This window comes from Equus przewalskii, chromosome 1, assembly GCF_037783145.1.
Source record: "Equus przewalskii isolate Varuska chromosome 1, EquPr2, whole genome shotgun sequence".
Classification (NCBI taxonomy): Eukaryota; Metazoa; Chordata; class Mammalia; order Perissodactyla; family Equidae; genus Equus; species Equus przewalskii.
The window spans coordinates 172,143,516-172,210,416 of NC_091831.1; the positions used below are offsets into that span (position 1 = coordinate 172,143,516).

At 38.5% G+C, this 66,901-nt stretch overlaps 1 protein-coding gene across 4 annotated transcripts; it reads right to left on the reverse strand.

The window, feature by feature from the left end:
- Positions 1-3,848: 3,848 nt before the first annotated feature.
- Positions 3,849-25,253, reverse strand: MBIP (MAP3K12 binding inhibitory protein 1). Of its 4 annotated transcripts, XR_011530831.1 has the most exons (10): positions 24,975-25,190; positions 21,132-21,251; positions 19,149-19,373; positions 18,951-19,047; positions 16,401-16,466; positions 16,035-16,187; positions 12,306-12,403; positions 5,664-5,702; positions 4,815-5,573; positions 3,849-4,463 (listed from the first exon to the last, which is right to left on the reverse strand). XR_011530831.1 is itself a non-coding variant. In XM_070588383.1 (9 exons), exons 1-9 carry the CDS (start codon positions 25,101-25,103, stop codon positions 4,356-4,358), a joined length of 1,032 nt encoding a protein of 343 aa, XP_070444484.1. In that variant the 5' UTR covers positions 25,104-25,253; the 3' UTR covers positions 3,849-4,355. The 4 variants fall into 4 exon arrangements, 3 of the variants coding, with proteins under 3 accessions (XP_070444484.1, XP_070444481.1, XP_070444488.1); XM_070588383.1 differs by lacking the exon at positions 4,815-5,573 and having other exon boundaries at positions 3,849-4,460; positions 24,975-25,253; XM_070588380.1 differs by lacking the exon at positions 4,815-5,573 and having other exon boundaries at positions 24,975-25,200.
- Positions 25,254-66,901: the final 41,648 nt, after the last annotated feature.

The window sequence follows — 66,901 nt, forward strand, 5'->3', positions numbered from 1 at the left end:
GAATTGACACTTATAGTGTTTTATTCTATTTTTTAAAAAATAAATTTTCTCTTTATCCCTTGGAGAACATGAAGAAAGACTAAAAGCCATGAAATATCAATCCTTATAAATAGTTAACATTGCTCAAAAAAAGAAACCCAAACTCAAATTTTGTCCAGTGGATGGACCTGGATGATATCTCTAGGGTTAAAGGATTACAATGTTTTTAAAGTCATGGAAAAAAATTACTTCTTAGAAAACTAAAAATTTTATAAATAGTGGCTGTTCCTTGGTTTAGATCTCAGGGGCACTGTTCCCAGCTCATGTTTTCTTTGTTGGAAGTGGCCCTCGTTCCTCAAGGGGCTGGGTGAGTGTGTTGGAGATCCTAATACTCAAGCCACAGATAATTGGTCTGGAGGTGGACAGTTGACCCAAGTTATGAATATGAATTCCTCTTTTTCCAGATTTTGAATCATAGGGAACAAAACATGAGCCACTGGAGCCAAAGAGCTAGGTCAGAGCTAGGTGTGACAAAATTCCCTACTCCAAGGTGTAGGGGAGGAAGACGTTTCCTTTACCCACTCTGGGTCCTTCTGGCCTGAAAATGAATTAAATTCATATGAGACAGAATAACAGGAGAAAATTAAACAAAGCTTTATAACATGTATACATGGGAGAGGCTCAGGCAAACTGAGCAACTCACCAAAATGGCTGAAGCCACCACCTTAAATATCATCTTTAGCTAAAGACAAAGGAGGATGTTGGGAGTGGGGGAGTCAGTTACAGGAGATGACCACACAAGTACAGTAAACAAGAGTCAGGTTATTATGCAGACTTGAGTCCTTGCCTTCCACATTGACGAGACTTTCTAGAGATAAGGTCATCCCCCCTTCTTCCTGGTACAGAGAGGGAGACACCTTTACAGATGGACATTTCCTTTACAAATGTAAATCTCTCTTCACAAAGGTAAGTAAATTCTACTTTTCAGAGTTTCTTTCCTATCTGCAGTTTTTAAAAGTAACCAGCCCAAAATAATCCTCATGCCAAAGAGACATATCTTGGGGTGTGGCCAATTCCAGTCCCCCTCAATGGAAAACTGGTAGTATGGAGCTTTTTGCTGTTAGTGCAGTCTGGTTGGTTCCAATTCCTAGCGAGCCTGTGGACAGTACAGCTGAACCCTGCTCAGTCTTTTAGCGCCATCTTCTCACCTTTCGGTGCTGTATCAGACAATGCTCCACTGCTATTCACAGGTTTTTGTGGCCAACTTTTTCAGAAGGTGGTGGCCAGGTCATTCTTCCTACTCTTGTCTTAGTCTGGAAGCTCCACTGAAGCCTGTCCACCATCAGTGAGCCTGCTGGTATTTGAAATTCTGATGGCATGGCTTTCAGCATCACAGCAACACACAGCTGCCACAGTATGATAACTGATTGGTGGTGAGGTTCCCTGATGGGGAATGAACCTGGGTCGTGGCAGTGAGAACGCTGACTCTTAACCACTAGACCACCAGGGCTGGCCAATATGCAGGAAAGAGATGGCAAAATAGCGAATTAAACAATTGCCTAAGCTTCAGACTTAAAAGTTGTCAAATGTTGAAATGTAGGAATATGTTAATTACCTGTGGACATAATTAAAATTCAGTGGCAAAGGGAGTTTTCTATACCAGGTTGTCTGGCTAAAAGCAGGGAAAAGCAGGAAATTGCAAACCTATGTTTCCTATAGGGAAATCTTACCTGCTGAGATTGTTGAAGATCAGATCCAGATATTATTCAGGAATTTGGAAAAGCTCCGGGCTCAGGAGCCTAGTAATTGAAAGGAGGCTATCTAGCAGTGGCTAGAACAGTTTGGGAAGCCCAGCCGTTTTCCACGGGATAAACATCTGATGCCTGTCACCCCACCCCCCCAAACTCCCAACCCCAGTAAAACACTTCCCTGGATGGAATGTAACCCGTGAAGAGGAGAGATTTTTAGGGCAGACTAGGGAAGAGAGCTTCCTGTCTGGCAAACCTCCTTCCAGTCGCTTTTCCTCTTTTACTCTCTTGAGGACAGGGCCATATGAACAATGGGTCTAAGAACAGCCGAACAACGAAGTTCCTGAAGGAATGGTTTTTAGCTAGCCTGGTGATTAAGGGAGCAAGCTTACCCTATAGAAATTCCTGGCATCACCTTTTAGTCAGTAATGCACTCAAGAAGACAACGGCTGAGAGCCCACTAAAATCCTGGGGTAGTTCTCACCAGAAGACACTGTCTTGAACAAGTACCTATACCAACGCATACCAACATGGCGCTGAGTGCTGGCCCCGTCTGGAGACTCTGACTAAAGTAGAAAGGGCTGCTGGCACCAGACAGTATTTCCTAATTGCGGAGAGGACTCCGAAGTCCTTCAGAAGAGCAGGCCTCAAGAACAATGGAAAAGGAAATCCTTCTAATGGCCAGATTCTAGGACTGTCAGACGTGACTAAGGAACTTACTCTACTGCCAAAGGAGTCAAGAAACAGACTCTTGGCATTTATTTAGGGGCAGACTAATGACCAGTATATGATCCTGTTTTCTAGGTTTCTTCCCCACCTCTAAGTCAAACTCTTTTTCTAATTGATCATTTTTACTGATGTTTTTCCTATCCAATTGCTGGTGTGATGGTAGTAAAATGTGCCAATAAACCCAGAGGAGGTCATTCCAGCAGGATGGTGTGTACAAGGACCAGACAGAGACTGAGGAGCAGGCACTTGTAGTTGTACTTATAATACTGGATCACACTGGGCAAGACTATCTTGAAGGACGAGTTTGCCCTACAGAGAAGAAATCTAGTGGGAAGATGTTAGTGGAATCGACGTAGTCCACACCCACTTCTTAGGAATGATTCCCAAGCCCTCGTTTTTGACCAAGTGACCCCATTTTCAAGGCTTGCACAAATGGTTGTGTGTACACTGCATACTCCTGTGAAGAGGTGCTGCTCCATCTTCCTGGCCACAACTGACTGAAATCTCTGATCACACTGAGATTCAGTCTCTGAAGACTTGCACTAAGGGATACAGACACAGGTAAACAGCGGTCAATGGAGTTGTGAGGCTCCACAGAGTTGGGTTCCGAGTTTGTACCATAGCAGCTCAGAGGCATGAACAAGCCAAGGCTATGGAGACAGGGCTAACATGTCACCGTGTGGGGAAGCAGAAATGAAAAGGCCTTCAGAGAAACCAGTTCACAGAGGAGAATAAAGCAGATGCATAGAGGATTTGTAACAGAAACAGAATGAGGAGGAGGGAAACAAAGGGAAAGAGAAAGAGAAGGAAAGGAAAGCAGAAAACAAGGATGGCACGGGACAGAGACACAGCTAGACAGAAACAGAGCCAGAGGCAGCTAGAGACACGGAGAGACAGATTTACTGCTCGTGACTTTCCAGATTCCACAACATCCAGCTCTAGTTCCTGCAATTAAACTCCAGACTTCTGATTCCTTTTTACTCCCATTTTACAAGCTATTTTAGGTAGATTTCTGGTTCTTGCAACAAACAAAACAATCACCTAAACACTTGCTCCTTGACTGTAGCTGCCTCTTTTAAATGTTTAATTTGCAACTGTGGAATCTATGTACTGCCTAACATAACTGGGGCATGGGAAAGGCCCTCGAGGGAGAGGAACTGTAATTTGTTTGCCACATCTTCACTTCTTTCCAAAGACAGATTTGGTTTTATACAGCAACAGCTAACATTTACTGAGCACTTCCCTTGGGGCCAGTTTGCAAAGCTGTCCATGAGTGATCTCACCTATTCTTCAGGAACATTATAGGTTCTACTATCATCATTCCTATTTTACAGGTAAGGAAATTAAGGCCAAAAGAGAGGGTAAGCAACATGCTCAAGGTCACACAGCCAATAAGGGGATACAGGTGGGATCTACTATTTATTTACACGAAAACTGACATTTGAAAAAAAAAAGTGTATGCATTCATTTAAAATTCGTTTCAGTCAATACATTTCTGTTGAATGCCTATTATGTACAAAGTACTAATCTAAACTAGTTAACATCAATGTTACAAATATAAAGTCCTTTAAAATATCACTATTCAAAATAAATCTTCCTTTCTGTGGTACACACACACACACATAAAAAGATGTACTTTCAAATTAAGTTTTTCAATTTCTAAAATACCTCCTTTAAAACAGAAGGGAATAATTTCGACAATGCTATTTTCAATGCATTAACTATTTCAAAATTCATTGGAATATTTGAAGAGTATTTGCTGCAAGCTGCACTCACATGAAAATACGCCCTGACTTCAGAGGGAAGTCTACATAGATAGACACGTGTCCGTTTAGTTAACTGCAGGGTAAGTTACACGCACGTGTGTAACAAGGTGACCGGCAAGGACGCGAGGCGTTTTCACGGGAGGTGGTGAGCCACGGTGGGTTCGGCTTCTCTTGATTTTCGGAGCAGGGCTTGCTTGAGGGCACTGATTTTCTCATCGAGCTCAGCCAGTGAGTAGTTCTGCTGTAAACAATAGGAACACAAATTGCTGAATAAGACTCCGAAGTTTCTTAATGCAGATAAAGTGCTAAATGAACTACAAAAATTTTAAATATCCAAAAGCGCGGTAAATATCTCTTTTTCCTCACGAGAATAATTTTTAAATGGAACTACATATGTTGACTATATCATAAATTTAAAGGCATAAAATAACAAGGCTTAAATATTTCTTATTTTCTTTCTCTTTCTTAATGACTGAGCTCTCCTGGACCTTACATACTTTGAATGGACTGTAACTTTTTTTTTCAGCTGACTATCCTCATAATCAATAGCAAAAAAATTAAACTTTAGGATTAGCTTAACTGCTTAAAATACCTGGAAATTCTTTCTGGATGGATCAACTGCAATCAACTACCTCTCCTGGAAAAAATGGACACTCTCAAAAATTTACTTAAAATTTTACAATAAAAAAATAAGTAATATGCTACCCTTAAAATATAAACACAATTTTTTTTTTTAAAGATTTTATTTTTTCCTTTTTCTCCCCAAAGCCCCCCGGTACACAGTTGTATATTCTTCATTGTGGGTCCTTCTAGTTGTGGCATGTGGGACGCTGCCTCAGCGTGGCTTGATGAGCAGTGCCATGTCCGCGCCCAGGATTCCAACCAACGAAACACTGGGCCACCTGCAGCTGAACGTGCAAACTTAACCACTCGGCCACAGGGCCAGCCCCTAAACACAATTTTTTTAAAGCTTTCCCCAACTTTAAATTTACATTACCACCATTAAAGGCTGGCAAAACCTTACTAATTAACATTCAATAATTAACACAGTAGTACTGTGGACAGGGGTGGGCTGAAGTCAGCCTCTGCCAAACACCCTTTTTTGATTTAGATGCTGCTAGTTAGTGGTGTCTGCAAAGGGGGAAGAGGGAAGATTTGAATTCCTCGAGCATTTATTATTTTTTAGCATTTTGTAATGATACATTCTTCTACAGTTAACAGCTGGATAAAGACTTTTATATTTATTTGGCCCATGTGAGTTATTCCATGCCCTTGAAATAAAACTATTTGTTTAATTCAAGTATATTAATTTACGCTGCGCTTTTTTTCAGTCCTAAATCCAGGGTATGACCTAAAAGCAAACATAGCAGAAACTTTTATTAATAAGAAACGTGAAAAACTAAACTATTTCAGAAGCCAAAATGAAAATGCAATAACTTACTTGAGGTGGTTGAACTTTTCTTCTTTTTCCAGAAAAATTCTAGATTAAAAGAAAAAAACTAGTAAGTAATCAAATGCTTAGAAAATCTAAATAACTATTTTCCTTTCTAGAAAACTGACTAAACTGTGGAGACCCCGGCAGAAACAGAAGCCACAAACTCACCAAGCACGCTCTGCAACTCCTCTGCCTGCCCGTGCTTTGGACGTTACCCTCCACGGGTGATATTAAAAGTACACAGCAGTGACATTGCGGCAACATGCTCGCCCCTGGCTATACACACTGGCCCACTAACTCTCAGCTTCTAAAGAGGCTGAGTGATTGTGGAAAGAGGTGCTCTGGGGATTTTCTATTTCGCGTCCTTTTTACAACCTTTCTATCCCAGGATACTGAACAAGTGAAGCAGCAACAGACAGAGGAAAACAGAACTTAGAATACCAGGCTGAGGGTGAAAACATACACAACCCCTCACCCCCACTGACTGACTGTAACGGACACTCGTTGTCTGTGTGAGCAGCTATCCACCGCTCCTCTAGGGTACTCAGGGGAATACTGACCCCACCCCACTGGTCTCGCCAGTCACTGGAATGGCCATGGGCCCAATTCTGGCCAATGAGTAAGGGGAAGTCTGCTGGGGATGATGGGGCGAGCCTCTGGAAAAAACTTCCTCACTTCTAAGAGAAAGCCCTCAAAGGAGGCAGTTCCTCTGGATGCTGCTGTCTCTGGACACGACCCCTGAGAGTGCTGTGGCCATCCTGCCACCTGCCTGGGGAAAAAGCCAACACCAAGCAGAGCTGAGAGGGGAGAGAGCCCAAGTCTGTGACAATCATCACTTAGCCCATAATCAACCCTGCAGACTGCATTATTGTTGAACTTCCTGTTTTATACTTTCCATACTGTTTAAGCCAGTTTGAGTTTACATTTCTATCACTTGAAGCTAACAACATTCTCACCAACAGGCTGCTGAGCCCTTTAAACTTTGACCTAATGAATTCTTTCTAGATTTTGTTCTTACTCTCACAGAACCACAAGCTTTTGAATGGCAAATTAGCATATTAGTACATTTGACAAAGAAACTGTCAGTGTAGGTGGCAAAGTTTTCTCCTGAACATTTCTGACCACTGAGATTTCAAAGAGAAGGTATTATTCACATTTTCCTCTGTTTCAAAAGCTTTTCAAAGAATATCAAGGTATGCCTCTTATCAGCAGTTATAATAAGTGGGAAATCATTAAGTGTTGGAATTATTAAACATGGGGAAAAAGTGCTTATTTAAACATGATCCTTCCTTTGCCAAACTGAGCTGCACAGTTTGTGTGAGGCCTCTGGGCAGGGAAGGGCTTAATGTTTAATCTGCTCACTGCTCAATCTCCCCCTTTCCCAAGAAGTGGCTTCTGACACAGCTCATGTTTCCTAACAGTTTAATCTATAACATATTGATAGTTGCCATGATATTGAGCAATCAGATTATTACTGTATCATGAAACCAAAGAAAGAAGTATCAGAAAGAGAAAAGAATGACATTAGTGATCGGATGACTTAAAAGCAGTAAAATGTTGCCTCTAGGGGTTTATTTTAGGTCTGAGCAGAATACTTTGACAAGTAGAACACTTAGAAACACATCTGTTGTGGATACACTGGACTAGCTTTATTATTGTTTTTGAGGAAGATTAGCCCTGAGCTAACATCTGCTACCAATCTGCCTCTCTTTGCTGAGGAAGACTGGCCCTGAGCTAACATCCGTGCCCATCTTCCTCTACATTATATGTGGGACACCTGCCACAGCATGGCTTGCCAAGCGGTGCCACGTCTGCACCCCGGATCCGAACTGGCGAACCCCGGGCCTCCAAAGCAGAACGTGCGCACTGAACTGCTGCGCCACCGGGCTGGCCCCAGGACTAGTTTTAAAATTTACCTTTTTTTTTTTTTTTGCCAAGGAAGATTTGCCCTGAGCTAACATCCACTGTCAATGCTACTCTTTTCTTTTTGCTTGAGGAAGATTAGCCCTGAGCTAACATCTGTGCCAATCCTCCTCTATTTTGTGTTTTTTGTATGTGGGACATCACCAGAGCATAGCTGGTAAGTGGAGTAGATCCACACCTGGGATCCGAACCTGTGAACCCGGGCCATCAAAGCAGACCGTGTAGAACTTTACCCACTTGGCCACAGGGCTGGGCCCTAAAATTTACTTTTTGTAGGTCTAAAATCTCAGTGTAAAAGGTGGAAATTTTTTAACAAGTTTTGGTACCTGAGAGAAAATACTTGAGAGCACAGCACACCAAATAAACAGCTGGACAGAGATCATCCGAAATTCTCTTCTTTCCTGTTATTTTACCTGAGCAGGTCATTTATAGCTACATTATAATGTCGGTGTCCCAGTGAAAAGGTGATCTCACACACACACACGCCCAGGGGACCCGTGCTCTAAGGAAACTCAGTGGTAAGGAGGCCTCTTCCATGACAACCCCCTTCCTCATGTGTCATCAGCAGTAAAGGGCCACGGATTCTACAGGGGCAGCATCTTAAATCTTTCTTCTCTTCCAGTCCCACGGCCCTGATTCGGACCTCATTTCTTCCTGGTGTGAACAGTGATACATTTCCTGAACTACTTGCCTGACTCCAATTTCTCTCCAACTTAGACTTCATAATGCCACCAGACAGGAACCTAAATTACAAGTTTTTCTTCCTCAAAAACTTAACGGTGTCCAATGGACACTGGAATTGCAAACTGCTTAGTGTGACCTTCAGGGCCCTCCAGAAGGTGTTTGCAATTTAATTTTCCAGCTGGATCCAGCTGTTCACCTTTCAGGGCCCCCACTAGTTTCACACATCCCTGGCCCGTGCATATGAGGTTGACTTGGCCTTCAGCACTCCCCTCTCCCGATATTACCCTTTAGAACCACGAGTTACCATTACAGACTCAAGTTAAGATTCCACCCAGTCAGTGCTTTGGAAGAAAGTTAACACACCTTCAAAAGTCCAGTAACTAACTATCAGCCAGGTCCTATCCATTCATTCACAGGTTTAGTCAATGAACTCCATTCTATGTGTTCAAAGATGAACAAGACACAGTTCTTGCCCTTCAGAGGTTCAAAATATACTGTGAAAAATAGATAATCATAAGCGATAAGTGCTATAAAATGAACAAGTGCTGTGGAAATATACTTGTGAAGCATGTTATACTTACTGTTTTTAAGGGCCGTAATTTAAAATGAGCAAGTAATTCTTTGGAAATACTCACAAGGATTCTATCTCTTAAATGGTCTGTTAAGCGATGCCCTGAAAAGTTTTAGAATGTTACCACATTCAAATCTTTCCATGTTGAATGTGAAGGGCAAAGATCTTTAGAACTATTACATTAGAAGGTGTAACAAATACTAATCTTTGTTGTGATTCCTGCTTTACTACATTAACTTTTTTTGGAGTTTTATGTCTGCTTCATAAATGAAAAGAATTTTACATAATCTAGTTTTGTTTTATTAACCGAATACAATTTATATCTTTTCTTGGTTAATGTTTCCCTTTTCATACGCTGTGCTTCAATGTTACCCATGATCATCACTCTCTACTCACTGTAAGAGGCTTCCCTGTGTTTAGAATTCATCCATTTGTGAATCTGGATTAAACACATTTCAATTAAAATCTTTTCAGAGTTCAACTTCTAACAAAAGTTCAATTCTAAGAAATTTAATGGGCTTAACTTTCCCTTACTTTCTAACTTTCGAAGCTAGAAGACTGTGCTATCTATATAGTCTTTTCTGTGCATTTTTGAAGGGTATGTAAAATTATGCAATTGCCACACGTGTATTCCCAGCACGAGAACAGGGTCTGTGTTCAATTCCTCTTATGTGCAAAGACAATCTTGAGCTGGCTCTATTCCAAGCAAGGACTGCGGCTCCTAGAGGTGGCACAGTCATTCCATTGTGGAAGGGTGACTAGGAAATCTTCTTTCTCTTTGGGCCTGTGACACATATATTCATAGGCCTTGAGGACAATCTGAATGTTTAAGCCTTTTCATGTTCTGTGCTTCCTTGTAGCTCACTATTAATTTGGATATGTCATTTCTAATACTGATTCAGAAGTGATCCTTCTAATCGAATACATATTAACAGATTCGGAAATATTTTTTAAAAGCACTAGTTTTACCACAGGTATGGCAACCTCATACATTTAGGCCAATCCTCTGTTTACATTTATAATACTTCCTGCCCCTGCGGTTAGGCAGGTACGAGGCATCAGCCATCAGGCCTCTGACAGTCCCAGCGTTCTTACCCACTCTGTTTTAACTATCACCTCTACACAGACTCTCCCAACCGTCTTAAGCGTAAGTCTTACATCTTGAAAAGCTTATCTGATATTTCTATCTGCATATGCTGCTATGACTTCAAATTCACATTTCCCCTCAAAATACTTCCCCGTCCAGATTTTCTTATTTCTATCAATGATGGTATTATTTTTCCAACCAGAAACTGGACTCACCCTTGTTCTATGTCTCTTTTTCCATATCCAATCAATTATCAGTATTCGTCAACTTTTCTTTCCTACTGACTCTTGCACTCATCTTTTCTGTTCTCACTCTCACGTCCTTAGTTCAGGATCTCACCTCACATCTCAGTTAGTATAATACTGTCTTCTTGTTCTTAGTCTCTCCTTTTTCATTTATCTCCCAGAACAGCATTAGATAAATCTTCTAAGTATCACTTGCACAAGTCACTTCCCTGCTCAAATGCTTTCAATAGCATTTAAACTTTAAATACTTAAAACTTCAGAGTATAGCAATTTACCTCCACAATCGGACTACTTCTACCTCCTTAACCAAACACTCCAAACATTCTATCCTGTATATAATAGGTCCCCCAAAACAAGATTATGATTTCAAGGGCTTGTTCTTTTGTTAACCAAATTTAGTAACAGGTATATGTTAAGCTTTTATAAATCAGAGAAAAGAGATAAATGATGGGGCAAGGTGTCACTGGAGGCATCTAAGAGTACAATACTCTCTTGTAAGATCAGTTCTATTGTTAACAAGAATTATATTAACAAGGTATGAAATTCGACTAGAAAAAGAACCAGCCTAGGGATTACGTTAAGGCCAGCTTGATTACGAAGGCAGCTTGAATGGGAAACTACTTAGGGTAGATTGTTGTAGGAAAAGGCATAAAATCTTTATGAAGTTTTCCAGGAGGACACATTCAGATAATCCTAAAAGAGGAAAGACCTTTGTAATTATGTAGTACAACCAACAAATCTTCTAAAATGAGACAACTGAACGCCAGAGGAATTGTGTGACTTATCCACGTTTATACAGCTACTTCAGAGATGGTTTCCGAAACTAAATAAACGCTAACATTTATTGAGGTTTCGCCATGTGCTGGGCAAGTGTGCCGCTTGACTGATATGACCTCATTTCATCTTTGTTTCAGCTCTCAGTACTTTAATAAACCTCATTTTACATTTGAGGGAAGTAAATCACTAACACTCTTCCTCAAAAATTTTGATCTTTGATCTTCTTATTTTTCACCAGTGACTTAAAATGATCCATGCTAGTGTGAGCTCTTTTACATAATTTTCAGAAATAGGAGCTTTTGTAAAATTTTCATGAAAAATTTAGTAAATTTAAGAATTCTGTTCACTTTTACATTATTTTAATTCCTTCTAATATAACACTGCTTAAAAAATAAAACCAAACCTCAGAAAAGACAGGTGTTATACAATCACCCCAGAAGGAAAATAACACACTGAGCTCAGGATCGCTTGTCTGAAACATGCTGATGTGGCAAAGAAGACACTTATCAGCACAACACTGTTTCTTAATGTCCTTGGGAAAAGGGTGAGAATGAATGAAGGACTAAATAAATGCTAGAGTTGAGGAATTAGACAATATAGACTAGTCTTTCAAAGTCTGGTGGTTAAGGTAAAGAAAACGGTAGGGTGGCAGATTGAGGTGTGTGTTGAGATGGGGGAGAAATGGTAGCCTGTACGAGCTGAGGGAAGGCGTCTGTGGAGAGGGAGGGGCTGGAGAGACAGAGGGGACAGCTGACAGGGCAAGGGTCCGGAGGAAGCCTTCGTTTTACAAGATAGCAAGTTCAGAGTGACAGGACTGACCCCTATCCAGGCTGATTTATTATGCCGTGAAAATGGCTTAAGTTTGGGAATTTGCGTAATGTACAATAAAAGTAGCCCTTTTTGAAAAATTATGAGTCTATAATACAATATTCAGAATCACAGTTTCTAAAGAACTAGGTAATCCCTTACACAGGACTATGTTCATTCATCTCTGAATTATTCTTTTTTTTTTTTTTGAGGAAGATTAGCCCTGAGCTAACTGCTGCCAATCCTCCTCTTTTTGCTGAGGAAGCCTGGCCCTGAGCTAACATCCGTGCCCATCTTCCTCTACTTTCTATGTGGGATGCCTAACACAGCATGGCGTGCCAAGTGGTGTTATGTCCACACCCGGGATCTGAACCAGCAAACCCTGGGCCACAGAGAAGCGGAACGTGCGAACTTGACCGCTGCGCCACTGGGCTGGCCCCTGAATTATTGAAACAGTGTTTCACATATAGCAGATCAATGAATGAATTGTTATATGAAGAAGAATCCCAAAATCAAATAACATTTATTTAGTTTTTAAAGATACTTATACTTACTATGGACTGAAAATATTCAGGAGAGATGCCTTCCAGTTCAAGGATTTTATCCTCAAGTTTTTTAATTCTTTGATAAATGTCTCTGGGCACCGGACCACCTAAATAGATTAAAAAACATTCTGAGACACTATTGAAGAATTCTTCCTTCTTACAATTTTTATTCTTAAAATACCATACAAAGACGCTTACACAAAGGAATGGAAATATTTAAACTCAAAAAATGAACAGGAGTAAAAGAGAATGAAGTCTTGAGCTCACACTTTCCTGTTACTCACGACGGGATATATTATTACACTACACCTCTCCTCAAGCCCCACTTATAATTCTTCTATTGCTAGAAGTCTTGTTTTATGTTAAATTCATTTTTCAAGATATTGTATAGTTCCTAGGCAGAACGATTTGTATTTCTGATGGACTTTGATAGTTACTTGGGAGGGGAAAAATGCATAGTGACAAATGACAATTCAACTCAGTGGTTGCAATCTGTCATATAATTTTCTTCAATTTATATTTCCTCCTACATGCCATATTTTCTCCTTTAACCTAGAAGAATGTTAAAGAACTGTACCATAATTCTTTTTTTTTTTGAGGAAGATTAGCCCTGAGCTAACATCTGCTGCCAATTTTCCTCTTTTTGCTGAGGAAGGCTGGCCCTGAGCTAACATCCGTGCCATCTTCCTCTACTTTATACGTGGGATGCCTACCACAGCATGGCTTGCCATGCGGTGCCATGTCCACACCCAGGATTACCATAATTCCTAACTAACAAACTTTCTGGGGGGCGATGGTAAATTAAGGTTACACAAATTTCAAGGTTATGCTTATACCCCGAATCCTTTCATTTCTCACCACCTCCAATGTGACCATTCTGGTCCAAGCCACCATCATCTCTCCCTGGATTATTACAACCTCCAAAATGTTCTCCTTATTTCTCCCTTGCTCCCCGAGAGTCTACTGTCAACACAGCAGCCAGGGAGCCTTTTAAAATGTAAGTCAGATAGTGTCACTTCTCTGTTCAGAACCTTCCAACGCCTTCGTATCCCACTCAGATTAGAAACCACAGCCTTTACAATAGTCTACAAGGCCTGCACAATTTGAACATTCTCCCCACACTCATCTCATTCCAGTTACTTGATTCCTCTGTTCTGTTATTCAACGATGCCAAGTAGCTCAGAGCTTTAGCACTTGGGGTTCCACCTACCTCCATATTCACAAAGCTTGCTCTTGCCAATTTCAGGCTTGGCTCAAAAGTTACCTTATCAGTAAGGCCTTCTCTGACCATGCTTTAAAAGATAACAGTGCTACCACCTTCCCCTAGTGGGCACTCACTTTCCTCTTTATTTTTCTCTAAACTATTACTAACACCCGACACTCTGTATATTCTGTTTATTTATTCCCTATTTCTCCCCTCTAACGTAAACTCCAATAGGGCAGAACTTTACATGTTTCATTGGGTGTGGCTGTGGAGCTTGTGACCTGCACAAATCTAGGAAGCATCAGTTCACAGACTACAGAGGTACTTAATATTTACTGACAGAAGGAATACATGCTTAGACAATCACTATGCAACTAAAGAATATGGGCAAAATTTCCTATCAAAAATTCCTATCAACTTGCTAAATATAAAAAGTCTAGAAATATGTTTGTTTTTCTTTTAAGAACGTTTTTTATCCCAGGATCCTGGTTGTTCTTGCTCTCAAATACGGTAAAATGAATACCCGATTCATCTGTTTTCTCTTGCCGCTCCCTTTACCTAGACTGTCCTCTGCCTCACCTCTGCAACCTTTTCAGAGCCAGTTCAAGCTTCAGTGGGTCAGTGAAGCGCTGCCTTAGTCCCTTCACATGGAGGCACCCTGTGCCCCCACGATACCCTTCCTTCAGAGCCCCATTCCATTCCACTTCACTACTAATCTCTCTCCTTAACAGATGATCGAGTCCTAGAAGGTCGGGACTGTGACTACATCATCTCCGTATCCCTCTAAAACAGCACTTGGTGTAAAGCATGCATTCAACAGATATTTTTCAAAAATAACTACTCGATACTATTAGACTTAATAAACCAGGTAATCCTTTTATACAGTTGTATTTTAATTCATCTAGTTCTGGGGAAGGGGATCTTTAATCCTAATCTCTTATTACCCTCAAAGATTTACTCATTCTCATTTCTTCTACCTCTATCTAGCAAATATTCCAGGTAGACTGGACTCAGAAATTCCCTGAACCACATTTTGTACCTCTGTGCTTTTTGCAGATGCTGTTCCCTTTTTTTGGAATGCTTGGCTCCTGCCTGCTGAAAACTTCCTACTAACCCTTCCAGGGCTCAAAGGTCACTTCAGCAGGATACCATCCCTTGACCTCCCCTAAGAGAGCTGAACACTAACTTTGTGTCCCTACTGTACTTTGCACATATCTGAAAAGGTGCAATGAGCAATCGTTCCTTCAATAAACACGTGAATACCTGTTTTGTGCCAGGCACTCCACTCGAGATGAGGTAATGAACAGAACAGTTTGCTCTCATAGACCTTACTATCTAGCTGGGGAGACAAATATTAAACAAACACAACTGTGATCATGCTGCAGAGGAGGGCAGGGAGTACCAGGTGCTACTGAGACTATGTAAAAGGGGAATCCACACCAGTCTGGGATCAGGAGGGAAAAGCATAGGCAGAAGAAAAAGCCTGGGTAAAGGCCCTACAGCAAAATGAGTGGGAGTTGGGATGCACAGAGATGTGACTGGAACTACAGATGCAGATCATGCTATTTAAAATTACAAACCCCTCCCATTCCAATCTCCTTTCCCTCCTCTTGGTCAAGCTGCTTTTATCTGTGGCCTTTTTCTTCTAGTGTAGCATATAACATATGTGCTAGAATTTCTGTTCACAGGTATTCTCAGAGCCTAGGACAGTACCTGGCTTATAGTAGGAACTTAATACCTATTTGTGAAAGGAATGAATAAGTACTAAGTTTGGGATGCGTATAAGAACAGAAAACCATTAAAAACTTTTTAGCTGGGGAGCAGCAAGATCAGATTTGAGCTTCAGAAAAGGAATTTTTCCACAAGGTAGAGAAGTGTCCCGAGGAGGAAGTCTAGCGGTAAAGTGCCCAGTTACTATCTTTCTTCCATCAGGCCAAGACCGAGAACACAGTGACTCCAACTAGAGCAGCAGCCGTGGGGGTAGACTTGAGAGATACTGAGGAGACAGAATCAACAGGAGCTGGTGATGAGACGGGGAGGGAGATTCAGGCTTTGCAGCCAGCTAAGATCTAGGCTTGATTTCGAGTTGTCACTTACTACCGTGGACATGGTACCTGGGCTCTCTGAACTTCAGTTTCTTTATCTGACAATGATAACAGCACCAACACCTCACAAGGGTACTGTTAAATATTAAGTGAGCTGACATATGCAGTAATACTTTCAGAGTAACCGGCCCTTAGTATTATTCATTAAATGTTAGTTCACTGCCCATATGGCATTTATTTATTTATATGCTTATCCTCACTCAGAGATCCTTGAGGACTAGGATCAGATTTATAAATACTTTGTGCCTAGTAGAGTGGGTGATAAGAACTAGAGACGGTCATGGTTAAGCTTTACTCATTTTTGTACAAACTGAAACAATGTTTTGTATGTGACAGGTGCTCAGTGAAAATTTGGTGACTAAATGAAGTGAAATTTCTTGAACCACCTGCAAAGGCACATTACTGAGAACTGCCCAGCACTCTGCTTACCTGTCTGCAATCGCAAGTGAGCCTCAATATTCTGTAGTCTCTCTTCTACGGCCTGATTACCACAATCTCGAAGCATGCTGTTGGGTTTATGACCTGACCCTTGAATTCCTTCAGGTCTAGTCTGTGGTCCATATGTATTCACAACTCTAGAAACTAAGATAAGAAACTTTTGAGTCTATTAAATTTACGTTTCAAAGATCAGAAAGTCTCTCTCCCTAACACTACTTTATATTCTTTAGAGAAAGGCAAGATTTTTCATTTTGTTTTAAAATAAAATTTAGACAGGAAAATGATTTCTATCCATTTTGCTTATAATCTAGAATAAACTTCTATCGGTGATGAAGATATTATGGAGCGGACGCTTACCTTTTACATGACTTTTAAATCCGGGGTAAGGGGTAAAAACGGCATCGGTTCTTGCACAACTATTTTCTAAGGAGAATTTAGATGAGTACAAGTTTAAATATTCTTAACTTCAAATGTATGAGATTTTGATAAACTTCCAATAATTCATATTAACATATCACTCATAATAATAATAACTAAATTATCAGCACATACAAGGTAAAATTTAATGATCTTGACCCTCTAAAATTTAAAATATCTAATCTTATCTAATTTTCAGATTTGTATATAGAAGAGCCCTCAACATTCAGTGGCATAATTTAATACCAATATCCCTGAAAACCATGTGAGCCTTTAGAGAAAATAACTTATATATTATAGAGAGCATTTTAATTCTAAGCCAAAGAGACATTATTTATTTCATCCTAGAAATAAACAGAACTCATTATTTTTACTGAAATATCTTTTAAAAAAATACAGCATTTTTGAAATTACTGATCAAATTAGTAAACATCTAATAAAAAGGATTAATTATACATTTGACACATTTTTATTTCAGAACTCCACACAAAAAAGACCTTGAAATCTCAAGTATAACACATTTGCCACTTTACTTAGATTTCCAATGCTTATTTAAAAATCCCTAATCACAAAAGCCACCTCTCTTTCCAGACTGTCCCTTTCAAAAAAGGCAATTTTAGGAAAGATACATTGTAAAAATTTTGTTTCAGTTTTTTCTAAGCTGAAAAGCACAGTTTCTTTCAAATTAGATATCAACAAATAAACAGATTACACACCAAGGGGGAAAACTGGAACAATGTTAACATAATATATAAACATTTCAAATATTATAAAATAATACCTAAAATGACATTAAGTAAAACCCCACGTCTCAGTAAATTTCCTGAAAAATTCTCCTTGATTATTATATAATAAAAAATGGATGATAAAAGAGATACTGAAAGAAAATTCTTTTTTTCCCTATGGAATTTGAGTTTTAAAAAAATCCATTGTTTATATTTAGGTCAAATTGAGACGTATTAAAAGGAACATACTAACACATTACAATACTTTTGTATTTTTTCAGTCTAAATTTCCTTAATAGTTCTGCTGATAAATCAAACTGTATGAATAAAATTACCAATTCATTTATGTTTCATATAAAGATACCAAGCAGAGCCATTTTTTTCTTTTTTTTGAGGCACTTCAAAATACGTTTAAAGGGCCATCACTTCTCCATCCTTTTTCCACCATTTCATGGGGCTGAGGGTTAAAAGAATAACCTATCATCCATTCCAGAGCTATATTGCAAATATATAGATTAACGGGCCCATCAGTGAGAAATTCAGCATGGTGTGAAGACAGTGAATGTATGAGTGCTAGTCACTCTCCACAGCAATTCTTGCTAGCTCTGTTTTGAGCCAGCAAGGGATTGAATGGGCCAAGGAATCCCGCTGAGCATTTCAATTCTTGTCAATTTCTATCCCCTGGTGGTTTATAATAATAGAGTTAGCAGGGAGAACAGAGGAATAACATTAGTGACACATGTGCTTGCTCTCTCAACAAACTCTTTTCTCATGGGTTGCTTGCAGTTGGCCTGTAGTACCTGAGATTTTGCCACTGTTGCACCTGTTCTGAAAAGCTAACAGGAAAATATATTAAATCTAGAGATAGGCATGTATGTTACTAGAAGAAAAGGCTGAATTTAGGACCCAACTTGAACCTTTATTATTTCATTATTAAGAGAATCAGTGTACCAGTGTGATGAGTTAATTCTAGATTCATCTGACAATTCTGTGTTCATAATAATTAGCCCAGAGACATTAGAGGCAACAAGAAAAATGTTCATTCCAATTAGGAACTCTTCTCCATAATTTTTTCTAAGAACTACTTGTTCTGATTATTACTATGATGCCTGAGTACGATCTATGCCAGTGCTTTGCAATATTTTGTATTCTGCAGCATACCTGCAGATCTGGAAATATACTATGGCATCAAGCGGAGAGGAAAAGGAGAATCGGATGAAAAACAGTATATATATGCACCATGAGAGAAAGGAAAACAGCATAAGACACCATAGTCTTTAGGACAAATTGGTTTTATCGTGACAGAAAACATTTCAAATAGCTCAGGAGTAGTGAGAAAACTGCTCCCTCTTGAGGAGTATTAACTTTACTAAGTTCACTTTATGTATTAACATCATAAGTCCCTAAGTATATTTACAGGCTTTATATAGCTTAGTTCCTTCTTACTAGTGAGACCAAGCAGCCCTGCCACCCACACTTAATCTTCATTTCCTAAAGGAACTTTAAAACAATCTTTGCACCTGTAGTAAACATTAGTCTTTTTGTCACCATTTCTTTGATTTTTGCATAAGCAAACTGAAAACCGTTTTAGCAATATAGCCTGTTACTAAACAGAAGGAAATTCTGCTGCCTTAGTTTCTAAATAAACCTGTGAAATAAATTGTGTTCTTAATGTTATTCATTTTTAAAAACAAATGAAAGATCAGAGCAACTGTAAAAACTGTGCTTAAAATCCTATGAAAATTAACTTCTTCCATGTAGTTACCTTGATTACAATCAATAACATTGCAAAATTCCCTGACGTTGTTTTCATTGATTTCAGCTTGCTTTCTTTCAATAAATGCAGATATTCGTCTGTCAATCTAGAAATAAGTATGCATATTTTAACAATTCAAACACAAGATTTAAAAAATAATACTCGCCCCCCCCCCCCCCCCCCCCCCCGCTCCAAAAACCCTCTTACTTCTGCTTTTCCAGCCTTTATTTGAACTACTTCTGGATCAAAATGGATCTGTGTCTTTTTCACATCTCCTAAGTCACCATCTTTGTGCTTTTCTTCCTCTTGTAGCTCGACAGTGGGAAATTTGGCATTTACTTCACTCCTGTTCCCTGTTTCTGTTTTTCCTATCTCTTCAACAACGGTTGTATTATCCTCTTTAATCAGAGGCTGAAGTTTTGCTAAAAAAGGCTGAGAAGAACACAATTTCATCTGCTGGGGTTCAAACTGATCAAAATTAATGACACAACATATTTATATAAATTTCTGCTAAGTAAATGCAATATTTAATATCAATTAACTAAATATAAAAAGTTGGCTATCAGGATACATAGATGTGACCACATGTGTTTGCTATTCTCTGCTTTTGTGACCATTATCATTTGCTATAAATCTGTTGAAAAGAAAAAGAAAGAAAACCTGAGGAAATTTAAAATTTTCTTTGAGAGAATCATTCTGTCACTCATCTTTTATTTTGTGCCAAATCAAAGCCTCAGCCTCTGGCACCAATGCCACTTAATTACCATGTCATTCAAATGCCTCCTCAGAACACTAAGGCTTAGTATTTTTCCTCCTTAACACGAGAGCCAGCGCTCTCACCCGGCAAAGCCCTGCATTATCACTAGATCACTGGAGATTCTCCACTTGAAACTGCAGTTGGCCAAAGTGAATGAGAGAGCACAGACATGAAATATGTAGGTGTTATGCTGAGTGAACACTCCGGCTGTTCCTGACATGGCAAGATATCTTCTTGGGTCATGAAATTAAATTTTTAGAAAGAAAATGAACAAGAAGAAAAAAACCTACTAAAATCTATAGCTGGAGAGAGAGAGACGCCTATCACTATACTAGAGGGGAAAAAACAATCCTGTTGTATAATGTGAAATAGACTCCTATTTCACCCCCCACAATTAGGCCTCAATTGAGTTCTATAGCTCACTGCTTCTGCCCTTTAAAATTAGGGTTAACTATTACTTTTAACATGAAACAGAGTTAAAATTTCCCATAAAGTCATTGAACGGAGGGCTGAAAATGAACGTCTATTCCATTAATCAAAACACACCAACACTTGTCAATGTTCCAATTATTTTTTCATACCTACAATTTTGCTTCCATTGTTTGCTATACCAAATACTCTTCTGAAACCTTATAGCAACTTAATAGCAGTAAACAGACCAATCCAAACAGTTCTTCCGCTTCCCTTTTTGACACTTCATATTTTATACTTTGATTAGAGATTTACTGCAAACTCACATCAATGATAATTGCAGAGATGTTCAATTGGAAACCAGCAAGGTCATAATACTGTTTAGTTACTGAACTGAAATATTAAAAGATGTAGCAATACTATTACAAATAATGATTTGATGCTGACTCCTAATATAAAGGATAAATTATTTCAAACTGTCAGGAAAAAGAAAAGATAAAATAGTGACTGGCTACTTACTAAAATGAGACATTAATGTCACAGAAATTACTTTCTTTTTAAAAACTATGCTGAAACTGTTTAATTGCAATAGACACTCCAGGATGTGTCATGCTGGGATAATGCCACTTCTTGAACCACTGAAAGCACTCCATGAGCCTCCAAACTCACCCAAGGCATGGAATCATTATCATAGCATGACACACACCTGCCGTGTCTTATTGCTTAATTATAACCCACCATAGATGCAACTGTATTGAATTCTCAGTGCAAGTCTAGAATTGAATAGAATTGCATTCATTCAATCCTCATACCCACATTGGCCTATTGGGCTATATTCCTGTAAGTGTCCTGATCACTATGTAAATTAACAGATTTGGATCCAATCTGGCTGAAGTAACCTTTTATTAATAACGCTATTAATACAGTGTTAAGATAGAACTGACAAATACTTCAGCTTATAATTTAACTACAATTAATTTCTATTCTCAATATTGAGTTAACATTTTTAACAAGAAATTTACCTGTAAATATAAAACGTGTTGTTCAAGTGCACTAAAGAGCAAAGTGGGCTGGAATGCCGAGAGGCTCTGGAGCTTGTTCCAATCGATTGTAATTTTCACCACATCATCTCTCAGGTTAAGCTTCAAAGGGGCAAACCAGCAACATCACAAAAATTACATGATTAAACTGTACATACGGGATTGTCTCAAAAATAAGATTTCTACAGATAACATGCCTATTTAGCTCAAAGTTAGCAAGTTTTTAATGATACATTAAAAGCTCTACCTAGTTAGCATTAAAAAGGCCAAGAAAGGTATAATTTTCATAAAAAAACCAGAATGACATCTCATTCTAATTCTCTTCTTGGGTCTTTCTAATGGGACCATGTTAGAGGTGAAACCATCCACAGAAGATGAAACGACGAGGCTGTTTTGATACTTCAATATCTAAAAACCTTTGAATGGAGGCCAAAATAGGCTTGCTTTATTTAGAATCCTACTACTTCTAGCTCAGAGCATTAAAGAGTGGGCAGGCACATTTATAAAAGTTCTGATATACACATTTCTTTGTGTTAAATATGTTCATAAAACATAACTGAAATCTATGATTACTTTGGTGCTTTCTGAATCACGTTTTTACTGTTTTCAACTTTAACCAATTTTTAAAATAATTTAAAAATCAAGATTATTCATACATTTTATAAAGTCTAGGGATACATGGCAACATGTTTATTTACTTCAAATGAAAATTAAACTATTATTTAGCTGCGGAAATCTTAAATTGAAAAACATATACTTTTCCACATAGTGAAATGAATGGCCAGAGCCTGAATGGAATGGCCAGATCTTTTACTAAATAGCATTTTCTAGTAAAGAATGTGGGCACACCATACGAAAACTTCTTGTAAGTTGGCTATGCTATGTGTGACCTATTAGAATAAAATTATATACAGAAAACGACCAAGAACCTGAATATAAAATCATTATCAAAATCAGTGAAAATTTTAGAGGGAAACCTCCATATTTAGTCTTTTGAGCAAATAAAAGTGAACTACCATAAACTTTTCTAGGACATGTGTTTATAGCATACTATAAGGATATACTGCATAGTAGAACCAACTAGTTTTTCAGAAATCATTTATTAAAAATTAGTCATATTTTCTACAAAATAAAGACAAGAGTTACATGAGTTCAAATACAGATCTTGGGAGTTATGATTATAATAAAACAAAAAGAATCACTGAACAAAGAACCAAAGGATCCAAAGTTGCCCCCAAAAATGTACTATATTGAATGAATACTACATGACAGAAATTTACTACCCTTCACACACGAGACCAGAAACATTTAAAGTCCACATTAGAACAGCATAAAGAAATAGGAAGTTTTGCGTAGGCTGCACTGGCAAAGATTAGTTTATATTAATTTACATAAAGTTTTACATTAAGATCACCACATTAATCTTATTTTAAATTATTTAATGGCTATAAAGATTTTGTTAGACAACAACTTATGTAGGGAAGTAAAGTATTACTATAGTTTTACAGTCCTCAAAGAGATCTATAGTCGATTATAACAAATTTATAAATACAGTTTGGGGATAATGCAAGCAAATCCTCAACCAAAGCAAAGCATCGAATTTTCTAGAGAAAACAGTAACTTACAGAAAATAAATCTTAATGTTAGGATCATTTTCTCATTTCAATTCAGAATTATGTAAGCTTTCAAGTGCAATTAGATACTTCGTCTTTTAAGAAAACCACATAATAAGGTCACAAATTAAAACAATCTCAATGCATCCAACTATTTATTCAACAAATTCTCTACAAGTAATACGAATTCTATGCATTTTACCCTATAGAACTTGAAACTGTAAACTACTCACCCAAAAGTGTATTAGTCTGCTATTAATATGGACTATTTAAATATGCATTTTCAGTAAAAACATTATTAAATTAATATGAAAACCCAAGCTAACAATAAGTAATTCTTCAGCTTGGTAAAATGGGCCATCCAGAGGCAAGCAATAAGGTCAGAATCAGTAAATTTGAAAACTGGAACAGAAAATACTTTTTAATATTCAACTTTATGTTCCCTATTGAGAGAGCTAATAATACAATGATAATATACTGAATGAACTTAGGCATATTACAACATATTTTTTTTAAAAAACCCTTTGAACTCTTTGCAAAGGGAAATAGTGATTTCCTCCAGGGGGAATTTTATTAGCACTCTGGCTTTCAGTCTGTAAACAATAAATCTCAATATATAAAGAGTATCATCAAAAGGGTTAACATTTAATTGAGGAGACAATCTTATTTTTTGACACTCGCATAGATGGTCCCCCCACCGTTTCACATACACTTGCCAAATATTTACTCTAACCATTTTTGGCAGGTGACAAATTTTAATCAGATCTCTACTTGTATCTACAGAATATCTGAATGTTCAAAATTTTTAAATGTTTTAAAAATTCAGTATGCAAAATATTTCAAACGAAACGTTTAAATTATTTCTTAATGTTATTTTTAGAATATCTCATCACTGAAAGAAGACTTCTGTAAATCAGAGATGAGCACAGACTTCTTTTTATCTTGACATTAGAATATAAATAAATCTTAAAGTTCCAATCTCCACGCCATAAAAAGTTCTCAAACTTTTAAACCATTTACAGGTCTTGGGTCTTAAGACTTAAACATTAATGTCCTCAAGTCTGTAAAAATTTTTTTTAGTAAGTCTTTGGCAAACTGGGTTTAAAAGTTACAATTTTTATCAGATTTTATTAGTTGTTCCATATACCAAACAACGTTTAACTTAGAGTAATGCTCTTTGTAAGTCACGACAAACATGTTAGGATTTTAAAAAATATTGAAATAACCTTTTAAAAAATTGATTCTCCATCCACTCAAGGTTTTTAAAAATAACTTTCTCAAATCAGACAAACGCTCTATTTTCATAAAGGAAGTTAGCATTATCTTTGACACAAATGCCTGCTGTGTCTACCACCAGACCCATTACAAACTTTTACAGCTAGAAAATATTCCGTCTAAGATAGAAGAGAAAATAAATCCTTTAAAGGCAGACAAACTTATTTGTAGGTTGTTTCTCATTTAAAACTTGTTTTGCATTGTACGTCATGAAACGATATAGTGACTTGATTGGAATAGAGTGTAAGAAGCACCTTTATTTAAACCCAACTTGATTATGACACTTCTGCAAAAGCTACTTACCAGCCAGTTAAACTAGTTAATAGGTAAACAATTAGCTAAACAACAGTTCTGATACAAACAGTATCAACCACGGATAAGTCATCCAACTTCACGCTATAAGTATTTTAGATTAATTCCTTTTATTTTCCTCTCTGTTTGAAAGGGTAAGAGTTGCACACAATGGCCAGAAGGAAAAAAGAAATAAACCAAGTGACTAAAAAGAGCAAACCACCCAAAAAAGGCGGAGAGAGGGCTTTTCCAGAAATCTCAGGCCGCACTAACCTATCCCTTTCTGTAATGAAGGAACTGGAGGAAAGGGGGTCCTGAGCGCCAGGCGCCTCCCAAGCCCTCAGAGCAGCTGTTCCGCATTCATCCTCTCCAAGCCTGTTCCTCTTGAGGCCGGGCTGTCACTTAGACTATCCTCACTCACTCTTGGGGAGAAGAGTTGCAAGGGGATCTAGTCTGTCGCGGGTCCTGAACTAAGCTCGCGCGGCCATCCTCACTCTGACCGCAGGCTGCCGGGCCGGGGCTCCTCCTCCGGCCTCACCCCTCGGCCCCTCGGCGGGTCCCACGCCCGGCAGGCCTCCGCTGGGCGAAAAAAGGGGGGAGGGGCCGCACAGTTCCCGTACCCCGACTCCCACAGGCCGCCACTCACTTGTCCAGCCAGGGTATGCAGGGAGCGAAAGACTTCGCAGAGCACCTCTTGGGAGAGGCTGGGGCTGCAGCTCTGCTCCAGGCTCCTGTCACCGATGCTCGCGGAACTAATCTCAGCGGCCGCAGCCATGACACCTTAGCAGGCCGCCCCGCCACCACAGAGGTGTGCTCCCAGCCCCACCCACTCCCTCTCCTGCTTTCGTCGCTCGACGATGACGTAAAACCACAGCGTCTCGTTTAGAGCGGAGCGTTGAACACCCACCCTCTCTCTGTGACTGACAGCACGTACACCAATCAGGTGCAGCGATAGTGTTAACGCGGAGGAGTGGGAGCGGGTAATTGCGGACCTGCGAGAGGCTGGATGTAGTATTTGGAGTGGTGTTTGGAGTCGTGGTCGGCTGAGGTTTACCATCGTGAAGCCTAGTTTGATTCTTAGATGTTGCTTAGGAGTGTTGGTAAGAGGAAACTTAGACCTAAATGCTAGAGTTTTAGCCCCAAATTAAAAGTTGAAATTTTAACATGGTGCTGTGGGGTGGTCTGGAGAGAGATTGCTGGTCAGGGATGCAGCGGTACCCACGCGTGTTTTTAAACGTGGAAAAACTCTTCGGATAGAACGTTTTCATCGCTGCAAGGTTGTTTCAAACTTACACAAATTAACGTCACTAATTTTTCATGCGAGAGACAGGGGAACAATAAAATGCTCTATTATGCCTTATTTACTATCAAGGAAATGACGTTAATTACTTAAAGTCTGCAAAATGATGTCCAGTTTTACAACGTGCATCAGTTGCTATTCTCTGGGTGATACAGTAGAGACGCTCACTCTAAAACTGTTTCAAGGAAGTGAAACACTGTCAATATGATTCCAACAGGAATTTAACCCAAGTAGGTAACTGCAAGCAACACGGTCTTTGGAATTATAAGGAAGACATAAATCCGAATTGGAATTTGACAAAGTATTATTTATCAGACAGCTTTATTAAAAGATATTTGAAGGACTTTGTAATCTTATAGGGTCTTAAGATTAAAAACAATTTTGTTCAATTGAAAAAAACAAGTTTTAGAAGAATTTTTAGTGTTAAGCTCTATTCAAAAACACAAAAAATAAGCATTATCAGTTCAGAGATAAGGGATGAGGGATTTAAAATTCTTAATTCTAATAGTCTAATGCATTTACAGTAGAGGAAGCAAAGGTGGAAACTTGCACAATGTGTATTCTTCAGTTTTTGAGTAGGCTGAGTGAAAAGGGAGGAATAGGGTATCAAGGAACTGGGATAAGGGCAGTGGGGATAAAGGAACTCCTTTGACCTGTCCCTAGGGAGCCTCTTAATTAGGCTTTGGTTTCCAAAGATCTCCAGGCTTGACAGGATTTTGAGACATTTTGTCTTTTCCTTTGTTATGCAGCAAGATATACAGTTTATAATCCAGCCAATGTCTAGAGGCATCCAGAAAAAGATTTCACAATATCTAATCCCAAATTGAGTAACCTTCTCATTCAAGCCACTCATCCCTGTAGCTAACCTAAATTCATGATTCTTTGCAATGTTAGCCTTTCTTTGCCTTTGGTTCTCTTGTTAGAGGAGAATAATTGTAATGGAGTAACTAGAAGTTTTTGTTTGGTAACAAAGTAGCAGCCAGTTCCAGATCATTTATTTTCATCTAGATGTGAAGTTTTTTTTTTCGAATACTCAGGACACTGGTATGAAAAATATTTGGGAACATTCTCTGTATATTACAAGAGTACCATCTTTAATAAGGCACTGCTCATTCCTTTCTTTGCCATCACTGATTTTGAAATTTCAAGTTTTACTTGAACCTCTAATATAGAATTGAACCCTTAATATAGAATTAATTGATGGCCATTTGATTTGTATATAAATTATGTAATTCTGTGTTTTGATATCCAGACTTCCACTTATATCTTAGTATTGCTTACTTAGATAATACTTGGAATTTAACTCTTTTGTGCACAATTTCTTCTTTCCAGGGACATTTTTTACTCCTTCCTGACACTTACTACCTTCATTTTGGAAATTTTTCTTGTTTTCTCCTGTTTATTTTATTTTACTTTTTATTTTTTAGTGAAGAAGATTGGCCCTGAGCTAACATTTGTTGCCCATCTTCCTCTTTTTGCTTGTGCAAGATGGTCCCTGAGCTAAGATCTGTGCCAGTCTTCCTCTGCTTTATATATGGGATGCTGCCGCAGCATGGCTTGATGAGTCGTGTGTAGGTCCGCACCCAGGATATGAACCTGCAAACACTGGGCCACCAAAGCATAGCATGTGAACTTAACCACTATGCCACTGGGCTGGCCCCTCTCCTAGTTATTTCTAGTAGAAGAGTTTGTGGGCTGAAAAGATGTGGATTTCCTTGGGCTAACTTTAAATAGAAATATATAGATAGTGATGTAGAACAAAAATATGATGAAGGCTATGAAATTTAGAAAGGGAATAAAGGAAATAATTTGCCCTTTATACAAGAGTAATTACAGTTTATGAAGTGGGTTGCTGAAAATCTGCTGCTTGGCAGAAATGATTCAAAGTGCCGGTCTTGGCATTAGCAACAGAGTTGGAAATACTGTCCTGCAAGCTTCTGCTGAGAATCAATTGGGAGGATAGAATCTATAAATGAAATCTAGGCTATCTACCTTATGAACAAAAATGTCCTTTATGAAGAGCTTTAAAGGCACAACTCTGTGAATAATCCAGTTCTCGACAAAATGCCTGAGATATTATATGTGCTCAACAGATGCTTTCTCAGTGTATGGTAGTACAAATTCTTCCTAATGCAGAAAAGGAAAAATAAATATTATTTGCCTTCTTTGGCTCCTTATCACCTGATGGACAAATCCAGGTCCCTTAGAATGGTGTCTAAGGCTCTTCTCATGATCTGGCCTTTGCCTAAATTTCCAGCCTCATTTTCTGCCACAAACCATCTGGTCTTAATGCTCTTGAAACTGCTTTTCTTCAAAGCTTTACTATTTTTTGTCTCCATGGTTTTATTTATGCTCCTGCCTCTTGTCAGCTTGGGAAACTCCTGTTCCTCCTAAACTCCAACTCAAAAATCTGCTCTCAACTACTGCCACAACTTGTATATACTTCCATCATTGTACTTATCACAGTGATAATGAAATACATTTGACTATGAATCTGTCTCCCCATTGAACTACGAGCGTTTATACATACCATGTTTGTGTGCTTAAAGCTTAGCATAGTTCCTGGCACAGGGTAATTGCTCAGTATATGCTCGTTGAGCTGAACTTACTTGCCTAAGGTGAACGGATTTGTAAAATGGAAAAAAAAGAAACAAGTTTCTGCTCTTGAGGGGATATTGTAACACATAGTACGAATGCTATAAACAGTTCATTTCAAATAATGAAGCATGTCTGTTTATCCTCTTCTGGAATAGCAAATTCAAAATGCTCCAAGTTTTCTTAATGAATAAATATAGCTAGCCTCCATGACCATTCTCATGAATGACAGCCATACAAATTAATTGTACCTACTATATGGCAGACACTCTGATCGGCATTGGAGGTACAAAGATGAATCCGACAAGGACTCTCTCAAAGATCTCTAATTCTAGTGGGCTAGCATATATGTAAACAAACAACTATGATTATAATGTGACAAAGATCATGTTAGAGGTATGTATAAAGCAAAACAATCAATTAGTTCCTTTGGGGAGGTATTGGGTTCAATGTTTGGAAAAGCTCTAAACACTTGATGTAAAACATGGACTGAGGCTCAAAGGATGAGCAGAAATTCTCAATTTAGATAAAACAGGAGCAGCAACTTGAACGAGCTTGATGTGTTTAAGGAAGATAGATTGAATAGAGAAGTGTGGCTAAGCCAGCATTTCCTAAAGTTTGTTCTGCTCGATACCGGCCCTATAAGATGCTTCTTTCAACAAAAGTTTCCACAATCAAATAAGTCTCAGTAATATTGACGAATTGTATTGCCCCATCATGCAATGGATCACAGCATTCCACTTTGTATTAGCTCAGCACCACAATCAAGTCCAAGGACACAACTAAACCAATCTTGAAATCCCATCTTTGAGGATTTGTCTCCTGGAACTCCCTGTACCAATTTCTAATCAGTCAAGGTTTAGTCAGGAAACAGAAACAGCAACAGAGATAGGTTAAAAGTTAAAAGATGGAAAAAAAATATACTCTGCAAGTGCCAATAAAAGTAAAGCCGGAACGACTGTTTTAGTAGACAATGTAGGTATCATAAGCACAGTATGTAACGTTAAAAGGGTCAATTCACCAAGAAGACTGAACAGTGCTGTTTTTGAAGCAACAACAGATCTTCAAAATATTTGAGGCAAAAACTGATAGAACTGAAAAGAGAAAGACATAAATCCACAGTTATATTTGGAAACTTCAACACCCTTCTCTCAGTAATTGGTAGAAAAAAATAGAAAAATAGTATGTGAATTGCTAATTTTATAGAAGATAGACCAACTAAAGGAAAATGGCTCATTGGAAGGAGGGAAGAAAGGCACATTTTACATTTCATCGCTCATTTTATTATAGTCATTAATCACCTTATTTATTTTTATAAATGCTTACCTTATATTAAAAGTATTTTTTCTTTAGAAAATCATGTAAATCAAGCTTTACAAATTCAATCCCACTTTTCCCCTTTGACTTTTATTTTAATTTCAGAGGTATGTAATCCATTTTAATTCATTTTCACAAATCAGTGGTTCCTAATATTTGATTTAAGTTTCCCATTAAATGTATAAAATCTATATGAAGAAAACTGTAAAACACTTCTGAGAAACACAAAGTAGACTTGAACAAATGGAAAAACCTCCCACATCCTTGGCTAAGAAATATTATGAGGCTGACAGGTCTCCCCATATTAATGTATAATGTTAATGTAATTCTAGTAAAAATATCAAGTTTTTTTTTCTGTAACTGGAAAATTCATTTTACTGTTAACGTGGACTAGTTAATAGACAAGGATACTTAGAAAATTCTACATGTTATATCTCCCCACAAAAAATGATTATTTAGCCTTGCACAATTATCTTTTAAAGAAACCAAAAAATGAAAAAATGTATTTTATATTAACCTGCGTATTCTTCATTTCTGGTTCTCTTTATTCCTTTGTGTAGATCTGAATTTCCATCTGGTGTCATTTCCTCTTCGCCTTGAAGAGCTGCCTTTAACTTATTTTGTAGTGAAGATCTGTTAGTAATGACTTCTCTCGGTTTTTGTTTTTCTGGAAAATTGTTTTGCTTTTGACTTTTAATATATTTGCTAGGCAAAGAAATCTGCTGGGTCTTTTTCTTTCAGTCTTCATTATCTGTCTCCATTATCTTTTGGCTTGCATGGGTTCCTTGAGAAGTCTGCTGTAATTCCTATCTTTGTTCCTCTGTGTACATGTGTCTTTTTTCTTCTCACTGCTTTGAACATTTTTCTCTTTATCACTGGTTTTCAGCAATTTTGATTATGCTATGCCTTGGCATGGTTTTCTTCACTTTTATTCCACTTGGGGTTCATTGAGCTCCCTGGATCTGAGAGTTTGTAGTTCTCATCAGTTCTGGAAATTTTAACTTTTATTTCTTCAAATATTTTTTCTGTCACCTCCTCCCTCTCTTCTGCTTTCGGGACTTTAATTATACATATGTTAGGCCACTTGATATTAGCTCCAATGTCTATTCCTTTTTTTCCAGTCTTTTTTTCCTGTGCTTCATTTTGGATGGTTTCTATTGCTTTGTCTTCAAGTTCACTGATATCATCTTCCGAAGAGCTTAATCTCTTCTATATCTCATCTAGTGCATTTTCATTTCTCATATTGCACTTCTCTTCTCTAGGAATTCCATTTGAATCTTCATTATACCTTCCATATCTCTTCTCATCATGGTCGTGTTTCCTCATATTTTCTTGAATATATAGAGCATATTTATATTAACTATTTTAATATTTTTGTCTGTTAATTATATCATCTCTTATTTCTGGGTCTGTTTCTACTGAATGATTTTTCTTATAGTTATGGGTCATATTTTCCTGATTTTTTAATTGCCAGACATGGTAAATTTTACACTGTTGGTTTCTGGATTTTGAAGCATTCGTTTAAATAGGGTTTTATTTTGATATGCAATTAAGTTACATCTAATCAGTTGGATGCTTTTGAGGCTTGTTTATAGCTTTGTCATGGCATGTCCAGAGCAGCCTTAGGCCAGGGCTAATTTAGCCCCACAACTAAGGTGATACCAATTCTGAGGATTCTAATCAATGCCCCTAGTATTGCAAGAGCTTTCCACTCTTGTTGTTGTGAGCACTGGGAATTGTTCTGCCTATTACTTTCCAGCCTTGGATAGTTTCCTCTCACATGTACCAGGATCAGTACTCACCCAAAGATTCAAGGGGACCCCTCTGCAGGTCTCCTGAACTCTCTACCTTGCAGAGCTCCCTTTTCTCTGGTGCTATGTTGCACAAACTCTAGCTGTCTTGACTCCCCAAACTCTGGTCACTGTCTTCTCAACCCAGTGAGATGACCAGACTTTATTTGCATTCCACCTCCGTGAGCCGCAGACTGGAAACTGTCTATTGGCAGTGAAATGGTTCAATTCTAGGGCTCAACTTGTTTGTTTCTTTTCTTTCAGGAATCACAGTCCTATGCTTCCTCTTGTCCAATGTCTAAAAACAATTGCTCCTTTTTTTCTGTTTTTGCTCTTCTCCCCCTAGTTGCCTAAGTCTGGGGACAAATCTGGACCGTGTTACTCTGTCTTGGTTAGAAGTAGAGGTCTGTCACTGCTTTTATTAGGCCTTTTGATTCCCTGATGGGTCATGCAGTGGTTGTAATACTCTCCACCGGTAACATCTTCCAGAATTGAGAAAGCCAAATTTGTGCTAAGCCATCAACACCAGCAGGGCTACATTTTCATAAGCGTAGTGAGAGGGTGTTGGGCAAAGCACAGACAGTTCCCAGGTGCCCCTGACAATGGCTCTACCTCTAACTTTCTATTGTCCTGAAAAGTTCGTTCCCTGACTCTGATTTACCACCATTTGAAAGAGTGGTTCTGATACCAATTTGCTTCTCCAAACATCTTAAAGCAAAGATTTTTGGGTGTTAAACTTTCTATATTCTTACATGTCTGAAAATGTCTTTATTTTGTCATCACTCTTGAGTGATAGTTTGACTTGCCAGGAATTTCTAGGTTCAAAGTTTTCTTGTTGTTATTTTTTTCTCAGTACTTTGAAAGCATTTTTTTGTTTTTTTTTCTAGAACTAATGTTACTGTTTTTTCTAGAACTCATATTACAACACTTTCTCTTTCCTTATAGTAGTCTGTGTTTTCTCTGTGGAAGCTTGATGATTTACTTTATTTTTCATGAGTTTCATCATAGTTTAGATATGAGTTTTTTAAAATTAATTTTGATTAGCATTTGATAAACTTTTAAGATCTGAAGACATGGATCTTTTTAAAAATTTTTCTGCTAAACTATTAGTCGTTTTCTCTTAAGATATTGTCCACCTACCATTCTTTCTATTCTTTCTTCCTGAAAATATGTATCCTAGTGTCTCTTAACATTTCTTTTCTATTTTATGTCTTTTTATATCTTGGTGCTGAGAGCATTCCTCAGTTCCACCTTCCCGCTCATTAATTTGCTTTTCATCTGTATTTTGCCTGTGATTTAGCCCATATTCTGAGTTTTAAATTTTCAAATATAGTTTTTATTTCTAAGATGTCTAACTGGTTATTTTTCTTAACTACAGGTTAATGTCTGTTTGATCACCTAGTTTTGTTTCCTAGTTGATTTCCTCCTTTATCTCTTTAAAATATTAAATGGATTCATGTAATATTTCTAATGTAGACTTCTATAGTCTGTCAAGCATTTGCTGGTCAATTTCTCCCTTGGATTATGTGGGGATAATCCCACCTATCTAATAGAGTGGTGAGTATAAAACTAGATAATATAGAAAATTTCTCAGAACATTGGTTAACACGCACAGTAATCTTACTATTTTTTACCACCCCTCTCAAGTCATCTGACTATATTCCTTTCTTTGATTTGCATTGATGTTCTCCTTCTAACCCCTTCCACTTTCAGCCATCCATTACTTTAAAAAGAAGAAAATGAAAAGTGCACCTTAGTCATTCCTTCCTTCTCCCAATTGTTTTCCTCTCCCATTTTTAATGGTCTCTAGCTAGAGATTTTACAACATCCGTCAAGATCAGAAAGTGTCTCTTGGTATATCTCCTGGTTGACTAATAGTAGTTTTTCTTATATTCTACATTTATTTAAGGGAAGCCAAAACCTACTTCCTGTGTTGATAAATTGGCTCACCACGCCTGGTTGTTTAGATTGCTCTTCATCTCTTTTCTCAATCATGCAATTATCTTTATTGAGTTAATGCGTGTAAAATGGTACCCTACTGTGCCATGCACATAGTGAGTTCTCAGTCAAGTTGGCTGCTATTGTTCTTATTAACATCATCTTTTTGAACAGAGAATGATAATTAAAATTGATGCTATTCCTTAAATATCTTATTATACTAAGATCCCAACTAGATGTTTCCTTTCTTCACCGGAGAACATCATGAGAAGAGAGAATGCAAACTGTGATTTGAGGGCTCCGTCTTTAACGTTTAAGAGAGATGTGAGGAAACCTCTCTATAGATTTTTAAGGATTGTAAATCTGGGATTGTTCTCAAAGGCAATGAGATTGACTACATAAAATCAAATTCCTTCTGATCCCATGGCTGTTTCTAGTATTTGGTAAATATAATCTTGTAACCTATCCTAAGAAAGTATTCTGAAATACACAAAAAAGTTTTGAGCATAAAGATATCCAAAATATCTTTCGGTTTATACATGGTTAAAAACTAGAAGTATCTTATGCAGTTATTCAAGATATTTAAAGTCTCAAACAAAATGGGAAAATACTTGTCCTAATGTCAAAAGAAAAAGATGAGATAATGAACCATCTAGAGTGTCAACTCAATACTGGAACCGTGCATAGAAAAGTGCTTGAAAAGGAATTGACCAAAATATTAACTGTGAGTGGTTTAGAGTGTTCGTTTTCTATATATTTTCCTGCATTTTAATTTTTGCTACAATGACTGTGAATTTCTTGAAGAATAAAGCAAATAGAAAAAGGTCAATGGGAGCCAGCCCTTATGGCCTAGTGGTTAAAATTTGGCACACTCCGCTTTGGCAGCCTGGGTTCGGTTCCCAGACGTGGAACCACACTACTCCTCTGTCAGTAGCTGTGCTGTGGCGGTGGCTCACCTAGAAGAACTAGAAGGACTTACAACTGCAATGTCCAACTATGTGCTGGGGCATTGGGGAGGGGAAGAGAAAAAAGAGAAGAAGATTGGCAACAGATGTTAGCTCAGGGAGAATCTTTCCCAGCAAAAATAAATTTAAAAAATTAATTAATTAAAAGGGCTAATACATTTTTTTTTTTTTTTAAAAAGAAAGAAATCAATGGGCTAGTATTAGCTGCATGACTTAACTTACAAGTTGTTCAAATCAGTTGAGCTGGAGTATGTGAAAGCATGGTGTAAACTATAAACTGAAGTAGGAAGGTAAAATTATCATCAATAACTAAAGGGTAATATAATTCATATTTTGAACTCTCATTACGGAGAGCTCTCTTTTCAGTCGATTTCATCTAATTTATTTTTGTCAATACAAATGGGGTTCCAAAATACTTGGAAAATCTTCCTGAAGATAACAAACTGTATTATCTGTTTTGTTATCGCTTTGGACTATTTCAGTCATTGTAATAAATAAAACCCTTTAAGCTGGTTTTACCTCCTGTCCTTCCACCTGGGCAGCAGCATCACCCCACTCAACAACAACAAAAAAGCCAGATAAAACTATTAAGATTTAAAATATAGTCTTACAACAGCTTTCTCTAAAAGGTGAGTTAGTTAAATCATGGGCAAAGAAAATACCAAAATTAACACGAACAAATGTATGCCTGTTAAGCAACACATTAACTGCAAGTGATTTCATATGTAGATTACCTATAATTTGAATGCAATTTTCTAAATTTTTTTAATGTGAGTAGTTCCAAAAGTTCTTTGGTGTTTAATAACACATATTATTAAAACAGTTAAAGTGCAGATGTTTTGTTCAGTGTCTGACCCTTTCTAGATACTGCCTGAGAGGATGTTATTACTTACAGTTGAAGGTAACTATTTCTGGGCCTCCTGGCTTCCTTCCTCCTCAACACCAATTGTGTGTCTGATGCTTTGGTAGGCAATGAAGATCCTGCTGTGAACAAGCCAGATACAAACCTATCCTTGCGTTGTATGGAGTCTAGTCACACAAGTATTTGAGTGTCTGGTGTGAACCCAGCCCTATCCTGAGAATTTTAGGGTTCGCAAAGGAAAAGACTTCATTTGCTGGAGGAGCTTTTGAGTTCTTATCCTATTTGATGGTTTTCCTGACCACCACATAACCACTTATATTGATCGTCTGCCTGGCTTCCTAAAGAGAGGAATTGAGAACAACCAGAGTCCGTCAGCTTCTTTCCATCTAAGACTAGGAACCCGTCTAAAGTGAGGAAAATCTAGGTGTCAGGAAATTGATTTAGAATAAAAGATACTAATTCTGCCATAGAGTTTTAGAATCATGATGTATTCAATCATATTTTTGAATAAGCTGATACTGTTTTGCCATATTTTCTTATATTCATTTCAAATATGCAGACACATGGGATATGTAAATTCTGACCAGAGGACGAGCTGCATAAATGAACATGAGAGTAGCTAAATCAGTAGAGGCTCTTCTTTAATTTGTGAAGATTTAATGTCCTCTGAAAGGGTCCCCCATTTATTCAAAAAAATAATTTATGGGGTTTATGGGATTTCCAAGCTCTCACAATGGAAAAGTAAATATTATTTATTTAGTACTAATTTTATAACACCTTGCATTTAACCTTTGCATACTTTTATGAAAATTTAGAAGTTTATTATAAGAGGACACCTCTGTGGACATTCTGTTAGAAATAAAACAATTCCAAAACAGGTTTACTAATGATACAACTATTTCAGAAATCATGTTGGAATGCGATTTTGAATAGGACAGTTTAGAGTAGGGTAATTCATTTTTTTATGGATTAAGAATATGAGGGAAATATCACATAACACCAAATTATTTGGAGAAGAAAAGGCTTTCATTTAGTGAAATGAGAAACTCCACTTTGCATTTATTAAACCCTGATCTTTCTGCCATGCCAATCCTCACCTTCAGTCACCACCCTACCCGTGTGTTTCCCTGGTCCTTTTCCTGAACTATAGAGAATTTCGTTAGAATAGTGTTCTTGGAGAAAGTCCTAGCCCTCTGTGTACCCCTAGCCTAGTGCAAATCAATCCGTCCTGCTCCAACTGGGTTCTCGCTGCTGCTTCACGATCTTGATATTGGCCTCCCATTTATTCCCCAGCACACTTCCCTTAGCGGGTGCTTCAGATCTCTCTGCTCACACATCTAATTCACTGCTTATCCTTTCCATTCTCACCAGATAATAACCATCCTCCTTTACTGAGAAATTCACAGGTAACTGTTGTGCTTTCTCATTTTTCCTTATCTCTCCCTTAAAGCAGCAAACTGTTATTGGGTATCAACCATGTGCGAGGCACCATGCTTGGGCAATGGTATGCCCAAAGTGATGGAGCTGATTGATGTTTGTACACACCACACCCAGCACGGTTCCTGGCACATAGTAGGTACTTGATAAATGTTGAAATGAATGTATGATGAATGAAAAGATGAGTGTAGAGGTTGAGATATTTTAGGTAGAGGAGACAGAGCATGAGGAAGCACACAATAGATGTTGTGACCTTAGATGTTCTTTCTTAGTAAAGAAGTATCTTCCTATCTCAAAGAAAGAGGTGTTTTTTTCTTTTCAAGGCTGAACTCATACCATTCCTCTCTGCTTCCTCTGTGAACCTATTTCGACTCTCTCAAAGGAGGATAACTTTACTATACCTAAACAACCCCCCGCCAAACCATCACCATCATCAGCAACAACTTACATTCTGACTCTGCTGACTATCAACATCCTGTTGTCATACTTCCCTTCTGCATAAGTGGTGTGCAGTTACCACAGTATACTCATTTCCCTGCCACCCATATTGCCCCTTGCATTCATTTGGTCTGGCTTATTACTCTCATCTACACCAACTGAAATCTCACCTATTTTTTTTAAGACTTAGCTTAAGACTCACCTCTCCCACCAAGCCGTCTCTGGCCCATGTAACTGGAAGCTTCCTTGAGAGAGCCAGCATTGTCTATGCTGCTCCTATGACAGATATCCTAACCTGCCTTCTACTTCTATGCAATGCCATGGGTTTCATTTCCCTGACATAGTCAGGGTTCAATAAATATTGGTTGGATGAGCATTGATAAATTGAATACCTTAAATGGGAATGGCAAAAGAAAAAAAAAAGGTTAAGATTATCTTTTTACAATATAATTTTTTTTCTATAATCACTCTAAGAAACAATTCATTTTCAATGCTGTTTCTATTCATGTCTTGGTACTCAAATGAATGAAGTTATCAGCAATTTGGCTAGCTTCAGTCTTTAGCTAGCAGGATATTATTAAAAATGGTGATGGCGATATAGCCTTAGTTCCCTCCTTCTATTGTGGGAGGAATCTAATGCCTTAATATCATACGTGTTACTGAAGTCTCGATTTCTCCAGTGAAACTTCAAGAGAATTTCCAGGCACCTCCAAAAGACTGACTTCTGAACCTATTACAAGGTGGATTACTTAAGACTACAAATGGGAATTTCTGGTTTGCTTTCAAATGGTTCTGATACTCTTCATTTTGTCATGTTTTTTGGCTGGTACTGGTTATCACTGTACTTTATCAAATAGCATCCCCGTTTCAACTGAGAATGAAGAGGTTCTTGGATAAAGAACTTGTAAAAATCAGGTACAATAATAAGTCATGGATGGTTCTTGGAATTTGCTAAAATGAAATGCTGCATCTAAGTGCAATATAAGTGCAACATCTTAGCCATATAAGATCATTATCATAAAGTAATCATCGTGATTAAAAAAACTCTAATTGAATCATTATTTTTTTCCAAAAGATCGAAATTCTAAGAATACTTCTCAGAAGCTCTCAAACTTAATATGGAGCAGGAAATATTGCAATGAGCCCTCAAGAGTGAGAAATAAAAAACAGTCGTGCCGTTCTTTCATTATGCTTTTTAATCATTTCATTATTCATAACTATATAGTACTTATGTGTGGTGAAGAATGTAGTCATAGGGGAATGTGTCTGTCAGCATATTGGTATATAAGAAAGAATAAAAGTAAAAACAAAATAAGCATACTCAGGAGGTTCTCATATTTCATATTTGAAACTCTAGATATATATTCCTGTTTTGAAACAAACATAAGAAAACAAATAAAATTTTAAAATGTGTATTTATGCCATGACTAGGTACAGCAATAAATAAAATTAAAAATAATGTAAATTTATGCCATAACTAGGTAAAAGCAACTCTTAAGTAGATTAGTACAGCCAGATCTGTGACTTCTTATTTTGACTCCCTGGACAGTACCAACAGCAAAATAATGCCAAAAATATGCATAACATTTTGAAGCTGTACCTACAAGAACACAAGTGATATTTGAATATTCAATCAGAAATATTATATATATAAAAATGGTAGAAATCTACCCCTGAATTTTGTGGTGGTGAAGATTTTAATGGAGTATGTGATCAGTATAAAATTTCAAAATTTCAAAAAATGTGCAGAGTTTGAAAGTACAATGGATCCCGAAGAGGAGAAAGAAATTGTAAACGACTCAACATGAAGATGTTTGAAGGATCTATTGAGTTTGATTCTTCATCCGCTAGTATAAGAAATGAAATGCCTAATCTTACATACTTCTGGGTCATATTTGAAGATGCTTTCGTTTAGCCAGTCATTCTGTCTTTCAGTCTTCTTCTCATTTCTTGTCGTTCTCAGTCCCGTCTTGACCTTAGTAAGCTATTGTATCAGGCAGCATGGGAAAGGCTGTGCTGCAGTGATAAACCTTAGTGGCTTAAAACAAGACAAGTTTGTTTCTTGCTCCTGTTACATGTCCCTCCTGAGTTGGCAGGGGACTCTGCTGTACGTTATCCTCATTTAGGGACCCTGGCTGAGGAAGGGGCTCCACCTCCATTCTCCCACAATTACTGCAGAAAGGACAAAGTAAAATGACAAATAGCGCGCACTATCAAAGCTTCTCCCTAGAAGTGATATTTGTCACTTCTGATCACATTAATTGACTGAAGCAAATATATGGCCGTGCTCACTTCAAATGGGGTCAAGAATGGTGATCCCCTCACATGCTCAAAAGAAGAAAAGCCAGAAATATTTAATGCACTAATGAGTCCACAGCCACCTACAGAAGATTAGAGATGGCAACCCCTCTAACTGGTTCCCCACTCAAGCCAGATTTGGGTGTGGACTCCTTTTCTAGTTGTAGAACCAGAGGGATGTCAGTGGTTGATAACTTTCTTCAAGGACTAAATGTGGGAGAATATTATATGGAGCATTAGGAAAACTGTTTTACTCTTCACTCATTTGTTTATGGATTCGAGGTCTTCTTTTGCCCCCAAGGAGGCTATAATTTGGTGGAAAACATACGTCTAGACTCCCTGAAACAATTGGATGATGAGGCAGACCATCTTATTGTTCGAGTGAATGTTAAGAGGCAACACAATAAAGCAATAGGGGCAGATGAAATGAAGTGAAAGATCAGTGTTGAGTGGTGTAAGTTAAGAAAATTTCCTTGGAGAAGGTATACTAATAGATGGACATGAAATCTTAGGGTCAAATTGATGGAAAGAAAGAAGGAGGATATTTCTAGTATGAAACACAGCAGCCAAGAGGCCAGAAATGGGGAAGAGCAAGGAAGAAGCAGAGATGAGATTTGCTCAGCTGTAGTAAAGAGTCAGACTAGAGGTTGAAGCGGCACATTAGGGTTAGCTTTTATGAACTTGAACAATGGGCTAAAATGCCTGTACTTAACCTGACGGCAACAGTGAGAAATTGTGGATTCAACCACAGCCAGCATAAAGGAGAATTTTAAGTTGTAGGAGTTTCTAGGGTACACCAAAGGAAGAAGTTCCTAAGAGGTTGTGTTTTGTCCCAAAAAAATCTTGAGAAAGCTGAAGACAGGGTTCCTCTCAGACCTTGAGGAGTTTCAATCAGGTTGGGAAGATAGAACATGACTTTGAAGTAAAAGTAGATTTTGCTTAGAATTTTAAAGTATAAAGCTGGTCACTGGTGGAAAAAACTCTTTCCCTAGAAATAGTTAACAAAAATAAAACTCTAACTATCCAAAAAAGTTTTGGTTGTTCTATCTGGAGACAAGCGGTTGATTTAACTTACGTTACAATGATTTAAAAGCCCACACATATGTCATAAAATATAAATATGTACATATGCCACCTAATAAAGGAGCATATTGTGTTTTCAAGTCATGGATAAATAAAAATTAATTTTGTTCTATTAGTTAAAACACGAACCATGGTTTCATAGGAAAAGCATGGTCTTTAGAAGGAGGTGGATCTGGGTTCAGATCCAAGCTTTGCAGCTTAGTAGAAAAGGTTAAACTACTCTATCTCCCAGAGCCTCAGTTTCCTCACCTGTAAAATGGAGATAATATTGTATCTACTCAGAGAGTCGTTATGCAGATCAAATGACAAAACGTATTTAAAGCACCTAGCATATAATAGACATAGCAGTCATAATGGCAATGATTATATATAAGCAATTACTAAATATTATTGAATTGAATTAAATTTAAGAAAAGCTTCCTGTCTTTGTAAGGATTATAAAATTAATAAATCCTAATTTAGTGATGATTTATTAACTAAAATCAACCTCATACTTTTATTCTAGAAATAAAAAGAATAAATAAAGAAGAAAGTAAATTTTCAGTAAGAGAATGCAGCGTTGTATTTCTAAAGCGCTCATGATTCTTGGTTGGTTTTGTTCCCCTTAGCAGGTGTTCTCTCCTTCCACCTCAAGGGCAGAAACTTTCAGCAGTGACTACTCCCCAGAGCTGCCTGGTGAGCAACACCCTCCAGTGTTACAGATGAGGAAGCCAGGCAAAGTAAATGGCACTCAAGAGGTTAGTTGGAAAAGTAGTACTTTAACTCATGGCATTTTGTTTATCTTACTGTGTTGATTTCCCTGTTCCTCAGTTTTATGGTACCTTGTCGTTTAGAGGAAGAGGTATGGTTATGAGTGTGTCAATCTTCAAATGGTATCCCAAGGAGCATATTTAGCCAATCTAAGGTCCTTGAGGGTTTAATCACTTCCCAAAATTGTATCCCTGGTTCATTCATCATTTCTGCTCCATATTTTGAATATAGGAGACCTAAGAGTATGATAATAAGTAAAATGAAAATGAAAAAATAAAATAGAAATTGATATTCAGCAACCTTAAGGTAGTAATCATGAAATTTTAATTTGAAAATGTCATATATATATATATATATATATATGCTATGGGCTGTTGGCTTAATGGAGTGTTGAGGTCTGGTATTTCCTCTGACTGCGTGGATCAGCACAGTGTGGGACTAATATTCTTAGTCTAAGCAACAGTGAAGAAATGAACAGTGATAATCATTCTCCTGAAGTGTTTATTTTGATGGTTCCTCAGGAGATGGTCCAGAGTTTCTGCTTTCCTGGAGAACCATCCGCCCCATCACTGCTTTGGCGTAACTGATCACAGATTTTGAAATGGAATGTGTGTGTGTGGAAAAACATCACTTAAGGTGAAAAAAGTAAATTCTCTGTGACTCAGTTGGACCAGGTAAGTATTTCAGCCTTAGTGTGTGAAGGGGCTTTCGGACAAATGCATTTGACAAGCCACTGAGGGAAAAAGACCTTTGTTATTAGACACGAATGCTGCTATGTCATACAAAGAAACTCAAACAGCCCACCCCCCTGAAAAAAATAAAGAGAAAAGGAGAGGGAAGAACACCACGGCTTAAATGATAAGTTTCGTAAACGTTCTGCTGTTTTATAATTTTTCAGTTGAAACTACAGTTTCCTTTTTCTTCCTTCTACTTTTATACACACAGCCCAGAAGATGGACATTTGGCAAGCCATAATAGACTGCTCCTTTCCCAGGTATCTCCTGCTTGTTTCCTTTCTCTGTGAATAGGAAATGGCTTAAAGGCACCTGTGGGATGAAGGTCCCGGGGGCAGCTGCCTGACTAGTGAATGCCTGATTATGTGTTAACATGCTTTGTCAGATATTGGCAGAATCTGTTCTCTTCTTTTGCCTTTTCAGCAAGGGTACCATTGACAGCCTGGCTACCCATTTATAGAAATGTTGTCCATCAAACTGTGAGGAAGGACAATAGTGTTTTTCTGTGGCCAGTGACTGTGGGAAACTTTTCTTTGGCTATTCAGGCAATTTTTGTAGCTTGCTCTGAAGAGGAGAGACTGATGAGTGCAAAAAGTACAATTAAGCAAAGCCAGACTTCAATTGAAGGCTCTCGTGTAGTCTGCCGTTCTCATTTTTTTTTTTTTAGAGAGGAAAAAAACCCTATGGGTTTTCACGTTGCTGTGTGGCATTCAGCAGGGGGCTATTACAATCCTAAATTTTTTTTCTAGACCACCTAATTCTAAGTTAAAATTAAATGTAATGAGAGCCACTTGGAGTTCTGAATATTTTAAAGCATAATTCCCACAGAAGGGATTCGACCTAAAGCGCAGTGAGCATCAGTTGGCTAATTATAGCTGCATTTTATATTACAGCAGGTGTCAGATGCAGTCATCTCAATAAAGTCCACATAATACTCTGGGAAATAACAAAGACTTTTCTTTGAATGTGGGTACTAATTTCTGCTAGGTGTCATATGAGCCTTGATACTTCTTATTGGCGTTAACAAGAGCACTGCAGCTCTCAGAAATGCTTTTTGCTTGGGATGAATTGATACTGTAAAGCACTTACCAGTCAGACTTGGCAGATGTCAGTAGTTAATACTAATGTTGCAGAGGTCGGAATATAATGCAAAGAGTCTTATGTAAATACTCTTAGATGATGGGCTGGTTTTGAGGAGGCGCCTGAGCACTGCACCAACTCACTATTGAAAGTTAAATAGATAGCAGTGGGGTATCTGCATTGACTTTGGCTCCTGCTTTACTTCAAGTCCTCCAGAAGTGAAGGGCGGATGGTAAGGCAGTAAACTAGGTGAACAAAATACGCTGGACTCGGAGAAGGACTTGTTCTGTTCGCAGTACTTTCCTTGACTTGTGTGGGTGACTCAAATCACTTAAGTGGCAGAGAGGGCAAAAGCATGCCTGGAGATAAGGACTCCTGTGCATAGCCAACAGATACGAAATAAACTTAATCTAGAAAATACGTCTGCAGTTGAAATACAATTGGACAATGGGCTAGGCAAAAGGGATGTCACTTTAAAACCATGACAATTGTTCTGTACTGCTCCATTCTTCCAAGAGGTTTACAGTGTAGCCAACCTATTGTAGTCACTATTGGATCATAGCACATGAGACCAACAGGAGGACCTATTAAAATCTTATTACAAAATACTAGCTAAGATAGGACAGATGTGAACGCTTTACACACATTCCACTCTGGAATCAACACTGTTTGTTTTAAAACTAGTTCAGAGCTAACAAAGCAAAGGCCGTTGTCCTTGATTATAATCCCCCAAATCAGCTTTGGGTTCGCATTTTGGCAGGTTGCAGTTTATGAACATCTCACAGCAAACCCTGCAGGGTGCTGTCAGCAGTTAGGCAGGCCGGCGAGGAGTTCAACACTCATTCAACACTGATTCAGTCAATGACTGAGCACTGCTTGGGGCAAAGCCCTGTTAAGCCCAGCAGTGAAATCTAAGATGAGAAAGAGGACACAGTGTCTGTCCCCAGAGGGCTGACCCTCTATTCACAAAAGCAATGTCCCTCGTAGCTCTACTGAAGATTTCTGTTAATTTTTGTTTAGATCAGATATGTTCATGAATTTTGATAAAATCCGGGACAAAATTGTGAAATAGTGTGAAAAGTCACAGAGAAATCACTACAGAGGAACATAGGTAATCTGCTACTGGCCATTGGTTCCTTACAGTACTCAATAATGTTCAAGTGTTTTTAATACCTAAAGCCTCAATTGTGGATAATAATTTCTTATTTTTTCTTACATAAATGTAGTATTTCTTTATTATAGAAAATTTAGGAAACCCACATAAGATACAAAAAAGAAAATAATCCATACTTCTACTACCTAGACTTAGACACCATTGTTAACATTTTGACATGTGTCATGTTTATTCTTCATTCTTTCTTCATTCATATACATATAAAATGTATATGACATTTTAAATAATAGGATTGTACTATTTTGTAACTATCTTTTACAACAAACCTTATGATATTCTTAGAATATCTTTTTATGTTGTGTGTATTCTTCCACGACATAATTTTTACTGATTACATAATATTCCAGTGCATGGATATGCCATTCTTTATTTTGAAATTTACTATTATTGTACATTTAGCTTATTTCCAATTTTTTGCTGCTATAAACCACACTGTAATGAATGCTTTTGTAGCTAGATTGTCTTCCTACATCCATGATACTTTGCTTATTTCTGGTAGTGGAAATGCTAGATCAAAGGACATGTGCCATTTTAATTAAAGCTGCAGATTTCAAAACACTTTTCATAAAAAAGAAAAATATCTTTAGTATAAAATTCTATATTGCTTTCCATCTAGGTGTGAGATTTTAACTGTTGAGAGACTTTAAAAGTTTAAAATACTAAATTGTGAATAAAACAAGATCTTTCTGTCTAACCAGGAAATTGATCAGCTATTACCTCATTGTCAACAGGTGGCTTCTGTGGCCCTGAGATTTTCAGTATAAATAGGATCTATACAAGGAACTATAAATATGTAGTGCCTGGCAGCACAGTGTGAATATCCAAGGTACTGGGGCCATTATTTAGACCTTTTTGTGAAAAAAGTTCTGGCATATATTTAAACATTACATATGTAAAGAGTTCTGGTATACATTGAAATATTATTTATATGTGCATTAATTAATACTGTGCTTTTAAAATCATGAACTTAAATAGAGTGAAGAGGCCATTAGTCTTGGACTGCCTCCAATTTAAGTCATACAATTTCAATTGCCTTCACTGTGGCTTAGAAATCTTTTGGTATATCAATTCTTACCAGGTTTCACATACTAATTATTCCAAGCCTTCTTCATTCTCCCCCAGGCTAATCCAAGAAGACTCATATGAACCAGAGAGAGATTAGAAGCACTAATTTCTATGTTTTGCATTGATAGTAATATAATGTATATTGTGATTTAATAGAAAATTAGAGATAGTAAATGATCTTGGAAATATTGTTGGGCTTTAACTCCTTTCCAAGAAGAGTACTATAACTGTAATCATTTGGCTTAAAGAAGTGGAAGAGGTTAGCTGATCATTTTAACCCTGCATCCCACCCTCACAGAGAGGTGAGACATTCCTACTTTGGAATACTTCCAATTAAGTGTCTATGTCCTACCTTAGTAATGCATTCTATAATTTAATATAGTCTCCTAATCCTTTAAATTATTTAACATAGTAGACACAAATTGAGATAGTTGCCTGATCTTTGGCATTCCTCCAGCAGCCTGTCTGGGCTGCCTGTCTACCTGCTTTTGGGAGAACCACCTCTCTTCCACCTTGGGACATTAGTGGGTTTTAACAATTGGGTGTGGCCATGGAAAGAGTAATTGTGGCCATGGAAAGAGCAAGATATGCTCCCTGAGGAGCACCATCATAGGCTTAACATTGTGAGGGAGTATAGAATTCACTAAAATAATCCAGCCAGTCCAAATATATAAACAAATAACAATAACAAACCCTGGGGTGGGGGGGAGACCAGTATCTGTTTTATGTAATCCTCATCCCTCATGATGACTGATCCAGGCATGGGCAAAATACCCAAGCAGGGCCCAAGAAAACCTTCTGTGGCATGTTTTATGATGGGAGATGTTGCGTAAGATTTGTCTCCTTTCTGTTTGAGAAGATCTAAGGATGTGAGCTTAGGGCTGCTGGCAGCCGTGTCCCCCACCCTACACAGAAATTGCCTTCAATGGGAGAGAACAGAGCTAACATGGAAGAGAGAAATAGAATGAGAGGCAAAGAATGAGGAGTGAGACCAAGAGAGAGAATGCATGCAAGAAACAGCTGGGCAGATGAACCAACCCATCTGATTCTAGGCCTCCTGAAGGCCAGCTTCAGCAGCTCTCTTCTTGTGTTATGGCTGTATGAGCCACTTACATCTCCTTTTGTTCTTTTACAGGAACTAATTAGAATTAGGGTCTGTTACTTTCATACAGCGTCTTGGCTAATAAACATTCTAAATTTGTTTCTTATTTATGCACCCTCAGTAAAATCTCTAGAGTTTACAGTGAATAATTAGAGGTGAGCTCCTCGTCCCAGGGCTCTTAGTAGGGAAGGAACCAAAGAGAAATATTGACAGAGTTCACACTTGAGAGTTTACACATAACAGTCCATGAAACTTTCTAATTTTTGTCTTAGCGACTATGTAGTTATTTTAATTTCAGTTCTCAGGTTAATTAATCCTGTCATTCATTCTATAATCATTTGTTGGTGTTTTCCTACATGCTGGTGAAAGTAATAAGTACTGCAGAGGAGTAAATAAAATAGCTCCCCTACCTTGAAGAGGCTTCCAACTTGGTAATAATCAGGATAGCAAATACTTACACATCCGGGCATTGTTCAAAGTTCTTAACATATTTAGTTCTTACCAAGACCCTCTGAAACAAGAGTTATTATTCCTCCATGTTATGGATGGGCAGACTGAGCCACAGAGGCTATGAATAGCTTGTCCACTGTCCCAGGGCTACTAAGTGATGGAGCTGGGGTTTGAACCTGAGCTGTGTGGCCCCAGAGCCCAAGCCCATAACCTCTCCTCTGCTGCCTCTTCTAGTAGTAAAGACTAAAACTTTGTAACAAGAAGTCTTTACATAAGAAAGTAAGGTATGGTCATTCACTCATATTAAGATCTTTATTATGTAGTAAGTTTCAGAAATAGCAGATCTTAATTGTATCTGTATAAAATGGATCTGTAAGCTGTTAAAGTATTTACATATGCAGAAACATCTATAACATTGAGATAAATAGCTTATTTACACATTTAACAATTAAAGCTTCTCCTTACAAACACAAGCTTCTTTAGTGTTTTCTAACATTTAACCACTTTTTTCCTGATTCCAAAAAGGATGCATTTATTTTGACTATGTAAAAGATGCAGAAAATCTTAAAAATCATCCATAATTTCACCATCAGTATATACCTATTAATAATATTTATTATTTAGTTCATGGTATAATCTTATAATTTTCATTTCTGTTAGGTAGGACACTAATATCAGTAGATCCTCTTTTTCTATTTCACCAAGTATGATAATGTTGATTCTAATACACCTTATAAAGTTTCTATTCCAATTTAACTTTAAAGGGATGCTTTTTAGTATTGGGGTTTTTGATAATTTACACTGAGATTGGTTGATGTAGTGCCCAGCTGCATTAACATAATTCCTAGAAACTAAGAGTGTGCACTAAGTGTACATTTCACAGCTAGTATACCTCATGTAATTCAGTGCTTATTGCTGGATGCCCATAAGCAGGGCAAACAGGCCACATCCTATTTGGGAAGCACCAATCAAATTCCTTTTCCTCAGGAAATAATTCTTTTTACTTCCTGTTAGAAATATCACTTTAAAAAAAAAGTGAAGGAATTTGATTTTTAAGATTTTATTATTAAAATGTAAATCTCATGGAATCTTGGTAATCCTATCTAGTATCAACCAATGTCTTTGGTGAGGAAGATTGGCCCTGAGCTAACATCTGTTGCCAATCTTCCTCTTTTTGCTTTAGGAAGATTGTCACTGTGCTAACATCTGTGCCAGTCTTCCTCTTCCTTGGCCCTGAGCTAACATCCGTGCCCGTCTTCCTCTATTTTATATGTGGGACGCTTGCCACAGCATTGATGAGCAGTGTGTAGGTCTGTGCCCAGGATCTGAACCCACAAACCCGGGGCCGCCAAAACGGAATGCGTGAACTTAACCACTATGCCACTGGGCCGGCCCTTCAACTGATGTCTTTTTAACATGTTAACTGGAATTAGTTACGTTAGTACTCTAGAAAGGAAGCCAGTACCTGGGAGTGAATGGGAATGAATGGAAGTTTAATCTAATAGTCAAGTGACCTAGATTCAAATCCTGCCTCTACTATGGCCTGATTGTATTTAACTTCTCTGTACCTCAGTTTCTGTGTCTGGAGAGTAGGAAGCATTATTATTAGTTATTAATTATTATTGCTACTTATGATCATTGATCTGCATTAGATGACAATACATGTAAGATGCCAACAATATTATTATTATTATTATTATTATTATTCTTTTTGAGGAAGACTAGCCCTGAGCTAACATCTGCCAATCCTCCTCTTTTTGCTGAGGAAGACTGGCCCTGAGCTAACATCTGAGCTCATCTTCCTCTATTTTATATGTGGGACACCTACCACAGCATGGCTTGCCAAGTGGTGCTATGTCCGCACCCGGGATCCGAACTGGCAAACCCCAGGCCACCAAAGCGGTGCGCACTTAACTTCTGCGCCACTGGGCCAGCCCCTCTCCATAAAACACTTATTAGTTATGTAAGGGAAAAGAATAACTTTACAGCGAAGAAGCCCAGGAAGGTATCACTTCATTCAAATGGTTAGTGTGAATATCAACAATAGGGCAAATTGAAATCATGAGACACCAAGCAGTGTGAAGAGTTCAACATCTCTTTGTGATATTCTGGAAAAAGATTCTTTACTTGATCATGATGGAATCATAAGGAAACATCAGGCAAATCCAAATTGAGGAACATTTTATAAAAACCCAAACTGAGGAATATTCTATGAAATAATTTTCAAAAGTGTGAAGGTCACTGTAGTGGACAGAACCTAAGGTGACCCCCTCCGCTGCCATGATCCCTGTCTTTTGGTGTTCACACCTTTATGTAATCTGCTCCCCTTCAGTTTGAGCAGGACTTGTGACTTGCTTTTAACCCACAGGATATGGCAAAAGCGATGGGCTGTCACTCCATGATTACCTAGGACGTATATAAGACTCCATCTTATTAGCAGACATACTGGAGACACTCCCCCTTTCTATCCTTGATGTAAACTGCCATGAAGGAAGTGGCCATGTTGGAGAAGCTCACATGACAATGAACTGTGGACAGCCTCTAGGAGCTAAAATAAAGAAGGTGTTGGAAGCAGATATTTCCCCAGTACAGCTTCTGAGGAGACCATCGCAGTGGCTGACACATAGAATTCAGCCTGGTGAGACTCTCAAGCATAGAACCCAGTTAAGCCAGGCCTGGACTCCTGATCCACAGGAAGCTTGAAATTATGTGTGCATTGTTTTAAGCTGCTAAGTTTGTGGCAATTGTTGTGCAGTGTAGAAAACTAATATAGTTACGAAAGTCAATTAAAGACTGAGAAACTGTTCCAGAGTAAAGGAGACTAAAGTGATAGACAACTAAATGCATTGCATTTCCCAGAAACTGAGGAGCAAATACTCCTCCCCACAAACCAAGATGAGTTTGAATGTGGCAAGGGGGATTAGAACGGTGAGATTAGAGCTCAGTGGGTGCGACTCCCCCATTTTGTTACTTGAGTCACATTCCAGATGGCCAGTTGGCACCAGGAATGCACCAGTTTCACACCCTGAGCTTGCAAAGCTCCCTGGTGACATTTCCAGTTAGTGGCACCTGCTTACCCTTGTTTTCATTGTGAGGATATATTGCTGTGTCTCCTTACAGCACTAAGGAGGAACGGCCTCGGATGCTCAAATCCTCACTCTCTGACTCACTACATAATTTTGGACCTGCCACTAAGCCTCAGTTTCCACACCTGGAAAGAGAGGAGAATAATTACAACCTCATTTATTTGTCGTGAAGATAAAAGGAAAATCATGTAAGTAAAAGTGATTTGTAGATTGTAAAAGACTTTAAAAAGACTGGAGCTGGCATAGTATTTCATTAAGAGCATCGGGAGTAAAACTACCAGAGTCCAACTTACTAGCTGTGTCTCTTTGGGCAAATTGCTCTTTGTGCCTCAGTTTCCTCACCCTTTCCTGGGGATAAAACAATGCCTACTTCAGAGGGTTCTTGAAAGGATAAAATGAAGTAATGCATACAAAGAATTTAAAGAGCACCTGAAACATAGTAGTTAATAAATGTTGAATATTATTTATATAATATAATGTAATATTAACATATAAATATTTGTATAATTAAACAAGTTATTGAGTGCCTAAAATAAGCAAAGCTCCACACAGGAAACAATATTGTATTACTGTATTGTGTTGTAGCAGCCAGTATTACTTATCCTGATGAATACAGTTGTGTACTCAAATATGTACAGTACCAAGGAGTGTGTACGGAATGTTGGTGGAGGGCTGGAGTTGAGCTAGGCAGGCATTGAGGGATGGTTACTATTTTGATAGATGAAGATGGGGGTTGAGTGTTTTAGTCGGTGAGAGGTGCATAAGTGAAGGCACAGAGATGGGAGTGTCATGGGATTTAAGGCCAGACAAGTGTGTTGGGTCCAGGTTGTGAAGAGTCTAGAATGGCAGGCCGTGGAGTCTGGATTCTCTCTGAAGAGTAGAAGAGAGAGCCACTGAAGGACCTTTGAGCAAAGTGATGTGAACAGAGCACCACATTAGGAAAATTAATGTGATGGTGGTTTGTGTAAAAAAAAAACAGCAGAGGGAAGCCTTCCACACCAAGAGATCATTTGGAAGAAATGTGAGGTACTCCAGTGGTGATGCGATAAGGGCCTGTACCAAAGCGGAGCAGTGGGACCAGAAAAGTCCAGACAGACGTGAGAGGCAATGGTGTTGAACAAGCCCAGAGGGTGATGTGGTCTTTACTCTTTACTCATAGAAAAGAGCTTACCTACCTGATTCACCTCAACAGAGCAACCCATATACAAATAACCAGAGGTTTGTACACAGCTACACAGTACATTCATCCTTATGTTACATTTTTGTGGGATTTGCAAAAGGTAATCTTTCCACTATATGGCTTATGCTTTATCTCTCTGAAGTGGTTTGAAAGGTGACCCTGGAAGCATAAAAAATGAGTTAGTAACAGGTAGTGGCCAGTGTACACATTCCTTGAGAAGTAATTATTACTTCTGAACTCTTCACAGAGCTGGACTGACTCTGTAATTGTCACTGCAGAGCAGCCTGAGAGAACTGTCATTGCCCCTGTTTCACAGATGAGAACATAAAGGTACAAAATGAGAATTTTATAAGCTCTCTTTGCAAATCCTGCTCAGCCTTCCAGTCTTAGCTGGAATGTCATCTCCTCCCTGAGGACTTTTCAGAGCCTAGAAGCAATCTGAACCCCCCAAACACTTGTTTACCATCCTTCATGATATTTAGAGCTTGTGTTAGAGCCATTTGTGTACATGTTTTATCTCATTTATTCGATCGTAAGTTTCTTTAAGATAGAGGCTATTTATTGTATTCATCTTTGTTTTCCCCATAGAGCATAGTCCTACTGCCTGACACATAGTAGGGGGCTCAATCAGTGTTTGTGGAATTGATTGAAGCGTGAACACTAGTAAGCCTCGTCTGCTGTGGGTATGTTTATTTGCATGTGTAATTGGCAGTTTCCCCATGGATCCTTGAAGAGTGTGTTGATACCGTAGCAGCTCTTTGAAGTTCTGGTGCATTTAATTAAAAGTGTAATCTTTTTAGAGTTCTTTTACCAAGAAGATAGATTGCATATTATAATGTATTCGTTGTTCATTCCAAAAAAAGACCTCTGCATCTATTTAAGTATTCTGTTAACAAAGACACCAAAGAGGAGAAATAACAGGGGTTCAAAGTATTCACCAATTCAGTCTCCCTAAAATTAGATATTTTAGGATCTTCTCTCTTCTATTTCATATTCCTTTCTTCCCCCGCTTTTGGTTAGAAAGGATCCCTTCCTAGATAATTCCACACCGTTCTACTTTTCGTATTGTTTTTACTTCGTGTAAGAATTTTAAAAAGAACACTGGCATCTAGTTCTCTGAATGGTGGTTTATCAAGAGGGCCTGTTGTAAGTCAAGGAGAGTTGGCTTACATGGGATGGAGCCAGGAGGGTGCGTGTGTCTTGCAGGCAGATGTACAGTTGCACTCGTGGATTGATGCTGCCGTGGGGCTCTGAGCTCCAGGTCCTTTTTAAGGGTGGATGTTCTGTACCTCCCATCACACAGCCTTCCTGCTGCCAGCATTTTCTAGGCTTTGGGATATGGTAAACCTGGTTTCCTGAGAGGCATTGTGGTATTAGGGCCCCATGCTAGAATCTACTTCCTGCAAGCTTCAGGGGAGGGGCCTGGAATATCTGTTTTTTTACCAAGCACCTCAGATTAAATCTCACGGTCAGGCGAATTGGGCCACTTTCATATAGTGGCTTAAAATAACTGGCTCTATAGCTTTCACTTACTGGCTGGGTGAATCTTAAGCAAGTTACTTTCCCTCTCTAATTTAGTTTCCTCAACTGTAAAACGGGGTAATTATAGTATCTACCTATTACTAGAATTTTAGAGAGGATGAAAGTAAACGCTAATCTATGTTAAATGCTTAGCATAGTGTCTGGGACATAGTACGTACTCAATAAATGTCAGGTCTGGAGTGAGCTGTCTCCCCTTGTGTCATATTGGCAGTCTTGTCTTCTAGAGGAGGGTGACTTCCCGAGGTCACTTTATCCAGGAAATCTTTCCTGTCTAATTAGAAGAGATTCTCTGAGATCCCATCCCTACTAAACCTGCAGTGTCTCTCCTCAGAGATTACGGTATTTTAGACTTGGACAGGACTTAGAGGTGTATAATCCAATACCTAATGTCATTTGCTTATTTTGGGTCTATTCCTGATTCATTTTCAGTTAACTCCCTATTCCCGCGTAGTTCTAGATTCCCCTTTTAGGGCCATCTTCCCCCACCTTCCACTTCCACTGGGCAACCAGGACGCCCTCCCAGGTGGTTCCAGGATCCCCCTCACGCTCGGAAAATGCCCTAGTCTGCCTGTTCCTTTGATGGTTATAGGATTTACCTCTCTACCAATCATCTTTTCATGGCAGTTTTGCCTCCCCTGCAAAAGAGAAACTACGAATGCTAGTCCTGAATTTTGAAAACCAACATGTTTTCCTCACTACTAGCAATGTAAGAAGAGACAAACTTATTAAATTTTTGTTATGTGTTTGTGTAATTTTCTGTCTATTTATCTGAATCAATGTAGTCTCTCTTAGACTGTATATTTCTGAAAGCCAGGGATTTTCATTTTTTCCCATTGTCTTATGGAAAAATTCTGCACAACTACATAATAAACGCACAAAAAATATGAAGCTGACGTTGGTGGTAAATACAATGGCATTGACTTAAACTATTATTTTGTCTTTGTTTCAGTAAAATTCTTTTGGTCCTAAGGTATATTTACCTGATTCCTTTTCACTTTAAAAATAATTTAGTGCACAATTTTTGTCTCTGCATTTCTCCAATTTTAAGAACCACTTCTTTGTGTGTGCTGATTTGTCAAGCAAAACTTTAACAAACATCGCCTGGAAATTTAGGATAGGGAATTTTGAGGCATTAATTTGCTTTTCTTGGCACTTACTTCCTTAAAGAAGTCAAAAAATTATCGAAGCGTGACTTTTCATTCCCGGGACTGCACTGGCTATCCTTCATCAAGCTGTGCTTTTCTCAGTGTTCCCCATTTAATCTCCTAAAATACTTCCTAAGACTTTGCCCCCCACAATGGAATCAAAACTAAATGGTCTGTAATTTCCTCAAGTGTTCCCAGATCCTGTTGTAAATAATGACATTGTGCTGGCCACTTTCCAGTCTGAATGAAGTGACCTTGTAAAAATGTCTGCTCGCTCTGCTATAATGTCTTTTTCTACTTTCTGTAGGGCTCTTGGATACAGCGTGGCAAACAATACCTATTACAAGAAACACCATTCTTCCCCTCAGTCATGTTATTGCCTTCATATAGGCAGTACTGGATCCAGAACTAAAGGACTTACATTTAAAAGTTAATTAATATTTTAAAATAAGGAATTATAGGTGCACTGTGGCAGAAGGCCAGGCTGGATGACCTATGAATATCTGAATTGCCAGAAGGAAAATCTATTGTGGTTTTGTAAACTCTTTAAGAAAATGTTGAACTTCCATTCAATCTTTAGATAGCTTTTATTGTAATCACGTTCAATACATATTTTTTTTTTTAGAAAAGAAACCATTTCCTGCTTTATAATACAAAAACATTTAAAATTGGTTATTCCAGGCTGGCAGTTAGCAAAGGAATATTTCACCTTATTGGTAAAGATAGATGTTCTTTCTAAGCAATTATGTTGCATTCAAATGAGAAATATGTGATGTTCTGGTTGTCTCAATTCCTCCCCCCCCCCCCCCGCCCCCTGCCCCCTTTCAGGACATCTGGAAAGGCCCAGGGAAAAGCAGCTAAACTCACTGAAGGGACAGGGTACTTCTCACATGAAGACAGACTAAAAATACAAAAACCTATTAGTGTGAAATAACAAAAGCTGAAAGGGGAGAGGTAACTGGGACCTCTGAATCCCTGGCTATGTGGGACCACCAGCTAGACAAGCTAATTAAAATGAGCAACCCCATTTTTGTTATGGCCGACATGTGCATGCAGGTTTTATAAATTAAATGTAAGTATTGCAACTAAGACTAACTAAATAGATGGAGATGTTGGTAGTTTCCAGCCGGAGGGCCGTGATTTTATTAGGTTCTTTAAGAAAAACCGAAAGGTAATACACTTGTGAGAGCACTTGGAACTTCAGAAATCAAATCAAGATTTAAAGACATTTTGGAGAGTTATAAAGCTGGCAAATAAGCTGGCAAATTTTTTTCGTCACAAAATAGGAGCAAAATAACAATTATTGAAGATTTGGTTGTTTGGTTCTGATTTGGAGTAAAGCAATTGCTTTTGCTTGTGCTTTCATAACTATAAACATCACATGCATTAGTGGGGGTCAGTGTGTTTTCACGAACCTTCCCCCGGCATCGTTCAGCTCTGTGGAACACCTACAACACAGTATGTGCCATTGTAGGAGACTGGCAGCAAGGTCCTATTTAATTAACTAATTAGATGACTCATCCTACACCTAAATTAGCATCACTAGGTCTTTTGTAATGATTGTTGAAGCATTGTAAATTAATTTTCTTACTGGCTATGACCATCATTTGCCGCTATCACAGTCTTAGGAGATAATGCCATGCACAGTAGGAAATCTCTATTGGCAGAAAATGAACATGGTCATCCTTGGATCACCAATTAGGAAACCTATTGTGTAGCAAAAACATCATTTCTATGCGGTAATATGATCAAATAACCATTAATTACCTTCACTAGTGAGAATTACCTTCTTTGTTGGGGAAGTATTGCATTCCATATTATAGTTCAAAAATGTCAGGAGAAACCAGCAACAAAAACATCAATTTCTAAAAATGATACATATAATCCAAATCATATTAACCTGACATGCTACATGTCAGGTTAAATTAGCATAAGCTTTGTTACTGAGCATGAATAATATAGCTTACCTCTTCGCCTTTAGATATATTGATTAAATAGGTCATCCTCACCTGCCTACAAATACAAATATAATCAAACTGCACTGTTCTCCAGGGAACTGAATGGCAAAAGCCCTGATGAGTCTCCAGTCCAGATTCCTGGTAACCGAGAGCCTGTTTCCTTACTGAATACAGAGATGACAGAGGGAAGATAAGCAAGTCCCTGGAGGCTATCTTTGCAGCTGCTGTGTGGTTTTGTGTGTGTTGGTGTCTATGTGTGTAAATATGCATGCTTCCTGTGACCAGGGTCCAGGAACTTTCATGAGGTTCTCAAGGGGATCTGGGACAGACCCGCTCCCCCTCCAAAGCGCACCACCTTAGGGGGCTCGTGTGCAAGCAGCCGCTGTGGAGCAGACCACCCGTGCATGATTGCACTGTTCAGCAGCCATGAATGAACCTGAGGGCCAGCGTGAGGTCTCAGGCTTGCTCAGCATAGCCATCTCAGCCTCACTGCACAGGGCTGTGGTGTGATGCTCAGGAGAGGGAGCCCTGCGTTACGTTGCCAGGATCTGGGATGAATGCCTATCCTTTAAAAGCTGTATCCCCTTAGGCAAGGTACCCTAACTTCTCTGTGGCTCTGTTTTGCTTATCTTTAAAATATAACTCACCTCAAAAGTTTGTTGTGACTACATACCCTCTCAGGGAGTTTCTGGTGATCTAAATACCAGAAATCATAAAATGAGAGACTAATAAATTTGACTACACAAAAATTAAAGTCATTGCAAGACTATAATTATCATAGACAAAAATAATACAAAATGACATATTTATTTTGAAATAATCCAGCAGGGCAGAGGGAGAGAAGTAATGAAGGGAGGGGCAGTAATAAATGAGTTGTTTGTCTATATATTGATCATGCTGGGTATCTGGTCCATAAAAATTTGCTAATCTATTCTCTTTTTTTTGTATATGTTTGAAATTTTCTAAAATGAAACATATTTTTAAAATAAAAACATGAAAATACCATAGAAGATATCGGAAGAATAATGACAAGTTAAGGGAAAAAAATGTTTGTTAAGACATATAATACTAAGGGGCTAATTCCCCTAATACATAAAGAGGCCATACAAATCAATAAACAAAGAACAAAAGTGTGACATTTTAAAAATGGAAAATGGGGGCCAGCTGGGTGGTGTAGTGGTTAACTTCACTGCTCCACTTCAGCGGCTGGTGGGGTTCACTGGTTCAGATCCCAGCTGTGGACCCATGCACTGCTTATCAAGCCATGCTGTGGCAGGTGTCCCATGTATAAAATAGAGGAAGATGGGCACAGATGTTAGCTCAGGGCCAAGCTTCCTCAAAAAATACATAAATAGATAAAAACAAATAAAAAAATAAAATGGAAAATGAACACAGTCAATTACAGAAAAAAGGAAAAGTATATCAAGAAATGCTAATTTTATTTTTATAAAATGTTATTTATTTTAAATATCTAAGCTTTAAATTTTAGTTAACTTAAATATTATTTATTATAATTTTTATTTATATTTTTATGAAATAGAATTTCATTATATTTAAAATATATCAAGTAACGCTCATTTTCTTCATAATAGAAATACAAATTAAAACAACAGTGAAAATCCACTTTTGAGCTATCAAATTGGCAAAGATCAGAAAGTTTGATAATACATTGTGGATATGAATATAAAGCAGTATAGCTTCTTTGGAGAGCAATTTTACAATATTTGTGAAAAGTTAAAATGCACATTCCTTTTCAGCCATCAATTCCACTTCTAGGAATTAGCTTACAGATATACTCAGCCATGTACTGAAAGCAAAACATGTAAGGATGTTCAATATGGTTGATTGTAATAGCAAAAGATTTGCAACACCCTAAATGTCTACAGGAAGGAACCGGTTACATAGATTACAGCACATCCATATAATGGATAGTAAGAGGCATTTAACAAGAATGAGGCAGCTCCATAATATGAGTTGATCTCTAATACATTGAAAATGAAATAAAGAAGGAGCAGAGCAGTACATTAGTACGTGACCATTTGTGTAAAAAATATATACAGATGTGCTTCCATATACACAGAATAGGAATCTCTAAGAGCATACAGGAAAAATTGGTAGCAGTCGTTGCCTCAGGAGAGAGGAAATGAGGTAGAGGAAGATACAGGCATGGGAGGGAGTCTTACTCTGACCGAATACCGTTCCATTTCTTTAAACTTTTTCACCATGGCCATGTATTAGCCATTTATAAATGTATTTTTTACATTTAAGTGTTTAGAATTGTGTTGACGTGTACTAAATTCTCGATAAATGTTATCTATTGTTACTTCATATAACAATATGTGTATATGAAGTATAAAAAATAACAATAAATGTTATTATTGTTCCTTCACTATTATTCCAACTCCATTTCAGCCCTTATCTTCCACTGCTCCAGCACACATACCCTTTTACGGTACCAAAGGGATCACTAACCAGTCTCCAAACATGCCCTCTGCTTTGCTATTTCCATATTTATATTCATGTGCTTACCTCCATCTTTACCTGTTGAAGTTCTACTTACCCTTCAAGGCCCAATTCAAATACCGCCTCCTCCTGAATTATATACTAGCTGTTTAATCTTGAGAAATTTATGTATCTGCTTAAGCCTTGGTTTTTACATCCTTAAATGGGAGATGATGATAGAAACTGTAAAGATTAAAGGTGATAAGTCAGGAAAATCTACTCATGCATCTACCCAACACATGGTTCTCGATTGCCTATTTTGTACAGGAAATATGATGTGCTCTAGGGCTAGAGCCATGAAAAAACTGACAATATCTCTGCCCTCATGAAGCTCACAGTCTGGAAAGGAAATTTCCATACTGTTGATAGATGCTATGGCAAGTGTGGGCACGGGGTCTGGAAGTACAGAGGAGGGCCACCTACCCAAAAAAAAGGCAAATGCTCAGGGCAGAAATAGTTGACCTGGAAGGAAAGTTGGAAACAAAATCTGATTTTAACTTTGAGTGACCCCAAAGAAGTTATAAGCAGGGAGTAGCAGAGAATTTACAAAGATTAGTCTTGGTGCCTCTCCTGCTTGTGACCACCTTAGGTCACTGCTCCTCTGTGCTTCTGATAATCAAAGGCAATCCACAGAAAGGAGACAGCGTTCTCCCTGCCCTTAGCCTGAACATTCTCCAGGAAGTAGTCCTCCTGCGACCCCACGCCCACCAGCCTCCGTGAAACCAAGCCCGCCAGGCTATAATACAGAGAAAGTTCTGTACTGAAGAATCAGGCAGTTCTCTAGATGGTGTTGCAAGGAGAAATAAAAGTTGAATTTAGATGTTCCCTTGTACGAGCCAAAGGACAGGGCCTTCCAGAATTAGGAGTGCCAAGGGATAGCGCCTCCCCAACCTTCCAACCTGCCCACTTCTGCCAGAGGCGCCCTCTCCACCCGAGTCCCCTCTCCTTCCTGTGGTCACCCCACACCAGCCCCCATCTCAAACCTCTCTTCAATCTCCTAGTTAGGCGATCCCCACTGCTTTCTCAGGAACCAATCCTTCCTCATCCCTCAGGAGGAAGCTTCTTCTAGCTCCTTACAGCACTTGAAAACTCAAGCAAGGCCTCAGGTGGGACCCAGGTGTTAGTTGAAATTCACTCATTCTGTGGCGTCCAGAGGAATATTTCTGTTCCCTGAATAAAATTTAATGAGAGTATGGTCTCCCCACTTGTGAGAGATGTGGAGTAAAAGCAACTTATAATAACAATTATTCGCTTTATTAGACTAATTCTCCATAAAGGAAGGAATATTTCGCCTAGTAACCTGGTTTTGGCTTCAACCTTTAGTGACCACCACTACCATCACACTCTGCTATCATTATGCTGAGAAACATTTTCTTCTTACAGCTGAGGCCTGACAGCTTTACAAAAGCAACCACTTGAACTACTTAGAAGAATGGGTGCTGGTTCCAATGAGATCCTTTTGACTCTAGATACCCTTCTGATGGAGAAAGTTTTGCCAATTCACACAGCCACAAGTTGAATAATTTCTCCTTCAAGGATCTAAGTTTGGTTTGCCTTTTTTAGGGGAAAGCCAAATACACCAAAAACAAAAAGAAAACAAACAAAACACCTCTGAGCCCAAAATGAAACTGTGATTCTCCAAAGAATCCTAGAGTAAGTCCAGATGTCTCCGTAGGGCCTCTGCTGCCGGGCCCAGCTGAAACAGTAGGCCAGAGAGGCTTTCACTAGTCTTCATCAAGTAGCCATGACGTGGAGATATGATCCGGTTCAACAGTACACAGAATCACACGGTGCCCCAGTGGCATCTGCCCCACTCACCCCTAGGCCCCCGTCTGCCTTTAGCGAGGGGTGACACCAAAGCCTCTCTGAGCATGTGCAAGGCAACAGATTGATGCTGCCCTCTGCTGGTGAGCTGCTCTACTGCAAACTTTTTACAAGGGGAGCAAGGCCTGGGTAGGTTGACTACTGCCCCGCTCCCAGCCCCATTTTCTAGCCGCCTCAAAGGGAAATGACTGTCAAACTTAGATGTTGAGGGGGGTGTGGCCGAGGTGAGAGTGGAGTAGGGGAGAACATAGTGTGGGAGAAGCCGAAAGACCACAAATCAGGAACATGTCACTAGAATCCAATATAGCCCACAGGGTTGTCTGTGTATTTGCTTTGTGAAGGGAAATTTTTGTTGGGACTTTCTTGTGACATTTGAGTTACTTAGTACTGAATGCATTCTGTGACGTATTCAGAAAATGCATTTCACTAATGCTTCCCTAATTCAAGGGGGCTGCTGTTTTACCAGTCACCATGATCCTTAATCAGTGGAGTTGTATAGCATGTAGATAGTCTGCAAAAGTGCTTAATAAAAATCATTTAATTCTAAATTACATGAGTGCACTTAACCCTAAAGATATTAAAACTGATTGTTTGATGTATTGCCATGAGTAGGTAGAAATTCAAAAATAAAAGCTTCCTGCACTTAAATCAAAGAGCACCGAGCTCATAGCCACTCAGTACAAGCACATGCATCAGTGTCATGAAGCTGGGCTATGATAAACTAACCCATTTTAGGCTTTTAAACTGTAAATATGAAGTACTTGAATTTGATCAGTGATGAGATATGTAAGTGAGTTTTTCCAGGCAGAGTACCGTGTGTGACCTGATAGGCTGTTAGAAGCCTGTGGAGATCACCTCTTGCTGATTTGCAGACTAAGGCACAGAGGGGCCCGCCGCAGGTGCTTGGCAGGGCTAGTCTGAGATGCTAGTCTAGACTCCAGCCTAGAGGCAGGTCTGGTGTGAGCAGATAGGAAAGAGTGGGCATTTTCATTGTAGCTACATTCTCACTTGCTTAACTCGCTTGTTTCAGCCCTCAGCACAATACCATGCCCATGAGGAAACTTAAATCAGTCTTGATTATAGGTCAAAACAAATTTTGGAGGGATGCACCCGTCAAATTTGCATTCGTCTTAACCCTCCAATGCTTTGCCACTTTTTACTCAAATAATCTGGTTAATATGATGCCATCAGTACGGTGAACCGATATGATGTTCTGTGGAATATCCTTATTTTCTAGTTGCCTTCAGATTATATTAGAATAGAGGGTGGGAGAGTTAACATCACTCTGGGCCAGAATGTAAATGTACACGTTCTCTGTCCCACATGAATGCACACCACTTTGATCCCACTAGCCAGATCGCTGGCTTCCTCCCATGTACCCAAGGCTGTGTTACTCTCCCCTAGCACGGAGGCTACATCTGATGTAGCAGCTGCAGTTGACACTACTGTTTGGTTGTGTTTGCCATAGTCCACTGTCATCTTCTAGAATTCACCTACTTTTTTAATTGAACCAGACTTGGGAAATAAATGGGAATATGATAGGGACCACTGCCCTTGCATCTTTTATGTCTTAAGGGTGACACTAATCTCTGCCATTCTCCCCAGGATGAGATAATGCTGTTGGTCAACAACTCGGCAGGTGGGGAAGCAGGTTCAGAGGCTTCCACATAGCCTTTCCAGCTATGATGGATCTTACTCCACAGAAGAATGAACCAAAGGGAAGGTTCTTGCAACTCCCAAATACATTCATTACAAATAAACATTCAGCGTCTAGCAAAGTGACCACTGGATGGATCCCAGTTCCAGTGGTTCCAGAGTGAGGTGGTCAGGACTCCATTCTTTGTCTGGTCTTAATGTACTCCCCATTAATAAGACTTTATTAATAACACTTCAGATCTCCAAAAGTTAGTGTCAACTCAAACCCTGTGTCCAAATGTCATCAAAATGTCGGGATAGCCCCCATTATCTACTCTGCAATTACCTTAGTAAATGGTCATAGGTCTCACTAGGTACACACTAGGGGAATCATTATACACCAGGCATGATGTTGCAAGGTCATAGCCTCTCATTCAGTGAATGGATTCAGGGTCTGAATGGCTCAGGTTCAGAAACTAGGGAGAGGATCATGTCTTTTTATAATGGGGGAGGCTACTCTTAGCTTCTTGGTCATCTAGCCTTGATTTTTTTTTTTTTTTTTTTTGAGTGTATAAATTAAGCAATACCCTTGTCAGCTGTCTGTCTATCCTGCCCCGGGGAACATCATGTTCTGTCAACCGTCTCCATAGCTCCCTGAATGCCAGACCATGCTGGCTACCACTCCCACAGGGCTGCTCACTGCAAGAACTGTGTTTGTCTTGCTTTTGCCACGATCTAGCTTCTATGTTTTCAGGATATTATGGGCCCCATTCTATTATCACCAGTTTTGTAATAAATTTCGTACCATGAGCCATGGCCTGCAGAGGATAGCCATCAGTAAGCTTCTCAACAATGCTGGTGGCCTCCTCACCCGCATGTTCCTTATCACTTTGGTAAACAGAATGTCCTCCAGGCCCTATCTATCAGTGCCTTTTTCTGGTCTTACCTAGTATATCTCTTCTGACATGCTCATTTCTCTGTGCCTTTTGATTCCATGTCATAGATTTCTCATTTAACATGAGCTATTGCTTTTTTTTTTTCTTGAAGATTGGCACCTGAGCTAACAACTGTTGCCAATCTTCTTCTTGTTTTTTTTTTTCTTTTCTGCTTTTTCTCCCCAAATCCCCCCAGTACATAGTTGTATATTCTAGTTGTGGGCCCTTCTAGTTGTGGCATGTGGGATGCCACCTCAGCATGGCCTGACGAGCGGTGCCATGTCTGTGCCCAGGATCCGACCCGTCTAAACCCCATGCCACCAAAGTGGAGCACACAAATTTAACCACTCTGCCACGGGGCTGGGCCCCCATATTACTTTTTTAATTTAATGTAAATGTAAAATGTGTTAGGAAGTGTTCCATCTTCTTCAGTTTTTTGGAATAGTTTGAGAAGGATAGGTATTAAATATTCTTTGAATGTTTGGGAGAATTCTCCAAAGAAGCCATCTGCTTCTGGACTTTTGTTTTTCGGGAGGATTTTGATTACTGTTTCAATCTCTTTACTTGTGATTGGTCTATTCACATTCTCTATTTCTTCTTGGTTCAGTTTTGGAAGGTTGTATGAGTCTAAGAATTTATCCATTTCTTCTAGATTGTCTAATTTGTTGGCATATAGTTTTTCATAGTATTCTCTTACAGTCCTTTGTGTTTCTCTGGTATCCATTGTAATTTCTCCTCTTTTGTTTCTAATTTTATTTATTTGAGCCTTCTCTCTTTTTTCCTTGGTGAGTCTGGCTAAGGGTTTGTCACTTTTGTTTATCTTCTCAAAGAACCAGCTTTTAGTTTCATTGATCCTTTCTACTGTTTTTTTGGTTACAATTTCTTTTATTTCTGCTCTTATTTTTATTATTGCCCCCCTTCTGCTGACTTTGGTCTTTGTTTGTTCTTCTTTTTCTAGTTCTGTTAGGTGTAGTTTAAGGTTGCTTATTTGAGATTTTTCTTGTTCGTTAAGGTAGGCCTCTATTGCTATGAATTTCCCTATTAGGACCGCTTTTGCTGCATCCCATATGAGTTGGCATGTTATATTTTCATTTTCATTTGTCTCCAGATATTCTTTTATTTCTCCTTTAATTTCTTCAGTGATCCATTGGTTGTTCAGTAGCATGTTGTTTAGTCTCCATATGTTTGTCACTTTCCTAGCTTTTTTCTTATAGTTGATTTCTAGTTTCATAGCATTATGGTTGGAAAAGATGCTTGATATGATTTCAGTCTTTTAAATTTATTGAGGCTTGCCTTGTTTCCCAGCATATGGTCTATCTTTGAGAATGTTCCATGTGCACTTGAGAAGAATGTGTATTCTGCTAATTTTGGATGGAGTATTTCATATATCTCTGCTAAGTCCATCTAGTCTAGTTTTTTGTTTAGTTCCACTATTTTCTTGTTGACTCTCTGTCTGGTTGATCTATCCATTAATGACAGTGGGGTGTTAAGATTCCCTACTATTATTGTGTTGCTATTAATGTCTCCTTTTAGGTCAGTTAATAGTTGCTGTATCTACTTTGGTGCTCCGGTGTTAGGTGCATATATATTTATAAGTGTTATGTCCTCTTGGTGGAGTGTCCCTTTTATCATTATGTACTGCCCCTCTTTGTCTTTCATTGTCTTTTTTATCTTGAGGTGTGCTTTGTCTGGTATAAGTATGGCAACACCTGCTTTATTTTTTGGCCATTAGCTTGGAATATTGTCTTCAGTCCTTTCACTCTAAAACAGTGTTTGTGTTTAGAGCTGAAATCAGTTTCCTAGAGGCAGCAAATTGTTGGGTCTTTTGATTGGGGAATTCAATTAATTTACATTTAGAGTGATTATTGGTATATGAGGGCTTAATGCTGCCATTTTATCACTTGTTTTCTGGTTGTTCTATATTTCTCTTGTTTCTCATCCCATATATTTCAGACTGCCAATTCAGTTTGGTGGCTTTCTATGATGGTTTTCTCAGTTTTCTCTTTATTTATCATTTGTGTCTCTGTTTTGATTTTTTGTTTTGTGGCTACCATGAAGATTGTATAAAAGATCTTGTAGATGAGATAGACCATTTTCTGATAGCCTCTTATTCCCTTTGTCTAAGCAGTTTCCATCCCTTTCCTCTTCACCTCTTCTAAGTTATTGTTGTCACAACTTATTCTGTTTTGTGTTGTGAGTTTGTGGTTAAAATGAAGTGATTATATTTATTCTGGATGTTTTCCTTCCCTTTACCTTTAATGTTATAATTAAGTCTTTGCTAATCTGTTCTGATAGACAGTTGCAATTTTTTTGATTTTGTTTGCCTATTTATCTCCTTGCTCAAGGCTTTGTAAACTGTTTCTTTTTTTTCAGGTATGAGGGCCTTCTTGATCGTATCTTGTAGGGAGGGGTGTCTTAAGGCAATGAACTCCCTCACCTTTTGTTTATCTGGAAAAGTTTTTATTTCTCCATCATATCTGAAGGATATTTTCACTGGATAGAGTAATCTTGGTTGCAAGTTTTTGTCTTTCAGAATTTTGAATATATCATTCCACTCTCTCCTAGCCTGTAAGGTTTCTGCTGAGAAATCTACTGAAAGCCTGAGAGGGGTTCCTTTTTTAGGTTATTTTGTTCTGCCTTGCTGCCCTTAGTATTTTTTCTTTGTCCTTGACTTTTGCCAGTTTTACTAATACTTGCCTTGAAAAGGTCTATTTATGTTGATGTAATTAGGAGTTCCATTAGCTTCTTTTATTTGTATTTCCAGCTCCTTCCACAGGTTTTGGAAGTTCTCAGCTATTATTTCTTTGAACAAGCCCCCTGCTCATTTCTCCTTCTGGAATACCTATAATCCTTATGTTGCATTTCCTAATTGAGTTGAATATTTCTTGGAGAATGTCTTCATTTCTTTTTAGTCTAAATTATCTCTCCTCCTCCATCTGAAGCATTTCTATATTCTTATCCTCTAAGTTGCTAATTCTATCATCCATAATATCAGTTCTGTTATTTAAGGATTCCAGATTTTTCTTTATCTCATTCATTGTGTTTTTCATCTCCAACATTTCTGATTGGCTTTTCTTTATAGTTTCTATCTCTTTTGTGAAAATTTCTCTCTATTAATTGATTTTGTTCCTGATTTCATTGAACTGCCTTTCTGAGTTCTCTTATAATTAATTGAGCCTTTTTGTGATAGCTATTTTGAATTCTCTGTCATTTAGATTATAGATTTCTGCACCTTTGGGATTGATTTCTGGGTGTTTGTCTTTTTCCTTCTGTTCTGGTGTATTAATATACTTCATACTATTTGATGGAGTGGATTTGTACCTTTGCATAGTGATAGTATCTGGTTGCAGATTCCACCTGTTGCCTCTGGGGGTGGAGTAGGGCAGGAGCTATGTATTCTGAGCCTGCCTGCCGCAATCCCTGTCAGCTGTGCCTGCCCAAGCCAGGGCCACTGTTTGGGATTGCAGTGGTCCTGTGGGCTCTCCCACTGAATGGGAAAGCAATCACTTGGGGGCTCAGGGCTGCTGCCATCTGCGCTCACAATTCTGCTGAGATGTGCTCCCCCTTTCAGTGCCCCAGTGGTACTATGGGCTCTTGTGGCAGCCAGGAACTCATTCACCCAGGCCCGCAGATCCACCACCATCTCTTCCTAGGTTGCACCAGCCATAATGGTTGGTGGGCAGGGCCTCCCTACTGTGTCTGAGCCTGGACTTCTCCCTGGGGACCATGGTGGCACTGTGGGCTCTCCCACTGGATGAGAAAGTGATCATGCAGGGGCCCTGGAATGCCATCACCTGTTTGCACAGTTGTGCTGAGGTGCACTCCCATCCTTGGTGCCACAGCGGTGCTATGGGTGCTCCAGCTGGGAGACCAGTTGCACACATTTACAGGGTTGCTGAGGGGCCAGAGAGTGCTCACCTTTCTCTACCACCTCCCTGGGGGTAGTCCATCCACCTTCAAATATGTAGCTGCATGGGTCTCTCAGGAGTCCTGAGGTGCTGTTTGGGTATCCTCCACTGGTCAATGAATGTCCATTTAGTTGTAATTTGAAGGGGGAGAGACAAAGGGAACAGCTCACTCTGCCATGTTGCTGACATCATTTGAGCTATTGCTTTTTCAAAACTTCCTACAGCATATTAGCACTGTCTCCTGGGGTCTTTGTCAGGAATTAAATCCTGTGTCCCAGGCAAGTGTTCTTACACTGATAAACTCTCCTTTATCCAACTTTACCTTCCATCCCCTTTAATCTAGAATCTTTAGGATCCAGTCCCATAATATTGTCCTGGCTGCTGCCAATACATTTTGACTAGGTCCCAAAGATCCTTCAGCATGTAATCTCTTTCCTGCCCTATAGGCCCAGCGCTTCCCCAACTGAGCTGAATTGTGAC

Coding starts and splice junctions, on each gene's coding strand:
- MBIP (XM_070588380.1), bottom strand. CDS start 25,103: ATGGCTGCGGCCGCTGAGATTAGTTCCGCGAGCATCGGTGACAGGAGC. Junction 19,048..19,148: donor TAAAGGCTGGAAAAGCAGAA/GTAAGAGGGTTT, acceptor ACTTATTTCTAG/ATTGACAGACGAATATCTGC. Junction 4,464..5,663: donor GAAAAGTTCAACCACCTCAA/GTAAGTTATTGC, acceptor TATTGTTTACAG/CAGAACTACTCACTGGCTGA.